Below are 72,089 nucleotides of genomic sequence, written 5' to 3' on the forward strand. Positions count from 1 at the left end.
TGAGGTAAAACTGCAAATAAACTCCAGAAGAACGACTCGTAGTCTAGTCTTATCACGAACTCTATTTGTAGAGTATTTAACTACCTATATAGGCTATGAATAGATTCTAGCTAAATAGGAGCTAGGTTTAGGAAACTAGTTCCTTTCTATTGATAAGCTAAGTTTTATCCTTGTTGAATTGTGGTGTTTGATTCTTCTGACGGTTCTTGTCCCTTCAAGTAGTTGTTGACTCCTCGGCCTTCGAGTTGCACTGTAGATCCTCCTTCGATGACTCCATATCTAAGCAGGGGATTTAAGAGTGGGATGAGTACGAGCGTACTCAACAAGTTCATTATAGGAAAGAGGTGTTTAATGCACTAGCTACAGCATTAGACCGTAAAGTCTAATACCAATGCAGGTTTTCATAACCATTTCTTCAAAAGGTTGCTTTTATTCGTAAGAACTATGTCCGTTAGCCTTCACCGCGGTTTACTAGAGCTTCATGGAGCTCCTTTCCGGCAGCCGTTCAGCTCCAAATCCCTGGAACGAGGAGTGACAGTCAAGATTCATTAGCACTCTGCAGCAGGTGTGTTGCTTTACCCATAAGAGATCTTAACCTTGGTGCCAACCGAGTCATGTCTCCTCGTCCACACTTCCTTTGGTGTGAGGCCTCGGTATAAGGTCTAGCCAATCATGTTCCTCCGCCACCTCGAACACCCACCCTTTGTTGCAAACTCCGACCTCGGGTCCACGCCGGTCCCATTATTCCCATAGATTTCGGTGGTGGACTCCCGACCACGACGGTCAATGCAGTGGCTTCTACCATACATTCTTACGCCGGCAGCTGCAACCCATCATAGACCGCAATACCGTGGGGACTTAGGACTCCCCAGCCTCACCGCTTGCTCCTTCGAGCGACAAGTGTACTACGGACAATGCCGTGGGGACTTAGGACTCCCCAGCCTCACCGCTTGCACCCTTGGATTACAAGTGTACTACGGTAAAGTGCATCCGTTGATGAACGAAAGGTGGAAACACTTTTGACTACTCCGTCCCACTCCGGATCTTATGGTTAACACGGGTATTACGGCACAAGATTCACTGGACGACATTTGTTGTTTAATCCTAGATGGATATAAACCCGTGCAATGGAACCTCCACCATTTCAACACAATCCATGGTTCCATTGCCCACCACATAGTCATATTCATAGTTATGAAAATAGTGTTTTTGCTTTTCATGCGATAGTGATAAACATAGTACTTTGCAAGTAATTTGGTAAAAATACTCAAATGACATGAGCAAGTGATGAACTTGCCTTTCTTGACTGCAAGATTATGCAGGCAAGGTCTTCGATACGCAATAACTCCAAATTCTGAAATAACATCATCGTCCTAAGAAGGACGATGTTTAAAAGATTGGCAAGGATGCAATAATGCATAAGTATGAGATGCAATCGCTCTAAGCGTGATCTAACCCCGATGATTTAGGATCGTTGAGTTGTAATGATTGGTTCAGGGTGTGTTGCACTTTTAGAGTGATTCACAAACAAGGTTCTTATTAAGGATTGGTTGCTTGATATCATAAACAGGTGTTGTAATATGTCATAATAATAATACTAATAGCACACAACAATAACATTTGGTATAACACTAACATGTAATGAATAGTGGTTGGTGTTAGCACTATATGACATGGTTAATGATTAATTATCACATACTTCAAAAGAATAACTTTTGAAGAACATGTTCTTTAATAAAGAACAAGTATGATAATTAGAGTTGTGGAGTTCTATGGTTTACTATATTTCTAATTGGTTTCTCGGAGTAAGTAGTAGATGGATCACAACCTAGTTGGATTCATCAGTTACTAGGGCTTGTATTGTGGAATTAAGCCTAGTCATCTTAATTACCAATAGTTGCTATCAAGGTGGTATACCTTATTGGTGATAATTGGCTAGGGTTTATAGATCCTGTTAGGTAGGGTGGATGATGATTCCTTATTTTCTTCAAAAGAATAACTTTTGAAGAACTACTTCTTAAGTAATAAGAAGTACTACAATTAAGGTTGTGGTTGCCTAAGTTTTACCTTTGGATTCACTAAGTAAAGAATGTTTGGTTCCTAAATAGGATGGTTCATAAATATCTCACACTAGTAGGGTTTAGTGGAGTATGGAATGTAAGGTAGCCATTAATCATGGTTACTATTAGGATTCATCCCAATATTGTGATGCTAATCATGGATAGTTAAGGGTGGTGGTCTTGGGAATAGGAGTTAGGGTTTTACACTTGGTTGACCCTACTTGATTATTTAGGTCTGATGAAGATGAACACATGGGATACTAATTTAGTAATGATGGTTACTACATTTTATGTGGTCATGGTAAACATTTAGTAGCTACTATGGTTCTATGATTGAAAGGAACTATTATGATCACATGCTCCAACCTAGGTTTAGGTTGAGAAGCAATTTAGGGTTCACATGTAATAATGGAACTAGGGTTCCTAATAGTATTTAGGGTTTTAGGATTACACATGAAATGATGAGTTCCTAGTTTTCCTCTTATGGAACTAGGGTTTACTAATTACCCTATTTCTAGAATTAATAACTTCACTAATAAAGTTGAACTTATTACTAACTTTGAAATAAAAATAACATTAGACTTTTCATTTTATTATTTTTAAGGAATTAATAATTAAGGTAATTATTAATTAGGGTTAAATCCTTCTAATAAGGATTTTTCAAATTAATAAATAAAGAAAATTAGTTTTAATGCTTTCTTTATTTATTTACTGGTTTTTATTTGATTTGGAAAGTTTCCTAATTATTGAATTTTAATTGAATTTAGAATTAATAAATAAGCTTAAATTAATAGGGTTAAATAATCAAATTTTTATTTAAAATAAAAATTTCATTTTATATTTTTATTGAATAGATTTTATTTTTCTGAACATTTTAATATCTCATTTATATTTTTCTGAGTTTTTATGAATTAGATATGAATTTCTAAAGTTTCTACTATTTTCTGGAATAATGAAACAACTATCTTTACTATTAAATGGGAGTTGGTCGTTTGACACTCAACGCACTTTGGTGGTCGTCATTGTAAACATCCGAACCATTCAATCCAATTTGATAGGCTCCGCATCGTCGGATCTATTTGACTGCAAATCAAACCTCACGGAAAGAACATGCATGATATCATCAATCACGCTATCAATTAATTAATTAGGAAAGATATATTTCCTTGTCACCACATATAATGGCATAACCATATCAAGTGCTCACGGTAATTATGATGTCAATCAATCAGGTATAAATTAGATCAAGCACTCCGCGCTCACGGTAATGGCAGCGGATCCCTCCCTAATTCTCCTCTTGCCTCCTGCCGTATCGGCACGCGCTGCGACGGAACATAGAACGATAGAAGAACCTCGGTGGGGTGAGGTGCAACATGTGTTGAGCCTGCGTGTGTGCAAGGAGGACGGCGCTATACGTAAGCTCGCGGCCCGCCGAGGCGAGGACCAGCCGGAGAGCTCGGCCTCTCCCAGGGTGCACCGGATGGAGAGTTCGGCCTCTTCCCTCTTGGCTCTGGGCGCCCACCGGTGGCTAGGGGCGGGGCTGCTAGGAGGATGAACCCGGCGCCCCCGTGTCCGAGATTGTGGCGCGGTCGTCCCTCGACTCCAAGTCAAGGTTAGCACTAGCCGCCCTCCAGGAGTTCGCGGTGCTTAGCCTCCACCCTCCTGTCGAATCTGATGGCGTTGTGCAACGACGGCGTCCGGTGCTCTGAATTTTGACGTTGTCTGAACGTGCAAGTAGTCACGGATTGTATTAAGTCTGGTACAGTGCTATATGGAGCTGCATACATGATTATGCATATAAGAAGTATTATGTTCTAAAGGTTATTTTGACTTCAACACAATTGTGACTATGCGGATTTTACTGCTATAAGGAAAGAATATGCTAAAAGTGTACGATTGTTCTCGTAAACCATATATCTGGTACTGAGCTATTATTACTTCTGCAATTATGCATGAAGGTAAAAAATAATATTTTTACTAGCAATTTGATCCATATTATTAACTATTTCCATCACTATGCAATATTTTGTATCTACAAATATGTCTTTCCTCTGAAATTGCTGAAGTTCAGCTATGCATGGCCTTCCAGTTGCATATTCTACTTCACAAGGTCGATAAAGAACAACATGGTTTATTCCATATAATGCTTCGTTTTTCTGCAACTCTCTCTTAGTTCCTTTACTTATGTAGCTAAAGGGAAAAAACATGATGCATTTGCCTGTGTTAATGCTAATAGAGATAAATAGTTGAAATATGTGGATTGCTACACCAGTAGAAGGTTGGATAAATTTTAATGAATGAGTTTTTCTCTTGTTCTTAATATGGGCGAGGCATCATTGGCTCATGCTAGCAATTACGGTGGGAAATTTCTTTTCCGGAAATCAGAAATATATCAACAAATGTCGTACATCTTAACAAGGGACCAATATATGTGAATTTACCCATAGCTATATATCCTAGCAACTCAATAGTGGTATATCAACTTCAACACTATTAATATGCAGAGATTATGCAGAGATTGCATAAATATTTCTTCTGTGCTTTAGGTTGCTGCCCAATGGAGAGCTTATCTTGCAAACTGTTTCGATGGGATATAGAGGTTCAAACCTTCCAGGTTAATTTTCCGGTGAAACATATTACTACACACCAAAGTCATGGTCTTTATCACTCGGATTATGCTTCTATTGGAAATAACAACAGTAAAGAAAAGGTGCAGTTTTCTTTTGAGAGTATTCTCGGGTGATATTTGTTTACTTTTATGAGAACATATTGGTGTAGTGAAACATGTGTGCTCAGTTTCTAAAAACAGGGAAAGCTAGATGCCATGGATGAAGGAGGAACCAGGACTAAGCCCGGGTGATTGTATGAATGTTGGGGTATAGATGTCGATTACGTCAAATGAGTGAGTTCATTTAGGGGTCAGAATTTTGAGTTTCTTTAAGTTGCAAGATTTAAGTTGATATGAACAATCAGCACGAACCGTGAGGAGGGAGGGATACTATTATCTTTAATTCCTGGTCAACTTAAAAACTGCAGAGGTTTTGCATCACGTGTTAGTCAAGCTACTGGAGTGTTGAGCAATATATGTACGCATGTCATGTTAAATAGTACTCCATGTATGTGGGTGTTTTAAAATAGGAACGGTAGATGCATCTCTTTTTGAGAACTTCACTGTGAAGCCTCCTGGTACTTCGTGGATTAAAGAAAATAGGTAGTTACAATATTTACATAGCAGCCATTCTGGCCTACATGGGGAGCAACACCTTTTACAAATATACATTACATAAAATTCATGATGCTCCGACTGTACTCTACAGGTACATCTCTTATTAAGTATGTACAACCATGAAAAGTAAAATATGATTCAGGCTTAGAGTACTTTGAGGAACTATACCAAGTGAAATAACATTTCTTTCCCTGATAGACCCAATAAAAACTTCTGCTTATAGAAGCTCTATGATCCTAATGTTGAACATGTATTTCAAGCTTTAAGGAAGTCTGGCGTTAAACTGACGTTCTCTCCGATTTTGATACCAGTCAACAAACACTTCTGCATGCCTTAAAATGCGATCACTGGTTTGATGCGGTTATCATGTCTACTGAGGTAAGTTGTCTAAAATTGCCACTCCTTCTATCCACCATGTCTGCTGAGGCAAATTGACTCGATATTGTCACTCCTTCTACCTACCATTGAGATATGGTTATATGTTTAGGTACATCACTCTTTCAGTTTCTGTACAGCTGCAAGTTAGCATGTTTATATGCGGTACATCATTAGGTGGATACATGAAGTAAGGTTACTGAAATTGTCACTCCTTCTATCTGCCAAGTCTCATGAGGTAAATTGAATAATATTGTCACTCCTACCTATCTTTGAGATGGCTTAGATGTTAAGGTATAGTGCTCTTTCAGTTACTATACAGCTATAAGTTAGCATGTCTATATAGGGTACATCATTAGGTGGATGCAGATGCAATTTACTGGTGTAAAGTTTGTGAATAAAATGTTCATTGAGAATCAGTATTGAGATTTGTTTCTATTATCGTCTACTTTTCCTTCTCAGCACTTCAAGCTGGCAATACAACTTACACTACATATATTTATCTGTTTTTTAAAAGTGATTATTAGTAACAATTTTATGATTAGCAAATCACTCTTTGATGTGCATTTGTACACCTCTGAACCTTTGTAGTTCCCACGGAAAATCGTGTGATCTTAGTAAACTATTAAAAAGGTGGATCATGAGAACATCAGATTGAACGAGAGATCGCAGTTTCTTGTTCATCTACATATTTCAATACATCCTAGAGTAGCAGAAGTGCACTTGCCAATGATATATACATATTTTCAGGATCTGTTTTTTTCGACAAGGGGAACGAAGCTCCAGTCTTTGCATCAAAGCGATGCATACGGCTTTTTTCATGACCTGTTTGGAACACGACGATCAGGTTTGTTGGTTTATACCATCTACCCTATATTTTTCATTTACAAGGCACATGCTTATAGGTTTTCTTATTAGATTATCATCTTCTAACACCAAGTCCTGTGAGATCATCGATTAAACTATGCTATACATATGCAGATGATTACATGTATTGCATTTCCAGAGAGACAAGGTCCATCACTCCTCTTCCGTTTGCTTCGAGCTCGCAGGCCTACCGTGAGCCTCCTCCCACAAGTGCCAGAATCTACGACGAGGAACATACTGGTCTATATATTCCAATCTGAGAAGCACACGAAAAAACTTACAATTATTCCAAGGTACATTTGGATATCTTAATTTTTATTGTGCAGCTCGCAAATGGATGTTTTAATCATTCATTACCCGAGAAAAATCTATGTATTCAGTAATTACGGCTGTGAAAAGTAGACGAGATCAATGATGCCATGATTAAAAAAAATCATGTACCTTGTACATAAAACAAGTTATATGGCAGATCTTCTAAACTCAATGCTCCAGACAAGTAAAGACATCTATATAGAGAAAAAATTTAGGAAGATCTTCTGATTCGAATAGCCGAAACAGCGAAACAGCAAAAATCTGGGAAAACTGCACTGCTACGCCGACGGCTATCCCCTCGGCATAGGTTCGACATGGACCAAATGGTCATCGTACACCGACGGCAACCCCCTCGGTGTAGCCCGCGCCAGGGCTACCCAGGCTGCACCACGTCGCAGCGTACGCCGACGGCCACCCCCCTCGGTGTAGCCAGCGCTAGAGCCGCCCAGGCTGCGCCACGTCGCAGCGTACGCCGACGGCCACCCCCTCGGCGTAGCCAGCGCCAGAGCTGCCCAGGCTGCGCCACGTCGCAGCGTACGCCGACGGCAACCCCCTTGGTGTAGCTATAACGGCCGTCAGCTTGACTGTGCCCGTTAACGTGCTACACCGAGGGCTCGTACGCCGACGGGTGGGCCAGCCGTCGGCCCTCTCCGACTACGCCGACGGTCGACGATACGCCGAGGGCCACGTGGGCAGCGCCGAGGCCTACCTTCCCCGAGGAGCTACACCGAGGGCCACCGTCGGCGTAGCCTACGCCGAGGGCTAGGCGGTGCTACGCCGAGGGCCGCCGGCCGTCGGCATCTGGGCAGATTCCTGTAGTGTTCCCATGATGAAAGCTAAAATAGTGTAACGTCGGCAGAAAGAGATTGAGTTGGACTGCATCATACACATTGTTCATACTACCAGAAGCAACCACAATAATTCATATCATCCATTTTCCAAGATATATTTTTACTTTGGTTACATGTTTTGTTCAACCATATGTAGCTAATACTTATCGTGAATGGACAGTAGAACCGAATCCATTTTTCTTCAGTCACAATATGTATGTTTTGTTCCATTACTGAATAAGCATATGTTTAGGTATTCCTAGAAAATGAAGATTTATTCACATTAGAATGAGCTTTTGACAAATATATAGGCAATTGAGATGTATTCTGAATCTGATAGAACCGAAGTGCTGAGAAAGGAGTGTTCCAAGTTTATTTTTCTCTCACGTAGGGATTCTCTGTCTAGCGTTTTCAGTGTCTCCTCTAGATTCCACTAATTTACATGTCCTATTTGTTTGTCTAAGAGACAAAATAATTACAAACTCATGTGAATTACTTACTGAATGAATCCTCTCAGTCATGTTATAATTATGAGACTGGTTTTTTTTGCGCAGGTGCGCAGATGCGCACGCTAGCTACAGTGTTATGCATGATTGCTGATCCCTTTGCATGGTATTCTACTATACGCACATAGATACAAAGAAGTAAAGACAAAAAGGAGGGAAGAAAAGGTGAGTGGAGACATTGCATGGGGGACTCACATGTAGTATAGTAGTTATTTTATTTGCTGATCCCTTGCAGCGCCTCTCTCTTTTCTCCCTGTAAATTTTTAATTTTTTTCTCTGTAAACTTCTCATTTAGTACTTCTATTTGTTTTGTTGACTAAGGAACATTAGTGGCAGTCCAGTTTGTAAGATAAATCAAATGAGTCGCATAAAGCCACTATGTAATGCCAGAGAGAGCCCTAGACCCAAGAGGGGATTAATCGACAAACATAATACTAATGAGGACAAGGGAATAAATCGAATATCCAAGACATGTGACAGAGGTGCTACAAGACAATTCCAAAACGAGTCAACCACTATGCTATAGTGCCTATGCCTACTAGGTAATCAGCAGTAGGGGTGGTACCAAAGCAGCGACGCTGCATGCAGTTTCGAATTCTCTAATCTTGAGGTAGCATGGACGGCAGCGATACCCGTGCGTAGAGCGCAGGTGCCCTACTCCACTTTTCCCTATAATTATATATTTCCATAATTCCTCTATGATTGATAAGATATTACACAAAGGATGCGACCTTGTACCTTTTGTGATTTATCGTGTAAAGAAAAAATGAGAATCCGTAGCAACGCACGGGCATTCAACTAGTAAATACTAAAGATACCGGTTCGATTTGCACCCCAGACGCAGACAGGTGGGGTCTGGTCCGAGTCAGCTGCCTCGTTGGCAGTTGACTGGGTCAAACCAGTCCACGGGCCCCACCGCCACGTAGGCATCGCCGACGGCTCAACGCCGGCGAGCAAGTGCACGGCGGTGACGCCGTTCTACTGCCTCCCGGGATGAGCTAATAGGTGTTTCCGCATCCCCTCGGTGTTCTGAGAACGATGGTGGTATCGACGTTTCCGAAAGGTCACCGGAGATGGCTCCGGCGAACTCCTCCGCGGCGGCGCAACCCCGGCCACCAAGCTACTGCTAGCTACACGCGAGTATAAACCATGATACTGGGCTCCAGGGTTGCGCAGGCTCACCTGGATGCTAATGGAGTGCTCAGAGGGCTCGAATGGAGACGGAGGCGACGCCAATGTCTACAACTCCGGCGATAACCGTCGGAAGGGAATCGGTCGATTTTGGCAATTGAAGCCTCCCATTCCCGATTCCTTGATACGGGATGATCAAATCGACGTGACGGAGCTCCACGTCCACTCCACGGACTCCGGGGTGGTCTCTATCGACGGTGGCGTCATGGACTCCGGCGAGGTGCTGCAGATGATTGTGGGCTAATGAGAGGGAACGAGAGATCCAGAAGGGTCGGAGGTGGTCTAGGGTTTCCTGGAAGTGCTCCTTGTGCTTTTATAGCTCGAGAGGTGGTCAGCAACGTCGACACGACGACGGTGACTGGCCGGGATGCACGACGATGTCGGTGCTGCTTCTGGGCACGAATCTTGGCGAGTTCGGATAGGCACGGACGTGAGAGGGTTAGAACGAGGCTCTGGGATGATTGGCGATGTCCGGCCATCCTTATCGTCGGCGTGGCCGGCGCCGACTGGCATCGCCGTGGTGTCGAGCAGATGGAGGTGGAAGAAGAAGCTTTTCTTCTTCGTCTATTTTTACGAAGGGTTACGGTGGGATGGACTTGGGTTGACGTTGGGCTCGTGTTGGGCTGCACTTGGTGGGCTGCACGACCAGGTAGTCTGGTAAGTCCCTTTCCTTTTTCTTTATTTCTGTTTTCTTTTTCTGTTTTGTATTTCTATTTTTGAATTCTATTTATAATTCAAATTTGAATCCTTTTATTTTGCAGGTGTTTGACAATTGGAATTTACTGAGGACTAATAAGAAGATCATTTTAATACTGAATTGTTTTTGAATGATCATTTAATCTTTATGTAAGAACTTTCTATTGCAATTTTAATTAATCATGATTTTGTGCTCTCATTATAATTTCCATTTTCTTGTGAATCAAATTATTTGGATTATTATAGTTGATACTTTCAACTCAAAGTATTTTAAAGGTTGTATTAAGACTTGGTTTCAATTTAGGGAATTGGTCACTTGTACACGATTTTATGTGAGCACCAATGTATTAGAGTTTTATAGTATCTATGATAAACCCCTTGTTTAAGGTTAATACTTATCACTACATTTGAAAGTATCTCAGTAGGTTTTGTTTCCATCATGGTTTATCTTGGTTACAAATATAAATGGTTGATCACTACACATATGGTTTTAACCATATAATGTAGCACAAGGTTTTTCTTATGTTCAAGAATTGAAGCAGAAGATTTATTTGATGTGCAAATCTAGGGTTCAATTTCTATTTACCTGATGACACATGGGTGGTTCAGGTTTTATTTGTGATCACCCAAGTGATACTCAAACTAGGGTTGAGATTTAATTCTAGGTTATAGAGATGGGATGACACCATATTGCATGTGCTAGGGTTTAATCTCCCCTAACCATGATAAGGTGGGTACTTGCTTAATATTTCATGTGCTTCCCTAATTACTAAGGCTTTGAGAATTGGTTTTATCTTCTACCAATTAACTTCTATTATTATCCCCAACTTATCATTAAAGTAACTATATTGATTGTAGTTCTTTTTATAGTTAACTTTGGTCATATGAATAGATGGTTTCTCACCATATTAAGTATGGAGTTTTACTCTAAGGTTTTCTTATGTTTCTTAGGTGAAGCATAAGGGAAATGTAGATGTGGTAGAATTCTACTTGTGATCACCCTGTGGTTCAAAAGTTTAAGATATGATATAAGCCTAGGGTTGCTTACTAGTTATCTTCCTATAATTTCATGTGGGAATTATTATCTACTTATCCTCTTAGGGTTTAACTTATCCTCACATACCTCAAGAGCAGGATCATGGATTAGGCATGATTAACTTGTTCTTACATCTTTACCTCAAATTCTTAGGGTTTATGATCATCACTCAATTTATAATGATCAAGGTTTGGATTCCTAGGGATCTCTCATTAAATGGGTTCTCACTTCCATGATCAAACATTGTCTAGATCAATTAAGGTATAGCACTTCTAATTTACCTTCTTGTATGGGACTACTATGATTGTCTCTATAGTTTATATCCCAGGAGAATGCCTGAGATATTATGTTAGGGTTCTACTTAATCAATGATGATATTATCATCTGGGTATATGGATAGTTCTCTCCCTCAAACCCAAGTGTTGCCTCAACTAACTTGAGTGTAACACCATAATTGAGCTCTCTTATATAAGAATGGATTATTCTAGGTTATGGTGTACTCCTAATACTCTAGTTCAATGGTTGTCCTTTATTCTTAAATAGATAAAGCTATGATTTGTATGATTGGTCTCTCTCATTTTGGAAAGGACTTTAATACTAACTTAAGGTTAGGCCCCATAGGGATTGATGTGATCATCAATATCTATGTTTAACATAAATGGTTTCTCTCTCTAGGAATGTCTTGAATAATATCCTAGGGTTCCTCTTAAAGATGATGATTTGAATACTTGGATGTATATCCAAGGTTTAGCTCAAGGTTTGTTATTGCTTCTCTAATAATTGTTATAGAACTTTCACCTCTCTAGGGTTGATACATATTATGTTTGGAATAGAGAATAATCTATATTTCTAGAGTTGATCTCCTTGTCATGAATCCAAGAGTGAGGTGGAATGATTACCATGATATTCATGGTAGGATCATGGATTGGTTTAAGACATGGAAAAGATAAGTCAAGAATGGTTTCTCCATTTTATTGTTACTTGATTTGCAATTGAATTGGTGTTCATATGCTATGACAAGGATTACCATTTTATAATCTTTTATAAGATCAATCAATTGATCATTGAGTAAAGTGTTGTTGTGTTGATTATTAATTCCATTTAATCTAACCCCTTAGATCAAATCATCTCTACCCAAAACAAGGTTTTAACAAAGTCACATTGAGGTTTATAGCGCTTGACTTGATGAGCTACTTCAATTCCACCAAGGTCAAGTGAAACTTCGATTCATCGTGATTGTTTTACTTTAAAGCGCGAAAATTCCCCAGATTTTCTATGCATGAATGCAATGCACACATCTGTTTCCTCTATTTTGTAACCCCAATACCTGGGATATTACACCTGGCCAGCCATGGAGGCGAGGGGGAGGGGCGATGCTTGTGGCGGCATACGACGAAGCTTCTTCTGGCCGGCCGTGGAGGCGAGGAGAAGAGGCGACGTTGTGGGTTATCTGAGGCGGAGAGGAGAGATCCTGCTACCTCTCTCTGGCTCTGGTCCCGGTGAGTTCCTGGCCAGCTCTTCCTCCTCCTAGTGGTCGTGGAGACAGACAGGAGGATGCGAGCTCCGGAATTCGCGATCTGGAGTTTGGAGGCACACCGTTGAGCGTGTGGAGCTCACCACGACGGAAGCTCTCAATCGGCAGCAGATCTTAAGCGTCGGCATCTGTAGCCGCTGCTATTTTTGGCCAAGGGGGCCTCTCCGCACCTCGGAAGCAGCAACTCCGGGGAGTATCTACTTCCTCCAGGCCGAAGTGCTGAAGGGGAAGATCTTCGATCTTGGCCTGGTGATCCATCTTGGCGACGAACCAAGTGGTGCAGTCCCCGGCGTCGCCGCCAGCGACCATGGCTCAAGATCCAGTAATCGTCGCGGTGGAGAAGAAGGACCCGATTGCTTTGTTTTCTATCTTTTTGGGATCCTTTTTGTAATTTCTTTGGACTCTTGTGCTATTGTTCCTAAAGCCAAGGTCCTCTTTGTAATTGTTCCCACCGACTAATGGAGCTTCCGGGCCCTTTGTGGCCTTATCTGTTAAAAAAAGAAGAAGCTTAAAACTCTATCTACGTTTAGAGATACAAAAAAAGACAGATCTACTGTGAATAATGTCAACATTGGGTGAATACTATTGCACATGATCTCTAAATATAGGTCGAATTTGAAGCAGCAATTTTTTGGTGTTGCATATATAACACATATGTGTTTTGTCACTTTCTTTTAGAATATTTGAACATGTTTCTTGTATTAGAAAAAATCGATCTCATAGATCCTATCTAAAGCCAGATCCAACCCAAGTTGTCCCCTAGTCATCATCATACACTGGTGGAAGAACAAACTGTTTTAGTAGATCATACAATCACTAAACTAAGGTCTGATTGTAAGTTGGGTTTAAATGGAAGATCATGTTGCTTCTCTGTGTGTGTCTGGTTCATTTGTCATCCTTTCCGGTGTGCGTGTGTGGAGTACCACCACCTCGTCACCTCATCCGTTTCGGCTCTCGGCTTTCCCGGTCCTGAACCCGTTGCCTCGATCCAAACCGCTCATCCAAAACTCAACGGCCCAGAGCTCCACAACCCCCACGATAGGGTTACGGGCTCACGGCATCTTCCTCCCTGTCCACACGGCTGACAAACCTCCACCGTCCATCCAGCCACGGACGGTCCGGATCCTACCAGACCACGCTCCTTCCTTCCTCGGACGCGCCCACATCGGGTCGCCGCCGTCACACATCCCGACTCGATAAACCCTTCCGCGCCGCGCCTCCCCTTCTTCCTCCTCCCGGCGGCCCAAAACCCTAACCCTAGATCGCGTGGGGCGGGGCTGCACATGGCCAGCAAGTTCGGGCTCGCCGGCGGGATCCCGGAGCGCCGGGTGCGGCCGATCTGGGACGCCGTTGACTCGCGCCAGTTCAAGGCCGCGCTCAAGCTCTGCACCGCGCTCCTCGCCAAGCACCCCACCTCCCCCTACGTCCTCGTGAGCCCCCTCGCTACGCCTCGTCCCCCCCCCATTTTCGTGTGTTTTCTCTCACTGCCCGTTGAATCTGGTTTGGAAATGGGCGTGCTCTGCTTCGGCAACTTTAAATTTGAAGTGTGCTGTGAATTTTTTGGTCGAATGGGTTGGGGCGCTGGTTACGTAGACGGAAGCTAGATGGCTTGCTGTCCGTTGTGCTCAAGTGGTTGCTAGTTCGAGCTTATACTGACTTGCATGAGACCTCTAGACCATTCCATAGTTGCATTTGACTTGTATTAGGAAGTTCATGTGCGCTTGCACCATGACTGGTTGGGTGGACAAGTTAACAATAGGATGCTTCTTACTGAGGGGTGTGGGAGCTTGTGGCTATCCTAGGAAATATAAACCGTTCAGACCAACCTGGTGAACTATTGGCACTCTGAACCACACACGCTCCCTTAAGCTGAGCTGTCTACTCCATGGTTGGTTTCTCTGAAGGCCTTCTTTCCTCTCCTCAGCATGATTTCGGTAGGTTGCTGCGTAGCCAAGTTGCATGGAAGGTGGCGAGAATATGGTGGGAGTAAAGTAGAATGCAGTAGTAAACGGGCACATATGGAAGGTGGAGAGAATATGGTGGGAGTAAGGTAGAGTGCAGTAGTAAACGGGCAGTAGACCGAAGAAATTGACATTGAAGCTAGAGAGGTAGGGGAAAGGGAGCGTTATTAATAGAAGCGGAGCTAAATAATTTCTGGATATACGTGATTTTCACTTGCTTAACTCATACCCCCTCCGCTCCTATAAGTAAGGCATAATTTTATTGTTGGCAAAAATCTCCACAAAACAAGGCGCAGGTTTTGTAGAGTAGCTAATAACCGAAACTGCCCTTCCTCAGTGCTGGAATAGAGGAGACGCCGTGCCTGCATGCGATGGTGATTGGGTGCGCGTGGCTGTTAGCTACAATTAAGGAGAAGCCGCCCAACAAAAAGGAGAGAGATATAAATGCGAGGAGCTATTAACTAGGGACATGACCGGAAAACCTGCACGGTTTGTAACCCAACCCGCCTTAATTCTCATGCTGCAATTTTTACACGTAATCAAGGGAACAGAGGGAGTAAGTATTAACTCGCACTCATTTGGTTTAAACATGTCCTTTCGCCTTTTTCAAGCCCAGTCCCATTATGGAAGCCAATTCCTATTCCCAGCAGGTTGCACGATGCTAACTCTTTAGTTATGGAAGAATATATCAGTTAGCTCAGACACTTATGATTAGGCACTGTTTGTACCTTCGTATGATCTTCCATAAACACTTAGCCTGCAACTATAGTTTGTAATATCATAGAACTGTCTCCTAAATCAATCTGGAGATTGCAAAGCCAGCATGCTCTATTTGTTTTGTGTGACAGTGTAGCATGACCTCGATTACTATTACTTTATGTTTGTTTGAAGATCTTATAACTGGACCACTGTTTTCATGGCTCTATCCTTTTTAGTTAAATGGATTAACCCAGTGTTGATCAGAACTACAAGCTTTGCCTTTGCTGTATTTAGAATGCAAATAAACATCACTTTTTAACTGTTTTATCTCAGGCCCTCAAGGCTCTTACTTTGGAAAGGATGGGAAAGGCTGATGAAGCACTGAGTGTCTGTTTGAATGCCAAGGAGCTATTGTACTCAAATAACATTTTCCATTTTGACGATCTCACTCTCAGTACACTACAGATAGTGTTTCAAAGGCTTGAGAGATGTATGTTTATACTTCGCCATTTGTCTTAGCTCTTTAACATCATCGCTTTTCCTGAATTATCACGTGACTATAATTATATTTCTGCCAGTGGATCTTGCAACTTCATGCTATGAGTATGCTTGTACAAAATACTCTAATAACTTGGAATTAATGATGGGACTCTTTAATTGCTATGTCAGAGAGTACTCATATGTGAAGCAACAACAGGTATGATGGTACTTTGCTAGTTGCTCTGTTTTTTGTTCCTTGGTTCAGTTCTTGACTCTCCAGTTTTGACTCTCTGACCATTGTATGTTTCACAGACAGCAATTCGAATGTACAAAACTGTAGGAGAAGAAAGGTTTTTGCTTTGGTCAGTTTGCAGTATTCTTCTGCAGGTAGGTTCATCATATATCAATGAGTTAGAAGGTCTGCATCTGCAAATTTCTTTAAGTATTGTAATGTCACATTGTTACTTTCTTGCTCACTGATTTTTAAGAAAGCTCTAAAGAAAAAGAATCCATTGTTAACACTCATATAATATGTATATATGTATAAGCTGATGGAGTGATGGTTCTAGGCGTTGGAAGTTGGAACAAAAGAGAGGGATGCAGTAGACACCTTTTGGGTGGTCGATATAATTACATCATTGGACTTCCCATATTCTGGACCTTTCTAGTTTTGGATTTTTTCCTTGTCAAAACAGAATACCACATTCCTACGTTGTGTATAATAAAATGAAATTCTTTTGTCCGAAGTTCTTTCATTATAAATGTGACGGGAGAATAAATAGATTAACTACGTGAGCAAATGAAAGTATGCGAAAGTATAGAAATAGAAGGTACTATGGATGCCATTCATGATTTACTAAGAAATTAACAACTTATAGTTTAGGAGATAATATGTGTGAGGAATATATAAATCATTAGTGTAATTTAGATAAAAATGTTAGTGTAATGATTCAGAAGAGTGCTGGTGGAACAAATAAAACTATCTGTGGAATAACTAAGAAATGCTAGAACAGACTGACTGATAAAAAGTATTAGTGTAACATATCTTGTTGATTCAGAGATGAAATGCACAAGTCGATCTTATTTCCACTTGCATTGTATTGTTGTGTGAGAAAACACACAGGCACTTGTGGAGTAAGATATATGCACTTACGGACCAAACCTAATAAGACTACTATAGCAGTTTGAATAAACTGATGCAAAATGAAACCAGACTGTATGCAACAATGATGTTTCTGGAGCTGCTGATATCTGCAAATTTGCTTTTCTACGTAGGGGATGAGTGGCACATGCTGCATGTGTGTATAGCCCTGCTAAAAAAATCCGGCCGATTAATCCCTGCTCGGATGGTCACCTAGCAGCCGATTAACTGATTAATCAGCCGATTTGCCTATTAATCTTCTACTCGCCAGCCGACCGAGCAATTACCAGTTAACAATTCCCTCAAACATTGGTGTATATCAATCACTGAAGAGGTTAGGTAAGAAAAATAATATTGGTAGGGATTGGGAGTCGGTCAGGGGGGAGATAAAGGAAAATAGGAGATAGGGAAAACAAAAAAAAATTAACGCTGCTGGTCTCACAGGCTCCAACTACGGTTGACGTTGACCCCAACTACGGTTGACCTATCAACTCTTCTAGCCTTCAAAGCCGCGAAGTTAAATTTAGGTAACCCCCTGGTTTTGTTAGATGTGATATTATTTCATCGGGAGCACTGCAGTAACTTGTTACAGTGTGGACACTATTTTGCACTTCTCTGATCATTGACTATATATATGAATTATCCATCTGATGCGATGCAGTATCACATTACATGAAGTACACAAGCGACCTAATTCTTGGATGTTTTTACTGTGAAACTTTATTGCTCCAACATATCCCTTCCCTGGTCATCTGATCAAATATATAATAGCAGTACTTATGCATATCTACTACCCCGTAGAGGCGTAGAGATAACAAATCAGTTGAGTCTGTAGTATTATTAGCCATGATTATCATAAATGTGTTCTGTATGTGCTAATTTGTTATATATTACTTTTGTTTTGCCCATTGCAGGCATATTTTAGTACCGGAGGTGAGAAATTATTAGCACTGGCTGAAGCTTTGCTTAAAAAGCACATAAGTTCACATAGTTTACATGAGCCAGAAGGTATCCCTGCTTATCTAAGATGCGCCATTTACCACGTTGTCTTCTTGTTTTTTTTTGCTTGCAGAAGTGTTATCCTCTTTTAACATGGTTATAATACTTGCAGCGCTCGCTCTCTATATCTCAATTCTGGAACAACAGGCAAAGTATGATGCTGCTTTAGAAATTCTTTCTGGAGATTTGGGGTCTCTTATGGGAAGGGAGGAGGACAAGCTTCGTACGCAGGTAATTTCAATTTCAATTTTCTTTGACAGTGTCTTGTTTTTTTAATTACTATACTATTCTTTAAATTACAAGTCACAGTTAAAGTAGTTTATTGAACTGTGATTTTAGTGAAAATGTTAAGCTCCATTAATGTTTTTATTGTCGGTTTCCAGAAAAGCACTACACACTATCTTGTAATGTCGGTTGCACCAGCCTACAATAGACTCTTTTAACCTGTCCCTTTTTTCGTCTCCCTATCAAAAATCTTGCTAATGAAAATGAGAACCACTTACATTTTGTCTGACTTCAAGTTGACAGGGACGACTTCTTACTCAAGCATGTAACTATGTGGCTGCTTCTGAGATATATCAGAAGGTTCTTGAATCCTGGTAATTCTTCCATCATTAACTATTTATATGTATTCTCAATTGTTCTACAAAGCCAACTTCTGCTTAAACACACGTAACCAACTTGTTCCGAGACATGTGCTGTTCTAGACATCTATTAAACAGCTTACTTATAGGAAGGAGTAGCACAGTAGCACCTTCCAAGTACCGACAACTCTCTTCACAATCATACTTCATGATATTCATAACACTATAAATGTGCTACAAACCCACCTGCCAGGCCAGTCGATTTCGATTGCTGTTTGATTCTTAGAATTGCATCAATTTACCCTATGTTGGTTTAAAACAAATCATTAGATTCATGCAGTCCTTATTTAGACTTAAGCTTTCGAGTTGAATCTCAATTAGGTAACACTAGGACAAAACCCGTGCTTCGCTACGGAGTAAATCGCAAGTCTATCCCGGCTGGTCTGCATCATCGGTTGTCGCCTAGACCACATACATCTTCCTTCTGCTATCCACCCTTGGGCGAGGTTAAATAACAATGTCGTACGCTGGTACCAGCCATGTCTCTGTCTTTCATCACTCTCTTGTTGTCCCCATTGACCCCTCATCGAGAATTTATGACGGGCTAAAACGCAATTTTTTTAAAACAAACAATCTTTTTTACAACCTCAACCCGGTTGTTTTTTGTTAAATATTTCTTGATATAATAAGTCGTTCTTGATACGGTGAGATGCTACTCTAAGAACCAGAATCAAGCAGGAATAACAAAACAATTTTACTACAATGAGACGGAAACTGAATTAAAACTTTTGAGGCTATTTTAAAATCGGGAAGTACCGAACCTATCTGTGCCTCCTACCGCCGAGGATTGAGGCATACAAAAACAAAGTGAAAACAAATTTTTTTTTTATGCAATGTATGGTTGCACAAACAGCACAATTTGCATTAATTATACGGGATAAACACGAAAATCAGAGCAATCATCAATACACCATCATTTTCTATCATAGCATCGAAGAGATTCTTGATTCTTCTTAGCTAAGTGAAAGTGACCACAGCTCTCATTCATAATTAGAAAATAATTACACAGGTGATACCCAGATTTCAGAATAACATACTGACAATACACGCATTGTCTCTAGACAATTAAACCGAAAACATTTTGGACAGTGGCGAAGGTGAACTCGTTAGGCCTAACCTTATTGCCGATCGTAGTTTAATCAGACTTCACACATCTCCAGCAGACCATTCACAAATATCTCAGAGGCATAAAATCGAACATCTTCCGTGCTTCGTCCACGACACGCGGCTCTATAGTACACACACAACCTGACGAAACCAGTTCATATGCACACGTCCGCGAATAGCCCGGCTGTGAGAGCGCTCGCATGGGCCTCTCGTGCGGATGCCAGTTCGCCTCGATTGCACACCGCGTCAGAAAGAAAAAGAGCCCCCTCTCAGCTCTGCCGATGTCGCCCACCCATCCCCAAAGTCCCTCTTGGGGTAGAAAATTGCCGAGTTTGCGGTGATGAAGGGGTTGCTGCGAGGGCCCTGCTTCAAGATTGCCGGGATCTTCACTCTCTCCCACTTCTTGTCCCTCCGGAGCTCTTCCTCCATCCAAAGATCCTCCAGAGCTAATGACTCCCCGACGACCCATCCATCGCGCCACGGCTGTCCGCTCCCCGCCGCCGGCAGCGTCCTCCACGAACTCCTCCACCACGTACCCATGCTCCTCATCCTCGTCCGTCTCCGACCGAAGCCAGCTGCTCCCAGAGCGGCCCGTGACCTCGACGGTCAAGCGCGGATATCCTCCACGCTGGGCCCTTTCCTCTTGGCCATAGGTTTGACCGGGTGGTTCTCACGGAAGGCACGAGATCAGACTCGAACGAAACGTTATTTGACTAATCGGTGGCAGGGTAAGTAATTTTGGCTAAAATTTCGGGGCAAAAATAGATGGACGAACAAGAAGCCTTATTTTCTTTATTATTAGGTATAGATTGCTATATATTTCTCTGTTTTGTTTTCATGTGTTTCTTGCTCCTTGCTCAAGTTATTGCAGCATATTTTATCCATATATTCAGCCATTGGAAATTTCCCTTTCTGTTTAGTTTTTGATAATTGTGCTCTCTTCTTTTGACTGGGCAGTCCTGATGACTGGGAGTCCTTTCTCCATTATTTAGGCTGTTTGCTTGAGCGCGATGTGAACTTGCCTAAGCCAGCCACTGGCGAACATACTTGCTCCTCTTGCTCAGTAGGTTCGGCTATGTTGAACAAGACCTCTCTTAGTGAGGAGCTGGTACTTCCTCCACCTGAAGCAATTCTTGTTTACCTTTTCCTGAAGCAATTCTTGTTTACCTTTTCCTGGTGACTTGCATCTGATTTACTGAAAATACATGTTTGTAGGTCGATTCTCGCCTTGCAAATGCATTATCATTTGTGCAAAAGCTACAAGAAAGTGATTCTGGTGACTTTGTCAGAGGACCTCACTTAGCCATTATTGAAATTGAACGGCAACACCGCCTCAATGGTAAAACAAACGATAGAAAGTTTATGGAAGCTTTGGTGAACTATTTCCACAGGTCTGTCTGTGTGCATCTTCTTTCTGTCTATGTCCATTTGGAATCTATTTATACTCTATACTATGTGCAAGAATGACTGAAACCACAGCCTTTAGTTTGCAATAAGCCAGTGTCTGGTGCTTTTGAAGTTTTGATATCCATTACAGTTCATGGATTCTTGTATTTGTTGTTGCATTTTGAACTAGGAAGTTGATCAAATATTTCTCTGTTTATACTCACTTCTCTCCCTTGAAGTTCTGATATACACTACAGTTTATGAATTCTTGTATTAACTGTTACAACTTGAACGTGAAAGTTGATTGAATGTTTGTCTATTTATATTCACTTCTCTCTCTTGTCATGTGTACAATTCATGAAAAGTTGTCTTCGTACCATCTCCTGCTTGCTCGGTATCAGAAATACCCAACCAAAAATCTTTGTACTCTACCTATCTACATCCTTGTATATACTGCTTTTTTTTTATTTGATAGTTGACACCATTACATTGCTTCACTTCCTGTAGGCTATAGCCAACCATTACAAATGACCCATGCTGTTGCAAAAGCAGGGTATAAGCTAAAATTTTCCTGTTCATAGTTCTAAATCATGCACGCCATATGTGAATGACTTCTACATTTAAATGTGTGCCATTATATCTCCATTCCCTGTATGACGCTATATCTCCATTGGCCTATTGCCATTTTCTCCTAAAAGTAAAAGTGCTGCTTGCTGAGTCCATATCATATTGTCCCTTGTACATTTGTGTCTATATCTGTGCCTTCTTGTGTACTGGATTTCCAAGATATCTCTAGTATTACACTGCAGAGCTTCTCGTATTTGCATTCTTGAAAATATAGATATATTTCCTAGATGTTTCACATCCATCTCTAATCTGTCGCTAAAATTAACTTTTGGCCTTGCAGATTCGGTCACTTGTCTTGCTCATCATCAGATGTTGAAATATATTATCTTCACATGCTATCGAATGATGAAATAACCGAGTTGTTAGATACTGTATCCAGATCATTTGATGCGTCATCTGTTTCAGTAAAAGCACTGGGTTTGACAATAACTACTTTCAAGGTTCAAGAACTTTTGGGAACATTTTTATCAAAGTCAACTGCAGGTCCACCTTCAGAAATCACACTATTATGTTTCTATATGTTTAATTTGGAAACTGTTCTGTGCTATTTTAACTGAGCCATTTATTCTTGTACCTTAAAATCCATATGCCAATTCAGATCTTCAGCGCACTGCAAGAGGAATGTTCGAGACATTTTACAAAAACTTGCCTCTCTCAAGAGACCTGGATCCTCAGGAAAGCATGCATGGTGAAGAACTGCTTTCTATGGCTAGCAGTATTCTTGTGCAGGTATGTAGGCATCTAGCTGTAACTGATTATTTACTAGTACAATAGGGAATAATTGAATTCACCAAATCTCGGGAAAGAGTGCGATTTAGTAAGTTATGATCTGGATAGGGTTCTTCATAATTGATAATTCATACTCTAGTTCACTTTAGATAAGCTAATGTAGTAAATTCACTTCCTGAAAAATGATTTTATTTCCATTTATTGCAGTCGGCAATTTAGTTACAATTACACAATATAATTTGGTGCTAAATATCTTTTAAACGGGTTAACCCACCTGGTCAATAACTCAGTACATTGAGCTTTATTGTTTCCGCATGAACTTGCCAGAACAATTCTGTTATCCAGTTACTTTCAGTTACATATTTCTCTGCGTGCTTCAGATTTAATAGGTGTAAATCTCGCAAAAATACAAGTTTAATGTAAACCCAAACTTAAAGATCAGTTTCACAGAACAACAAATTGGTAACTAATTATATCCCAAAGCTACAGACTTGAGGACCAGTTTCATGGAAGTAGAGACTTAGGGCCAATTGCATCACAACTCAACATGTTTGCCATGCATTTTCACTAAACCTGGGTTCACATGGCATACTCACAAAAAACATAAACCTGTAGTTTTATGATATGGTCGATCATCAATTTTGTAATTCTGTGAAAGGATTGTGATATTTGTACGTTAAATTATACCTGTGCAAAACTTACACCTTTAAATATTTGCACTAAAATATACCCACTTGTGTTATGTCTTGAAACAGCTATTCTGGCGTACAAGGAACTTAGGATACTTACTGGAAGCAATTTTGGTGCTAGAGTTTGGATTGACTGTTCGCAAGTAAGTCTATTTGATACGCACGAATCTTCTGTTGGAACTTGGAACTAGATTACTCTGGTGAACTTTGGATAATATGTAACTAGAAGCTGAATGATAATATGTATTTTGGTTATCTGCTCAGGCATGTCTGGCAATACAAGATTACTCTGGTGCATCTGTACACTTACCTGGGAGCTCTTCCATTAGCACATCAATGGTAATCTTTGGCTTTGCATGTTTATTTTGAAGAATGCTCTCGCTATTTAGATTCCTGCATATGTTATAAATTGCTTACATTAATGTGCTCTACTGCGGACCATTTTTGGATAGTCCTAGATAACTCCATGTGTAAAGGTGCTTTCACAAGAAAATTCACTTGTTCCATCCCTCATGCTTTCGTTACATCTTATGTTAGTGTATAATGTTTGGTCCGTTAATCATGTATATGCATTGGCATTTTTTGGTTTATTTCCTCGAGGTTACTATCAGGCCAGGTATCACCTATTGATGCTAAACTACATTCTTGCACAGGTACGCAAGCCTGGAGGTCAAAAACATTCTTCTGGAGTCTGTTTCACACCACATCTTGCCACAGATGTTGATGTCTCCTTTCTTGCAACAAACAGCCAGTCTTGTTAAGGATTATCTCAAGTTCATGGATGATCATTTGAAAGAATCTGCTGACCTTACCTGTCTTGCATATAGGCACCGTACTTACTCAAAGGTAATTAACAGCCTCTTGTCACTAATTGCACACGTGTAACATAAAAGTATGTAGTAATCTCAACGATTACGTGTCGACGTGTCGCAACTTGTCGCTGGGGTACCGACAAGTCGTGACAAGTCTAGACAAGTGCTAGACTTGTCGATGTGTTGTCGACAAGGAACTACTAAAAAAATACTAAGTAACCAGCCTATCAATTTTGGTATACTGGAATATATATTGATGGCATAGGGAGTGGAGACAAACCAGGGGAAAGGTGGAAGCGGCGGTGCCAGCGAGCCGGCGGGGGCCAGAGGAGAGGCGGCGCCAGGGGATGGGCGCCAGGGGGAGGGAAATGCGACCAGAAACTGGGACGTAGGGTTTCAGGAGGATATTTATATCCCAGGCATAGAACTTGTCGCTCGACCAATTGACCTAGACAAGTCGAGGCTTGTCGCCGACAAGTCAACTTGTAGATCGACAAGTTCAACTTGTCGTGTCGCTCCAACGTGTTGACATCAGAGTTGCGACACGTAGACTTGTCGTGCGACAAGTCTAGACTTGTCGAGCGACACTTAATCGTTGAGTAATCTGTGTTTACCTGCTGATGGTGTGTACAATTACACAATTTGCACCATATTGTTCTTACTGTTCATGACCAGGGTTTGAAAATACCCTGTCACCAGCAGGAACATATTGCGCTGTAAACTGGAATCTAGGATGCCATATTTAGGTATTTAAATTATTGCATTATTTGTTAAATAATTTAGTTGCTGCCTATGGAAGGTTAGATCATGTGACTTGTTCTCCATGCTTTGTGTTGGGTAAAGTGTATTTAAATGGTTATACCGTTAAATAACAGATCCTTTGTAGTCATTGTTCATGTCGCTGGTTGCACCACAGCCGGATTTACGTTATCCACAGAAATCTTATGGTTCATTTCCTCATTATTCCGTGCCATTGTTACTCAGGTAATTGAATTTGTTCAGTTCAAAGACCGCTTGCAACGTTCCATGCAGTATCTTGCTGTAAAATCTGATTCTGTAATACTGAGTCTGAAGCAGAATTCTGAGTCTCTTGAGAAAGTGGAGGTTAGTTGCTACTTTTGTATTTAGTAAAAAATTATTGAGGTTGCGTTGATGTTTGGAAAGAAGAGTAAAAAAGCACATAGTTTTCTTCAACTCGTTGCCATTTTGAACTTAGTATTACTGGAACATACAATTATGTTGTCATAAATGGGGCTGCATATTATTGTAACCTGCCTTTTTCTTGGAACCTACAGTTTATATCTTAGGTGTTCATTAGTTTGTTATAAAATTATAGTATTGATGCTGCTATTTTTTATGATCTGTACTGATAACTGTCCCTAACTGCAGTCTGTTCTTGAAAATGTGAATCATGGAGAAGGCTTGGTTGAATTATCAAATGAAGATAACATGAAACATTTAACTTTTAATGAAGATCTCGAGGCACGCCCTTGGTGGACACCAACTAGCAGTGTAAATTTTCTTTCAGGTATCGCTTCTCGTACCATGTCATCGTTTATCTGTATCTCTTAGTTCTTAGCACTAGCGCCTCTTTGGTTTTCTTTTCCCTCCATTTTGAATTACTATGTTGCATGCTCAGGAATCAGTTTTCTTTATTCATTTATGTGTCTTCGTCTCTAATGTTCTTACTATTGTTATGGACCTGTCGTTTTACAGAACCAGTTGATGAAGATTCAACACCTGCGTGCTTTAGGGCCAAAGTGGTATGTCATTTTCTTAGAACCTTTATTGTTTACACAAGCAAGAAGTTTTTTTCCTTTATCGTCTCCATTCATCGTATTACGTAATATACTTTGAAGAAGAAAAAAGTCTACATCAAGCCACCTTTACTTTGGTTGCGTGTCCCTACAACTCTTGACGTCTAACCGACCGTCTGAACTATCCAACAACCTAGTATACCGTTGCTAAAAAACTTAGATTACCTCCCTAAGGTGGTTTTTGAGGTCTTTCCCTGTATATGCCCACATCAGGTCATGGGTATACCAATGTACTTTTGAATTTCACAGCAAATAATTGATAGCTAAGTAGACATATATTAATGGAAAGAAGATAAAAGGCATATTTCTTGGTTCTGGCAGTATGATGTAAAAAGTCATGTGTTCAAAGACCACACATCTCAATTTTTTCTTTCTATTTTGTTTCTTACTTGATCCTAATTTGTAAATAAAATGCCTCTTACTATTTTTTGTCAGAGTTTTGCATGAATTCTGCTTAAAGCTTAATGATGACCCATCAGATATCAATTATCACTTATAAGACATGAAGATTTGTTGTCTTATTATATTGTAACTTTTGTCCACTGTTGAAATTTGTGTAGACTGGATCTTTATAATTTATGTCCAGTTGCAATTTTGCAACTTCAAACTCCCATCTTGAAAATACTAGGTCTGTCACTTGTTCATTCCTCACCTGACGGGATGACCTTGCTGGTGAAATAACCCTTACTCAGCAAGGTTCCACGCATCGCCTAGTCTACTTTTTTTTTTCTTTATTCTTAGCCGGGATGCTTCTTTTCAAGAACACAGTTCTTAATTCTTCCCACCTCCTATTCCTCAAAGCTATAGCATATTGTTTTACTTCACCACTGCACCCCATGCACCAGCGTCACTAGCCGACACTGGTTAAACCAGCATGCATAATGTCCGTGTGCCTGTGGCAATCTCCTAGTGGTGGTGGCTATGTTGCTTGTCATGGGCAACATGATCCTAGGCCCAGTGACTGGATATCAGCATGTGCCAAAAGCCCAAAACACCCAGCTCGACTTCCTTCTGCACCACACTACGACAGTTTTGAATGGCTAAAAAAAATCCACAAGACCTGGATGCAGTTGAAGTTGCCTCATCGCTGGCTGACAATCAGAGATGAATAAACACTCTCTTTACATGACCTCTGTTCGGGATTATAAGGCCGGCGCGTATACACCTAGGTCATACATTTGACCAACATAACATGAATTGTGCAAATTAAAAATTATATCATTAGAAAGTAGAACATCTAAACTTTGTAATGATATATATTTTGAAATATATACCTTGAATTACGTTGGTTAAATTTACGACCGAGGGTTATGTGCCGCCCTTATAATCCCGATCGGAGGGATATATGAGAACAAATGCAATAAGGCAGTGTTTGGTTGCACGGAATTGGGGCTCTGAATTGGAATTGAGGTTCAAAAAGGTCAATTCCGCTGTTTGGTTGCGCTTGGAATTGGGCCGTGGAATTCGGAGGCCAATTCCAAGGTCCAGCCCCGTGAGTGTAATTTTCCGCCCCACCAATTCAGAGGTCTGGACCTCTGAATTGGCTCGGAAACGAGCGAAGCGGTACCAGCCCTCGTCCTTGCGCACATGTCGCGTTCGTCGCCAGGCCTCGCCGCCGTCGGGCCACCCGCCGCCGCCACCCGCCACCGCCACCCGCCGCCGCCGGGCCAGCCTCCTCCCTCCCAATCCCTGGCCTCGGGCCGCCGCCGCCACTGCCTGCCTGCAAGGCCCCTCCGCGCCATCGCCGCCGTCCCTGGCCCCCTTCTTCCCGGCGCCTCGCCCCTGGCCATCCCTCTCCGGCGCCGCATTGCCCCTAGACGGCACTCTCCGGCGCCGCATCACCTGGGGCTGCCCTACCCCGGCCCTCCCTCCCCGTTGCCTCCCTCCCCGCCTCCAACCGCTGGGCCACCCGCCTCCGCCTGCAGGGCCCTCGCCTGGAGGGATCCCGCACCGCCGATAGGAGGGTCGGTGCGCAGCAGCTCTGCAACTGCCGCCGGTGACTGGGGCATGGTCTGCCTTTTTTCGTTTTCGAATTTATCGTTTAAAGTCAAAAATACTCTCATTTCCACACATGTGACATCCAAACAAGATATGGTATTCCATTGAAACCAAAAATCTATAGCTGAATACCATGCGCATCCAAACACTCTTTGTGGTATTCCATTGAATTGGTTGATTTGGTTTTCCATTGCCAATTCAATACGGAGGTCAATTCTGTGCAACCAAACAGGGCATAAGTGATATTTCCCTTCCGTTAAGCAGAAAATTTTGCAGCATTTTACATAAATCTACCTAGTTCTGTTTAATCATTCCTTCCCTTATGTTCATTGTAGTGCAAGCACAAATCTACCGAGAAGGATGGCCCTAAGATGAGAGATACTGAGAGAAAATCTCTTGTTCCCCGGCTTGTTTATCTTTCCATGCATGGTTGTGTATCTTCTCTCAGGGAAACTGAGCCCAACGGGGCTGTTTCTGATATTACTGTTGGGGAAATGAGAACCTTACTTGAGAAATATACTAGGAGTATTGGATATTCCATGGATGATGCTCTAAGCATGATTCTTGGTATGTCTTCAGGCAAGAAGTCTATCAAGGTATGAGAACTGAATATATGTTTCCCTTTTACGTTTAGCTTTCCTAATAGCCTGCCTATATTGTACTCCTGTCACCCCTTTTCATTATATAGTGTTTTTGTATCTCAAGAATAATTATTGCATCTGTATAGTAAACATTCGTATTTTTGGTAATTTTGTAATAAACATGCTGGCAGATCTAACTATTCTCCTATATGTTCTTTATATTCTGGTTCAAGTAGAAGGAACAAAGCATAAGTGTTGCTTCTATAGTCTCCCAAAACTAAATCTTGAATTCTAAAGCAGTAGTGCTTGCAATAAGTGTTCGTTTAAATAGCAACCCTTATCTTTTATTGCTTTTTTGTTGAACATGCATAAGAACTACCTTTAAAGATTATTAATGCTGTATGATGTCAATTATGCAATCCGTTGCTCTTGCGTATCTTAATTGAATGGTTTGTTCAGTTTAACATTATGCCCGTAGTGTATGGGACCAACAGAAATTCTTGATGCTTCCCTTTTGTTCCACAAGCTACTTGCATCTTTCCTACGAATAAATTATATTGAATGTATTCATTGAAACAGCAACAATTTTTGTAATGACATTTGATACAGTAGTTTTGTCCCCCTACTTCGAGACTCTGTTCTTATTGCTGCAGTAGGATGACAAACCTATCTACACCTTGCTGATAACATCTGTGTTCTGCAGGATTTTGCTCCTGACATTGTCAGCTGGATGAGCTTTGCTGTATTTATTAATGCAATGAACTTGTGGTCAAATGAGTCGGTGATCCCCAGAACTGACGAGAGCAGCCCTACTTCTTGGCAGATCGTGGATAACTTGGTGAAAGTTTGCATAGAGGAGCACCTAACTGATGCCAATCGAATCCTGACTTGTCCTGGAAATAACATTCCACTTTTAGTGCAGATGGTTACAGAACCCATTTCTTGGCATATTATCATAATACAGTCCTGCATAAGAGCAATTGCCCCACAAGGAAAGAAGAAAAAGAAAGGTGGTCCATCGCTACGACCAAACACACCTCAGTTGCAAGGAATTCAAAGATCTGTTCAATGCTTGATTGACACACTCCGAAGTGTACAAACATGGTTATCTGATCAGATGAGTCCGGAGGAGCATGCTTTAGATATCTTGTTGTCGCATTTGCAAGGAACTAGTGATGGTCCAGGACAGACATTCCTTGTCCTGGAAGAGAATCCAGCAGCACATGCCTCTGAGCTTGGTGATCTGATTTCCAAGTCACTGGAAACATGGAGTTCTACTGGTGTGGTACGGAGAATTGTGGGAGCAGAACATGAGCTGCTAGCTGAGTTCAAGAAAATGGTTGACTCGAAACTAAAGCGGCTCGTGTCAGAATTGGCTTCTTTATCTTCAGTGTTACACTAGATTTGATAAATTTTGCACATGAATTTTGCTCTATTCTTGTTGTGGCTTTTGATTATATATGTTGTAACAGTATAGTGGAATAGCTGTGCGCTGTTGTTGGTTGAATTGCTTCAATTCGATTTTGAGAGAACATCTCTATTTCCCTTTGCTTCTGTGTATCCGGTGCTGATCTAGAAATGTGGTGTATTATGCTGTGTATTACTCAAAATCGATCTGGTGATGATGTACCAAATAACATAACCATTTCTCAATGAGGAAAAAGAGGATAAATACCATATAGGGAATAAAAGATGCTTTCGGGATAGAGGGACTAATCCTTATATATATATATATATTACTTCATCCTAATAAAAGCCGCTCAAATATTTCTAGATACAGATATATTTCTAATAAAATATGTCTATACTTTTGTATCTAGATAAAGCTAAGCAACTTTTTTTTGGTAACGGGGGGAGTAGTACTTCTGTATAAATGCTGCACCGGTTTGCTTGAATCACAGCCCCCATAAACAGTGTCCCGCGTATAAACAATGACTTGTTACTGCTTTTATCTAGTAAGTACATTTTTTGACGTAATTTAACGGTTGAAATTTTGAACCTTTTCAGTTCTTACACACCTTTACTTTAAACATAACTCTTTTATTGTTCTTCCACTATTTTATCTTGAAAAAAATACTAACGCATACTCCAAAAAATACTTATTTTTTTTAGAAACACCCACTAGTCCTTTCTTCTACATTGACTTAGGCAAGTAAGTACTCTAGTAATTGCTGCCTCTTTTAACCAGGAAAAATATTATCGTGTTTGTCTATTGGTACAACTAGAAAATGTACTTATACTCCCCGCCTATTTTACATGGGGAAAACACTTACATAATTTTTTTTTTGTAATGGTATATAAATTTAGATCTATCCTAGGTATATTATTAATATATGCATAAGTTTTACTAAAAATAAAATCTCATAGTATCATGATACTACGAACGATCCTACAATATGATACAGCTGACACAAAAACAACACCGCTTCTTCTTGACCCAGTTTTGATTCACATATGGCTGAATTAAATTCCGCCGTTCGGATTCCTAGGTTTCACACCTTCTATCTTAATGCATAGGCACGACCACACGCAGGGGCGGATCTAGCATCCCTTATGCCCGCCAGTCGCCCAGGCTTGACGGCGGCGCGCCTGCTTGTGTTTCTAACTTTCTATAGCAGTTTTTATAGCAGTTTTGTTTGAAAAATAGGTATTTTAAGCATGTTTGCTCGGGCTTTGTAGATGTTCTGGGTCCGCCACTGGCCACACGGGCGAGTGGGTTGTTTTGGCACCGGCTACATAGAGCCCTTTATTTTGAACATTATTAAAACATATATCGTAGTTTCAAATAACTCTCAGAAAAATATGTACGTATAAAAATTGATGTATGCTCCAAGTCTGCGAAATCTCAATCCAAAATATGATGTAGTCTATATACTACAAAAAAAATACAAGTTATGGATCTAGAGATGCGTAAACAGTACAGTTCAAAACCATGTGAAACATTGTCATTTGTTTATGTAACCCAGACTACAAATATTTTTGGATTGTTATTTGCCTAGAATACAGTTCATTGCCTATGTGTGCATATTTTTTTGCAGAATTTTTTTAAACTTTGACTTGCATTTTTAGAATGTTTAAAATAAATAGCTAGCCCGAGTTCCAAATGCACTTTTCGAGGGGGAAAAAAGTAAAGGGCAAACACTATAATTTGCTCGGGTTATATGAATTGGCTAGCTCTGTTGCTGTATGATTGTAATGTAATCCACAAACAGATGAACTATGCTGGATGGTCCATAAAAAGGACAGATGTGAATTTCGAAGAAAAGAAGAAACGATGCATCTGATGTCTGATGTCTCACTAGGAAAATAAATGAGATTTCAAATCTCCTAGATCCAATTTTCTTTTTTCCAAAACAAGATCCTATTGAATTGGGCCACAATAATGCAATCCTTAAGAATTTGATGATCACAATTCCATGATCAAAGGGCACATATCTCTACTACTCCCTCCGATTCATATTAATTGACGCAACTTTATCTAGACATCAATGTACCTAGTTAATAAACGTGTTTTAGATACATCCATATCTAGATAAAGTTTTGAGTTAATTAATTTGAATGGACGGAGTACTATAACGCACCATTTTTGAACTAGACATGTAGCAACAATTTTAAACGTTGGTCTTCAAAATCTAACGGTTAGGATTGGATGGATTCGCGTGAACAGTTACCACATCTATTATGTAAAAAAAAAAGCAGGCTCACGCCGATATCACACGTCCCATTTTGATAGTGATTAAAAGATTCTAATTTTTATTTCCATGTCGGTCACATCTATTTTAATGGTATAACCCAGTAAAAGTTTAAACAACATTTAGAACATAATTTTGTTTGTCTATATTGGAAATCTAAATTGGTTCAACATGCGAAGCATGTGCCATTTACTAGTACGATAAATATGTAGTAAGAGCAAAGACAGACGGTTGAAAAACAGTAGTTTTAGAGCCTGTTTGATTCACAGTATATCACAAAAGTAGGAAGGAATATGAAAAACACGGAAATAGGATACGGTTGAAAAACAATAGTTTTAAGAATTCAGAGCATCTCCATCCGCGTCCCCCAAAGCGTACCCCAAAGGGATTTGGGGTGCGCCGGACAAAAAAACCGTTCCAGCCGCGTCCTCCAAAGCCCATTTTTGTCCGGCGCGCCCCCATACGGTGTCCGGCGCCCCGAGCCCGTCCCCGTCTCACAGGGGACGCACCGGGCACGCCGGACACAACGAAAAGCGAGGCGGGGAGTGGCGGGGCCGACCCGTCAGCAGCACGAAAGGCTAAAACCCCGTCGCCTACCTTTGGTCAAGGTACGTTAATGGCGTCCCTGTTTTCCCAGGCGACGCAGGGACGCGTCTCGTCGTGCATGGCCGCGTGGCCGTCCGCGCCGGAGTTATTGCGTGCAACCACCCGCTGCCGCCGCTGTTTTAAGACGCCCTGCAGTTCTTGCCGCTCACAATCCTTATCGTCGCCGCCGCCTCCCCCCTCCCGCATCTTCTCCTCGCCGCTCCAAAAATGTCGAGCTCGTCCTCCCGCAAGATCGCCGCGGCGAACGGCTTCGGCCGCGGCAGCCTCACCGTGCCGGAGGCGTGGGCGCCGTACCACGCCCGGTATCCGGTCCCGCCGGACATGCGGCTGCGCAGCGCCGGCGGCTGGAAGATGGCCGTGAACGGCATTGGCATCCCGCCGCCGCCGAAGCCGGACACGAATCAATGGAGGGACGCCATCAAGGCCCGGCGGGCTCAACTCACCGCCGAGGAGCGGTTGGATCCAACGTGGGCGGTCAACAACAACGACGTCTGGTGGACGTCGTACTTCAAGGCAAAGTACGACGTCGAGATGCACAGCACCGACAACCTCGTCGGCGGCCCCAACAGCTGGAACAAGGACGGCCGCGCCCTGTTCTGGGGCATTCCGGGGCGCACCATCGACAACGTCATCCGCGGCATCCGCAACGGCGCTCCTAGGTTGGAGATGCCGTCGTCGCCGCCGCCGTCTCCTCAATGGCAGCCGTGGAGGACGACGTACTCGTCCTCCTCGCACTCTTCTTCCTCGGGACCGGCGCGATAGACGCCGTCCTCGTCGTACCGGTCGGCTCCCTACACCGTCCCCAAACGGGAGGTCAAGGAGGAGCCAGCGACGCCCGTCAACACGAGGCGTGGCGGCAGCGGCAGCCGGCGGCAGCAAGGGAGGCGCGGCGGCGCCCTCCTCATCCCGAAGCCGGAGGTGAAGGAGGAGCCGGAGGAAGCGTCGCAGGCGGCGCCGCCGGCGGAGTACGAGCGGCGGCAGCCGGCTCATCGCTAGCGGCGACGACCCCGAGGACCGCCCAGGGCTGCGGGCGGCGTTCTTGGCGTCCATGAACGACAAGGACGCCTGGAGGGGCGACCTGGACGCGGCGATCGCCATGTCCATCCGCGACTCCGGCAAGCCGCTGGTGGACCTCACCGACACGGCGAGGCAGGACCAAGCGGCTTGGTGAAGGACGAGCCCGTCGACGAGCCCGTCGAGGAGCGCGTCAAGTAGGAGGTCGTCACCGACGACATGTACAACTTCCAGCAGTACTACGACGCCTTCGGCCGCCGCAAGTGGTTCTAGATTAGGTTTAGTTTAAATTTAGTCAAATTTCGTTCGAATCTATGTAAGTTTGGACGAATCTCGTTAAGTTTAAAATTTTCGAAATTTTATTTGGGGGACGCGACTGGGGAGCGACGTCCCCCAAACGCGGCACGAACAAAACACGTCCCCCAAACGCTCAATCCGGCGTGGTTTGGGGGACGCTTTGGGGGACGCGGCTGGAGATGCTCTCATGTGGTATTTGCAATCCTACAGGGTTGTAAAAGCACACAAATTTGCTAAATTTGGTGTTTGATTAGCAGTAATAGGAAAACCACATGAATTCTTAAAAGCATAGTTAAATAATGATTAAAATAAATGTAAAAGAAAGTTGAGATCATTATGATGCAACTTATGACCTTTGCCTCGTTTTCTATGGCTTGCAGAATTCCTTTGATTTTTCTATGAAATCAAAACCAAAGAAAAAATTCCTGCACTTTTTCTATGCTCTATTATTTTGAATCAACTGGATGAATAGTGCTATCAAAGAAATTTCCTATTCCTATGGTTTTCCTCCAACATTCTTATGAATCAAACGTGCCCTTAGTGTAAAAATGCATTGATCCTACAAAATCGACCAAATCACGAGGAAAAAAATACAGTCATGATGTTATTACGCACGTGTCTTTCTTTGCACGTAGAAATTCTGGAAAATAAGTTTCCACTGGTAGATCCAGCTATTCTAATTTGACGTCGTTTTTTCAAGTTTTCATGTGAAGAGGGTTCGTATGGAATGGGAATGTAAACGGGGCCTGAAACAGTAAACAACTAGCACTTGCGCTACAGTGGCGCGTGGTGCAGTATCATTGCCAGGTGGTGGCCCGGCGTGCACGCAGTGGGTTCGCTCCTGCTCTCAATTCAAACAAAAGGAGCGCACAGCCCGCCAGGGAATCAGCGTTGGAGCATACTACAGCATGCGGATGCAGCGCTCAACTGTAGAGTCCGTCGGGTAGGGTAGGCGACTGGAGCAATCTACAGGAGGCCGGCCGGCATAGCCAATATATACCAGAAGAGCACGATCGAGCCAAGCACAAAGCTACAAGGCGACGCCGGAAAGGAGGAAGACAGAGACAAGGAGAATAGAAGAGACGAGACGCCAAGTCATGAGTGTGGTCAGGTCATGTGACCTTTCTATCCATGCGTTGCAGTGCAGGCCGGAAGCCCTCTCTGAATCTGGTACAAATGTGTGTTCTTGAATCATGACACGAGAGGTGCAGCGGCCTGTAGCAATGCATTGCCAGCCAGTACCAGAATTTTATTGCATTCGGTGTAAAATCTCTCACTAGTACCAGTGGTACATCTTCTTCGCTAGTTTTTCTTGCCCACAGGTCGAGAAGATGGTACCCCTTTGTGTTCCTTGGTTTCTTGGTTCTTTCTCTGAATCGGACTGTGGAGACGACGATGATGGTGGTGGGCCTTCCCTGCTCCTTCTCCGATAAGCGCGAAAGAAGGAAGAAAGATAGCGAGAGGGCGACGCCCAAAGTCAGAGGGAGATTGATGGCACATTGGCATGGCACGATGCTAATCCTATGCTTGTTCAGTTTTCGTACTGCCGGATCTCACCTGTTTCCGAACAGTCTCTTCTAGCTCAAGCTCTACCGGTCGTACTGCCGTGAAACTTCCACGAGTAATAATGGTTTAACAGGAAAAGGAATGGAGAAAGGAAACAAAAGTGTAAAAGAAAAGGGAGCGAGGCGTCAAATCCGTCGAATCCGGCGTGTCATCGATCACCTAGTCACCCAATAATTTTGCGTTGTCGTGGCTTCAAAACTCGTTCTTATGGTCTTAGCTGACGAATCTGATCGTAGCTGAAACTAATTCCTCGTGTGACCCTGGTAAAGCTATTTCAAAATGACTTCTAGATAGATTCGCTGCCACCGATAATGTGACGAAATTGTATAGTAGGTGTCAAGGGAAGTGGCGCCAAACTCACAAGGATGAGTCCGTGCGGTCTTTTTTGGTGTCGACGTGCATAATTTCAGCTTCATCCTCGTTAACGTCGACATTTCGAAGTAGTTTTCCTTTTTCGACAAAAAAACATATTAGGGTTCAGATAAACACCCCTCATCAAAAGCTTCGAGAGGCTTCCAAAACCTCTAGAGCAACTAGGATTTAACCCCAGATCAAAAGCCAGAACATAAGTAGCAAGGCACGTTCATCATTGTCTCACGGGAACTAATACTGCTTACTTACATAGACATACAGACAAATTAACACTGATAGGCTGGCGACTAGCCGAAGGGCAGACGTAGGTCTTGGCACTGGAGCTGTTGTGCTTGTAGATGTTTATCTTCAAGCCGAATGCCTTGATCTTGAACTCCAACACATTGTCGTGCTTCATGTCATACTTGTAGATGACCGTCGGCCAATTCCTCCCTAGCACCACCTGCCCACCGTGATATGCGACCTGCAACCACTCGTCGCACCAGCGACAGGCTGAGATGGCGCTGAACGGCAGAGGGATTTTGATCCACTCCCTGAAGCCGACATGGATCACCGGTGGACCAATGAGCATGTGCAAGTGGTTCACGTCCAGTTCGATGTAGCAACAACGGGGATGAGGGCCCTAGGCAGGTGGCCGAGCTTGGGCATTTCCCCACCACTTCGCGGCCTAGCTTAGTCCACCGATTGAGCACCAGCTTGTCCTGGTACCCGGGTGGAGGATGGTGGCCCCTTCCCACTGTGTCACACTCCAACTTGATGACCTTGTCCGCAGATGGACATGTAGGGATTCGTAGCATAGAAAAACAAAAAAAATCTACCGCAAGAACTAATAAAAAGTCAAGATCTAATCTGGTAGATGGCAGCAATGAGGTGAAGATCAACATACCCTTGAAGATCGCTAAGAGTTAACGAGATAAATCTCGTGGTTTATGTAGTCGATCACTTGCCGCTTGCAAAAGCGCATAGAAGATCTTGACGGTGCCACAATCGGGCAGCACCTCCGCACTCGGTCACACGTTCGGTGTTGATGCCGATGTCCTTCTCCCCGTTCCAGTGGGCAGCGGATGTAGTAGATCCTCCTCGGAATCCCGCCGGCACGACGGCGTGGTGACGGTGGTGATGGAGATCTCCGGCAGCGCTTCGCCGTAAGCACCGCGGAAGAATAGGGAGGAGGGGAGTGGCTAGGGTTTGGGAGAGGGGGCACTTGGGCGCCGGCCTTGGGTGCCCTGGGTGGTGCGACTCAAGTGGTGGCCGGCAATCTCCCTCTCCCTCTCTTTGTATAGGTGGAACCCCCTAGGGTTTCCCTAAAACCAAATTGAAGTCCAACTCCAAAACTGCCATCTTGGTGAAACCTAGGGGAAGTGGGATTGCTCCATTTCCTTCTCCCTTGGCCGACCAAGGTGGTGCAGTCCACCATGGACTCCACCTTCCCTCTTGGTTGGCTGATTAGGGTTGGTGGAGTCCATCTGGGACTCCACCTTCCATGGTGATTTATTTCGAAATGTTCTAGAACATTCTAGCGCCTTCCATAAATGCACCGGATCATTTCCAACCTTGGAAAGTGACTTCCTATATATGAATCTTATTCTCCGGACCATTCCGGAACTTCTCGTGATGTCCTGGATCCCATCCGAGACTCCGAACAACATTCGAACTCCATTCCATATTCCATATCTACTTAAAACGACATCAAACCTTAAGTGTGTCACCCTACGGTTAGAGAACTATGTGGACATGATCGAGACTCCTCTCCGATCAATAAATAATAGCGGGACCTGGAGATCCATAATAGCTCCCACATATTCAACGATGACTTCGTGATCGAAAGAACCATTCACATAAAATAACAATTCCCTTTATCAAGTGATATTTTACTTATCCGAAGTTTGATCGTCGGTATCTCCATACCTAGTTCAACCTCGTTACCGATAAGTACTCTTTACTCATACCATGATATGATATCTCTTGTGAACCAGTCACATGCTTGCAAGCTAATTGGATGTAATTCCACCGAGAGGGCCCAGAGTATATCTACCCGTCATTAGGATGGACAAATGCAACTATTGATTCACGTGCCTCAACCCTATACTTTTTGAACACTTAATGCCACCTTTATAACAACCCATTTACGCAATAGTGTTTGGTGTCATCAAAGCATCCATACGGTGTAGGTGATTAACATGATCTCATGGTCTAAGGATTAAGTTACTATGCATATTAAAGCTTGAAACACAGAGAACTTTACAGGAACAGCAGGCGCTGCATTATGAGCTGCACAAAAACATTGCTCTTCAGCGCCGCGTTACCTTAAGCCAGGCGGAAAATATCCGGACTTTGAAAGATGCGAATGCAGAACTAAACAAGCAAATAGCGGAAGCCCAAGGTTGGTTTCCGCCCTTTTGCTTATCACTTAATTCGTATTTTCGATTTTAACCTGTGTTTTTTATAGGCGCATCCTCATCCCTTGCCACAGCCTCTTCGGATCTTGAGAACCTCGCGCTCCTCGTACCAAGAATTGGAGACGAAACTAAAGGAGGCGGAACCGAAAAGGGAGCAGGCCGAGAAACAGCTGGCGGAGAAAAGCTCCGAGCACGCCAGGGAGAAGGGCGAATTTGTATTGAAAAGAAATGCTGACAGCGAGACCATCAAGAGGCAGCAAAAAGAGCTCACTGGGATCCAAAGATATATGGAAACCGCGGAGCATCACTGGGACTTGCTCAGTGAGAACATCTTGGGTACTATGCTAGAACCTTATATAAATGCTTTCTCCGACCTTTTTCGTGTGCTCAAACTGCATGCTTATCTTTGATTATCTCGTGCAGAACCGCTTGGGTATCCGGAAAAGCATCGAAACTTATTCCCCCGGGACGATCTCCTTCAACTTGCATGCGATGATTGCAAAGACCTCATCTCCGCCTCCCGGAAGATATGCTACAACTTATCCATCAAAAGGAGCCGAACTTGCAATGTTCGCAAGCTTATACAGAAGATGGACGTTCTTCCAGAGCTGGTGACGGATCTTCAAGCATCATCAGCCCGAGGCGCAGCTGCGATGGCCCTGACCATGTGCTTGGCGCATAACCCGGAGCTTGATCTTGACCAGGTGACCTCCGGAGTTCCTCCGGACGCGAATGTCAATGCGCTCTTAGATGCAAGAACGGCTACGACACCCGCATCGCGCGCGAGGATCCGGCACGAAGAATTCTACGACAAGTTCGTGCTTCCCGCGGACGAACTCCCCGGAAGCAGTAACTTCAGGAGAAGCGTGACGCGGAGGCACGTCCCGCGGAATCCGGCACCCGGCTTACTCCGGACCAGCTCCAAGGATGCTCCCCAAGAGGAACCCAAGGACGGCGCTGCGGCTTCGTCGGAAGAAAGTGACGAGGACGTGTCGTCTCCGGCAAAGGATGCCGAGGAAAATGACCCGAAGGGCAAAGCTTCTCCTGCTAAGGGGGAGTGAAAACTTTCTTCCTGCGGAAAAAACAATGCATCATTTTGTCCCTAGCGAGGGTTTGTAATAAGACTTTAAACTCTTAAGTAGCTAGGGACGAAACAACTATGCATGGGCGGAAACAACTTATCCTGCTATCCCTTAATATTATTCTGCATGTTTCGTTTTTGTTGGAAAGCAAGTGCTGATGTTGATGTTTTCCGGCTTACTCGCTTGACCTTCCACGAGCCGGAAGACCTTTGGCCGGAAACGCCCGCCAGCGGTGACGAAACCCAATGGCAATCCGTCAATAACCGCGGAAACAAGCCCCCAACCAAGGTGCCAGAAATCGCTACTAGGAATCCACGAATTCGCAACAGAAAACATTTCGACCAGAAAACTTAAGCTTACGTCCTGAGGGACAATTTTTGAAAATCACAACTTTCATACACGCCTAGGCGGAAATATCCAGCTCCGCGGTTTTAGTCGGAAAACATACACGATCTAAAAATGAACAAGTAAAGGAGGTAAATGACTCATAGAGTGAACCAAAAGCTTTATTTCATTGATCATGTATAATATTGTTACAAGGTATGTAATTCTATGCTAAGTGTGGAAAGGAGGTAGCTGTGCAATGTTCCAAGGACGCTCTGTTTCGTCGTAGATATCACCCGGATCCTCCCTTTTTCGTTTCCGGTGCCGCTAGCAGGTCTATCCTTTAGCTCTCGGAAATCGACAAGGTAGTACGATCCGTTGTGAAGCACTTTGCTAATGACGAAGGGTCCTTCCCATGGAGATTGCAACTTGTGATCTTTCACCTGGCGAAGGCGGGGAACCAAGTCTCCGGCCATGAACGAGCGATTCCGGACTCGACGACTGTGATAACGTTGGAGCTTCTGCTGGTAGATGGCGGAGCGTTGGTCAGCTAAATTCCGATCTTCTTCGATCAGGTCTACAGATAGCTGTCTGGCCTCGTCAGCTGTTTCTTCATTATAGGCGGAAACTCGCGGTGAGTCGTGGATGATGTCGGAGGGAATCACGGCTTCGGATCCGTATACCAGGAAAAAAGGGGTAAACCCCGTTGACTCGTTAGGGGTAGTTCGCAAACTCCACAAGACAGCGTCCGGCTCGTCGACCCAGGCTCCAGCTGCTCGTCGCAGCGGTTCTTCAAGGCGTGGCTTGATTCCTGATAATATTAGACCGTTAGCCCTTTCAACTTGACCATTGGATTGCGGGTGAGCCACAGATGCAAGGTCCAATCGAATCCCCATTGTCTCACAATAATCCTTCAATTCTCCCTGAGCGAAGTTTGTGCCATTATCTGTGATTATGCTGTGTGGGATGCCGAATCTCATCACGAGGCCGCGGACAAATTTTAGCGCCGTAGCACCGTCGGCTTTTCTCACCGGCTTTGCCTCGATCCACTTGCTGAATTTGTCAACAGCCGACCAAGAGGTATTCAAAACCGCCAGGAGATGATCTTTTTAACTTACCAACCATATCGAGCCCCCGCACCGCAAATGGCCAGGTGATAGGTATGGTCTTCAGCTCTTGGGCTGGAGCGTTTGGTTGAGTAGCGTAGTATCGACAACCTCGGCAGGTCTTGACTATCTTGTCAGCATCTTCTTTAGCCGTGAGCCGGTAAAAGCCTAGCCAAAAAGCTTTTGCAACGAGTGACCCGGGAGCGGCATGATGCCCGCAATCCCCTGCGTGGATCTCTCTGAGGATTTCAATGCCATCTTGATTAGAGACGCATTTGAGAAACATCCCTGTTGCGCTTCGTTTGTAGAGCTGTCCATCAACAATTGTGTAGGATCTTGCTCGTCTAATGATCTGTCTCGCGAGGACCTCGTCCTCTGGCAACTTCTGATCAATGAGGTAGTCTAGGAAAGGCTGCGTCCAAGCCGGAATGATAGCCATCACTTCTCTAGCCGGAGATACTGCCACGTCTGGGTTTTCCGGGTTAGCGCCCTTTACCGAGGGCATCCGTAGGTGCTCCAGGAAAATGCCAGGCGGAATCGGTTTCCTGCCGGATCCGAGCTTGGATAGCATGTCTGCCGCTGCGTTGTCGTCTCTCCGGACGTACTTGACTTCGTATCCTAGAAAGCATTTGGCGATCTCGTCAACTTCGTCTCGGTAAGCCGCCATGACGGAATTTCCGGCGTTCCAGGTTCCGGCTACTTGCTCGTGCCACCAGGTCGGAATCTCCGCAGCAGATAATGTGCTTGATCCCTATTTCCTTAGCGATGTGCGGTCCGTGTAGTAGAGCCTCGTACTCCGCCATGTTGTTTGTAGCCTCAAAGTGGATCTGCAAAACGTACTGCAGTTCTTCTCCGGTAGGGGACTTCAGGGTGACTCCGGCTCCTGAGCCTTGATGCTGCTTGGATCCATCGAAGTGCATAACCCATGTCTCCGGTTCCGGCTCCGGACTAGCATCCGGAGCTTCGTCCAATCCGCAACGAAATCCGCCAAGACCTCGTGATTTAACCGCAGCCCCGGCTTTGTAGCCGATATCGAAGGCGGATAATTCAATGCCCCATTTTTCCGTGCGTCCCGTTGCGTCGCCGTTGTTGAGAATCGCTTGACAGCGGAGCCTTGCTCACGATCGTTATCGGATGTTCTTGGAAGTAATGTCTCAGCTTCCCGCTGCCCGAGAATACTCCGTAGGCTAACTTCCGAAAGTGAGGGTAGCGCTGTTTGGATTCCGTAAGGACCTCGCTCGATATAGTAAACCGGCCTTTGGACTCCATATTCGTGACCTTCTTCCCGTCGTCCCACCACGATGACGAGGCCGATGACCTCGTTGGTGGCTGCCAGGTAAAGGAGCATAGGCTCTGACTCTCCTGGAGCTGCTAGGATAGGTGGGGAGGTAAGTATCTCCTTCAACCCTTGTAGTGTTGCGTCCGCCGCCTCGTCCCAGACAAACTTGTCTGTTTTCTTCAATAGCTTGTACAGGGGAAGTGCCTTCTCGCCAAGACGACTAACAAACGTGCTGATTGCTGCGACACAACCAGTGAGCCGTTGTACATCTTTGAGGCAAGTTGGACTTTTTATGCACAAAATTGCCTTGATTTTTTCCGGGTTCACTTCAATGCCCCTGTTAGAGACAATGAAGCCAAGGAGTTTTCTGGCTGGTACGCCAAAGACGCACTTCAGCGGATTCAACATCATCTTGTACCGACGGAGATTCTCAAAGGTTTCTGTGAGGTCGTTGATCAAGTCGGATCCTTTCCGAGTCATGACCGCGATGTCGTCGACGTAGGCGTGTACGTTCCGGCCGATCTGGTCCTTCAAGCACCGCTGCAACTGTTGTGGGTATACTTTATGGGTATATCAACGGCATGGCCTAGATCCGGCAAGCCCGGGTGGCCCATAGATGGTGGTGAGGCATGTGGCCCATCGGGCGGCCCAGTTGCTATAGATCCTGAAGGATGAAGTCCAGCCCAGGAACGGGAAGCCGGATCTCAACCGACCTACGAAGGAGGCCGGATCCGTGACGGCCCATGAAGTATCCGGATCCAGCACGTACTTAGAGGAAGGCGGATCCTTGGCGTACACGGCAAGACATTGTACCGTAGTTAGGCAACTTGTATTCCGGCTAGGACTCTCCATGTAAATCCTAGATCCGTGCGCCTTTATAAGCCGGATCCTGGGAGCCCTAGAGGCACAACCACAACTCATTGTAACAACGCGAAAGCGCCCAAATAATTCCGGACAAGCAGCGAGTAGGCCCCCGTCATCGTGCGGTGTGTTCCGAAGCCGGGTAGCTCGCGTACCACCGTCCCGTGTGCACTCCGCCCCTATGGCCCCTACTTCTTCTCCCCTCGTGAGGATCCCTCCTCCGAGGTACCGTCGATTAGGCAACGACAGCGCTGGCGCCCACCGTGGGGCCTGCGGCGTTTGGAGGCCGGAACCGGGAGGGTTCCGCCATGGGAAGCTACGACGACACCATCGCTGTGGGGCGTGTCCTTTACGCCGGAAATCTGCCGATCGTCCCTCCGGACGAGTGTTGGATTCCGGCTAAAACCGACCCCGTCAAGCTCTCCATCGTCCCGGCTTGGCGGCATACACATCTTCATCGGGGAAACCGTCGATTCCGACGGAAACCCACTGGTAAGTAGCGCTGACGCGACCAGCGCTGAGCAGGACGCAGTCGCGAAGATCCGATCTGAGACGCAGGAACTTCCTGGCGAAGATTCCGCCTTAGATCTGAAAAAATCAAATGGATGCGGCAGGCGACCTTAGACCATCGCATCCTTTCCCTTTGCGACCTCCTGATGAGCCCCCAGACCGCAACCCCTCTCCTCCGCCCAACGGTTACCCGCGACCCCCTCGCCGCCGTAGTCCAGCCGGAAACACCAGGCCTCAGGGGCATGGTGGAATTGTTATCCGCGACAACGTGCTGCCTTCAAGAAACAGAAACAAGGAGCGCACGCCGGAACCTCGTCGGAACCAGAACAACGATCGTGAGCCCGAGCCTAGGAGGAGTCGGGATGAGGAGCGCGATCCGGAACCTCGCCGGAGCCGGAACGACCAGGGCAGCCAACGCCACGGCGAAGGCAGCCACAGAAGCCGGAGCCAGCACCGGGAGGGCCGGGGAGAATCTGAAGGAAGAAGCAAGAGGTCGGATCGGCCCCCTCGCAGATCTCCCTCACCACCACCTAGCGGTGGCGGCGGAGGTGGAGGCAGAGGCGGCGGACGGAGATCTCGCTCTCGCTCACAATCCCCCCTCCACGGCTCGCGCAACGCGCGGGAACGCCTGAACGAATACAGAACCGACTACATCGGACCGAAGTGCTTTGGCAGGATGATTCGAGAGGAACCAAAGCCAAGGATGAACCTCAAGCTACCCGGAAACCTGAAGCATTATGATGGCACCGAAAGGCCGGATACCCGGATTGAGGATTACTATAATGCAGTAACCTTTGCCGGAGGAACCCCTAATATCGCCTGCCGCATGCTCCAGCTTGTACCTTGTAGGTCCAGCCCGGATGTGGCTCGGTGACCTCGAGAAGAACTCCATCTTTTGCTCGGTTTGACCTCGAAGACCGCTTTCGAGAAACACTTCGTAGGCACCTACAAAAGACCTCGCCACGGCAAGCGACTTACAAGCTTGTATCCGTAAGAAGGGAGAATCCTCAAGAAACTTCCTCACACGATGGTTGGCATGCAGGAACGAGTGCGAAAACGTCGACCACACCACTGCCATGTACGCCTTCATTGGTGGACTGCACAGAGGAGGATTGCTGAGGCATAAGTAGGGGTGGGCATAAAAAACCGAGCACCGAACACCGAACCGAACTAACCGGAACCGAAACCGAATACACCGAAACCGAAATGACCGAAAACAATTTCGGTGCTTAAATATGAAAAACCGAATTTATGTTAAAAAATTCGGTTTTGACCATCTGCTAACCGAAATAGCCTTAAAAACCGAGATATCGTTAAATGAGAGCATGAGGGTCTCATGCAGAGCTCCACTATCAATCATTTCAACTAATTTTTTTGCCCAACAAGCAAACTACAAGCATGCCAAAGTCTCAGACTCCACTTACGACATCACATGTCTCCTTGCAGGCTCATGCACATCCCTAAAAAACTAAAATGAAACCTCATGCATGTAGTATGTGTATACAAGTTCCTCAAAAAAATAGTACGTGTATACAAACATCTGTCTAGTTTCGTTTTGCTTCACATAGCTACGTACGAGTAGTTTATTACTACATGGTCGTATGGTTCCTGGAGTTAGTAGCACTAGTAGTGTATACGGGCTCAATAGTCCTTGTCGTATGTGGCCCTAGCTTTCTAGTCAAGGAAATTTTGCAACTACCAAGCTACTGTATGCCATCATACGTACTTAATTTTTTATTCTTGTCACAAATATGTTAAATCGGTTAAAGACCGAACACCGAACCGAATTGTCGAGTAACCGAATTACAAATTAATTAGGAAACCGATATAATTTCGGTTCTCATTTCTTATTACCCGAATTATCAAAAAAACCGAATAACCGAACCGAATTTTCGGTTAAAACCGAATGCCCAGGCCCGGGCATAAGATCACCTGTTTGGCTAACGCAAATAAACTGACTTTGGATGAGATGATCTCTATTGCCAGCGACCATACTGCCGCCGATGATGACGCAGGCGGTGATATCGCAGCTACAACAATTCCCCTACACCAACAAAAGAAGAACCGTGATAACGGCAACAACAGCAGCCATAAACGCAAAAACCCTGATGACCAGAAGAGTGGCGGATCCGACATGGTCGCCATGGCGTTCCAACGCGGAGGTTCAGGAGGCGGAAGAGGACGCGGCCGTGGAGGCGGAGCCGGCAGGGGTCAGCAGCAATGGCACCGAGGTCACCGCCGGCGGATCCCGCGCCCCGCAAACCTACGAGGAGTACGGAGACATGCCCTGCCCGGCCCACTTGGATCCGGTTACGGGGAAGTCCACTCACACCAACCGCAACCGCAAGTGGGTCAACGACCTAAAGAACGACCCGGAGGCAGGATACAAGCGAGCCCGAAGCACCGCCCACGCGGCAAAGGAGGCAAGGGCAAGAACAAGGATAAAGAGGAGGACAGCTTCCGAGGCGATGGACGAGGATGATAACTCGCCGGATCCCAAAGCCGGATCCGCAGTAAATCCAACCCCTTCAAGAAAAAGAGCGTGGGGGCTTACCACACCTTCCTCGGAACCCCAACAGATCCGCGCTACAAAGTCGGCTACCCGGATCCCGAACGCCACGAGCTCCGGCCGTGCCGCGATATGTCGGTGGTAGGAAGTTCCGTGCACATTTGACGAGGAGGATCATCCCGCCATTGTGCCAAAAGAATACTATGCCTTGGTTGTAAGTCCCCGCATAGACGGGTATGACTTCTCCAAGTGCCTCATGGATGGTGGAGCCAGCTTGAACATCATGTACCTGGAGACTCTGGAGCGGATGAACCTCACCAAGGAACAGCTCAAACACAGCAACACCGAGTTTCACGGCGTGGTTCCGGGTAAGAAGGCGAACTCCCTCGGCAGCATCACACTCCCCGTGGCTTTCGGCGATGTTCACAATTTCCGCGAAGAGAAGATCACGTTTGAAGTTGTGCCCTTCAAGAGCTCCTACCACGTCATCTTCGGCAGGCCCACCTACCACAAGTTCCACGCAAGAGCATGCTATATCTACAACAAGCTCAAAATTCCGGGTCCTAACGGTATGATCACCATAACCAGAGACTACAAAAAGGCTCACGAGTGCGAGTTGGGCGAAGCCACCTTCGCAGAGTCTGTCATATCCGGAGAAGAGCTGAAAGGCTACAGAGCCGCGGTGGATCCGACTGAAATGCAGACCACCAAGAAGCGGATCTCCGAACGTAAAAACTCCTTCGTGGCCGCGATAGAGACCAAGAAAGTCAACTTCAAGGAAGGCGACGATTCCAAGCAGGTCTCGGCCGGAGCCAACATGGACCCCAAATAGGAAGACGCGCTCGTCGAGTTCCTCCGCGCTAACATGGATATCTTCGCATGGCAACCTTCTGACATGTCCGGAGTACCAAGGGAACTCGCCGAGCACTACCTCAACATAAACCCGGGGGCTAAACCGGTCAAGCAAGCTATGCGACGCTTTGGAGATAAGAAGCGCCGCACCATAGGAATGGAATTAGCAAAGTTACTAGAGGCAGGTTTTGTAATAGAAGTAATCCACACCGATTGGGTCGCAAATCCCGTCCTTGTACCCAAAAAGAACACTGAAATACTAAGAATGTGCATCGATTACTCCGGCTTGAACAAACATTGCCCGAAAGATCCGTTTCCCCGCCGCGCATTGACCAAGTCATTGATTCGACGGCAGGGCGGAACTTCTGTGTTTTCTTGATGCGTATTCCGGTATCACCGGATCCGGATGAAGGAGTCCGACCAAAAGGCGACCTCATTCATCACCCCATTTGGCACTTCATCGCTATGTTACTATGCCCTTTGGCTTGAAAAACGCAGGTGCCACCTACCAACGTACGATGCAGCGGTGCCTGAAGGACCAGATCGGCCGGAACGTACATGCCTACGTCGACGACATCGCGGTCATGACTCGGAAAGGATCCGACTTGATCAGCGATCTCACGTGAAACCTTTGAGAATCTCCGTCGGTACAAGATGATGTTGAATCCGCTGAAGTGCGTCTTTGGCGTACCAGCCGGAAAACTCCTTGGCTTCATTGTCTCTAACAGGGGCATTGAAGTGAACCCGGAAAAAATCAAGGCAATTTTGTGCATAAAAAGGCCAACTTGCCTCAAAGATGTACAACGGCTCACTGGTTGTGTCGCAGCAATCAGCACGTTTGTTAGTCGTCTTGGCGAGAAGGCACTTCCCCTGTACAAGCTATTGAAGAAAACATACAAGTTTGTCTGGGACGAGGCGGCGGACGCAGCACTACAAGGGTTGAAGGAGATACTTACCTCCCCACCTATCCTAGCAGCTCCAGGAGAGTCAGAGCCTATGCTCCTTTACCTGGCAGCCACCAACAGGGTCATCGGCCTCGTCATCGTGGTGGAACGACAGGAAGAAGGTCACGAATATGGAGTCCAAAGGCCAGTTTACTATATCAGCGAGGTCCTTACGGAATCCAAACAGCGCTACCCTCACTTTCAGAAGTTAGCCTACGGAGTATTCTCCGGGCAGCAGGAAGCCGAGACATTACTTCCAAGAACATCCGAGAATGGTCGTGAGAAAGGCTCCGCTGTCAACAATTCTCAACAACGCTGACGCAATAGGACGTACGGCTAAATGGGGCATTGAATTATCCGCCTTCGATATCAGCTACAAAGCCAGGACTGCGGTTAAATCACAGGTCTTGGCGGATTTCGTTGCAGATTGGACAGAAGCTCCGGATGCTAGTCTGGAGCCGGAACCAGAGACATGGGTTATGCACTTCGATGGATCCAAGCAGCATCAAGGCTCAGGAGCCGGAGTCACCCTGAAGTCCCCTACCGGAGAAGAACTGCAGTACGTTTTGCAGATCCACTTTGAGGCTACAAACAACATGGCGGAGTACGAGGCTCTACTACACGGACCTGCGCATCGCTAAGGAAATAGGGATCAAGCACATTATCTGTTGCGGAGATTCCGACCTGGTGGCACAGCAAGTAGCCGGAACCTGGAACGCCAGAAATTCCGTCATGGCGGCTTACCGAGACGAAGTTGACGAGATCGCCAAATGCTTTCTAGGATACGAAGTCAAATACGTCCGAAGAGACGACAACGCAGCAGCAGACATGCTATCCAAGCTCGGATCCGGCAGGAAACCAATTCCGCCTGGCATTTTCCTGGAGCACCTACGGATACCCTCGGTGAAGGGCGCTAACCCGGAAAACCCAGACGTGGCAGTATCTCCGGCTAGAGAAGTGATGGCTATCATTCCGGCTTGGACGCAGCCTTTCCTGGACTACCTCATCGATCAGAAGTTGCCAGAGGACGAGGTCCTTGCGCGACAGATCATTAGACGAGCAAGATCCTAAACTATTGTTGATGGACAGCTCTACAAACGAAGCGCAACAGGGGTATTTCTCAAATGCGTCTCAAATCAAGATGGCATTGAAATCCTCAGAGAGATCCACGCAGGGGATTGCGGGCATCATGCCGCTCCCGAGTCACTCGTTGCAAAAGCTTTTCGGCTAGGCTTTTACTGGCTCACGGCTAAAGAAGATGCGACAAGATAGTCAAGACTGCCGAGGTTGTCAGTACTACGCTACTCAACCAAACGCTCCAGCCCAAGAGCTGAAGACCATACCTATCACCTGGCCATTTGCGGTCTGGGGGCTCGATATGGTTGGTAAGTTAAAAAGATCATCTCCTGGCGGTTTCGAATACCTCTTGGTCGCTGTTGACAAATTCAGCAAGTGGATCGAGGCAAAGCCAGTGAGAAAAGCCGACGGTGCTACGGCACTAAAATTTGTCTGCAGACCTCGTGATGAGATTCGGCATCCCACACAGCATCATCACAGATAATGGCACAAACTTCGCTCAGGGAGAATTGAAGGATTATTGTGAGACAATGGGGATTCGATTGGACCTTGCATCTGTGGCTCACCCACAATCCAATGGTCAAGTTGAAAGGGCTAATGGTCTAATATTATCAGGAATCAAGCCACGCCTTGAAGAACCGCTGCGACGAGCAGCTGGAGCCTGGGCTGACGAACTGGACGCTGTCTTGTGGAGTTTGCGAACTACCCCTAACAGGTCAACAGGGTTTACCCCTTTTTTCCTGGTATACGGATCCGAAGCCGTGATTCCCTCCGACATCATCCACGACTCACCGCGAGTTTCCGCCTATAATGAAGAAACAGCTGACGAGGCCAGACAGCTATCTGTGGACCTGATCGAAGAAGCTCGGAATTTAGGCGACCGGCGCTCCGCCATCTACCGGCGAAGCTCCGACGTTATCACGGTCGTCGAGTCCGGAATCGCTCGTTCATGGCCGGAGACCCGGTTCTCCGCCTTCGCCAGGTGAAAGATCACAAGTTGCAATCTCCATGGGAAGGACCCTTCGTCATTAGCAAAGTGCTTCACAACGGATCGTACTACCTTGTCGATTTCCGAGAGCTAAAGGATAGACCTGCTAACTGGCACCGGAAACGAAAAAGGGAGGATCCGGGTGATATCTACGACGAAACAGAGCGTCCTTGGAACATTGCACAGCTACGTCCTTTCCACACTTAGCATAGAATTACATACCTTGTAACAATATTATACATGATCAATGAAATAAAGCTTTTGGTTCACTCTATGAGTCATTTACCTCCTTTACTTGTTCATTTTTAGATCGTGTATGTTTTCCGACTAAAACCGCAGAGCTGGGTATTTCCGCCTAGGCGTGTATGAAAGTTGTGATTTTCAAAAATTGTCCCTCAGGACGTAAGCTTAAGTTTTCTGGTCGAAATGTTTTCTGTTGAGAATTCGTGGATTCCTAGTAGCGGTTTCCGGCACCTTGGCTGGGGGCTTGTTTCCGCGGTTATAGACGGATTGCCATTGTGTTTCGTCACCGCTGGCGGGCGTTTCCGGCCAAAGGTCTTCCGGCTCGTGGAAGGTCAAGCGAGTAAGCCGGAAAACATCAACATCAGCACTTCCTTTCCAACAAAAACGAAACATGCAGAATAATATTAAGGGATAGCAGGATAAGTTGTTTCCGCCCATGCATAGTTGTTTCGTCCCTAGCTACTTAAGAGTTTAAAGTCTTATTACAAACCCTCGCTGGGGCCAAAATGATGCATTGTTTTTTCCGCAGGAAGAAAGTTTTCACTCCCCCTTAGCAGGAGAAGCTTTGCCCTTCGGGTCATTTTCCTCGGCATCCTTTGCCGGAGACGACACGTCCTCGTCACTTTCTTCCGACGAAGCCGCAGCGCCGTCCTTGGGTTCCTCTTGGGGAGCATCCTTGGAGCTGGTCCAGGTAAACTGGGTGCCGGATTCCGCAGGACGTGCCTCCGCGTCACGCTTCTCCCGAAGTTCCGCTCCGGGGAGTTCGTCCGCGGGAAGCACGAACTTGTCGTAGAATTCTTCGTGCCGGATCCTGCGCGCGATGCGGGTGTCGTAGCCGTTTACTGCATCTAAGAGCGCATTGACATTCGCGTCCGGAGGAACTCCGGAGGTCACCTGGTCAAGATCAAGCTCCGGGTTATGCGCCAAGCACATGGTCAGGGCCATCGCAGCTGCGCCTCGGGCTGATGATGCTTGAAGATCCGTCACCAGCTCCGGAAGAACGTCCATCTTCTGTATAAGCTTGCGAACATTGCAAGTTCGGCTCCTTTTGATGGATAAGTTGTAGCATATCTTTCGGGAGGCGGAGATGAGGTCTTTGCAATCATCGCCTGCAAGTTGAAGGAGATCGTCCCGGGGGAATAAGTTCCGACGCTTTTCCGGATACCCAAGCGGTTCTGCACGAGATAATCAAAGATAAGCATGCAGTTTGAGCACACGAAAAAGGTCGGAGCAAGCATTTATATAAGGTTCTAGCATAGTACCCAAGATGTTCTCACTGAGCAAGTCCCAGTGATGCTCCGCGGTTTCCATATATCTTTGGAGCCCAGTGAGCTCTTTTTGCTGCCTCTTGATGGTCTCGCTGTCAGCATTTCTTTTCAATACAAATTCGCCCTTCTCCCTGGCGTGCTCGGAGCTTTTCTCCGCCAGCTGTTTCTCGGCCTGCTCCCTTTTCAGTTCCGCCTCCTTTAGTTTCGTCTCCAATTCTTGGTACGAGGAGCGCAGGTTCTCAAGATCCGAAGAGGCTGTGGCAAGGGATGAGGATGCGCCTATAAAAAACACGAGGTTAAAATCGAAAATACGAATTAAGTGATAAGCAAAAGGGCGGAAACCAACCTTGGGCTTCCGCCGGCTGCTTGTTTAGTTCGCATTCGCATCTTTCAAAGTCCGGATATTTTTCCGCCGGCTTAAGGTAACGCGGCGCCGAAGAGCAATGTTTTTGTGCAGCTCATAATGCAGCGCCTGCTTGTTCTCGTAAAGTTAGACAGAGCGGGAGTAAAAATTCCGCTTGCTTCGATGGATTCCTTTAAAGCATTATTGCCGGAACTTTTCCGCCATAATGCTTGGGGGCTATCGCATCAACTTAAAAATCTTTCCGGAAGTGATATTCATCTAAGCATCTAAGCGCTAACGTGCATCTACGTTTCCGCTTACATGCTTGGGGGCTACTTGGGGAGTACCTTTTGCTTGCGGACGAGTTTGTCGAGGAAGCGGCCGACGTTCTTCTTGAAGTCCTGAATCTCCGATGTGGCGACATCGGGTTTCCCCCGAGCGTTGTTCAGCATGGCGTTGAGCAAGTCTTGTTCAAGTTCCCATTTCTCCGCCTCAGTAAGTTTATTGAAAAACTTAGTCGCGTATGCCTTGGGGGTGGAAGTGAGGTCAGTCGGATCTCCAAAATTCTTCGGAAATACGACAACGTCGCCAGCACCGGCTCCGGTTCTTTCGGAAGAAGTAACCTCAGTTTCTCCTTGACCTTGTACTCCTGTTTCGTCTTGAGCAGGTCCTTTGTCTTTAGGATCTTCTCCGCCTACCTTTTCGCTGCTAATCGGAACAATTTCTGGTGGAGTATTGGCGGCAGGAGGGGGAGAACGATCAGCTTGAGAAGGGGACGCTTGAGGAGCAGTATGAGACGTGCTTGGCGGAGCTGGAGTAGGTGGACCAACAGCCGGAGACTTTTTCATGTATTTGGTGATGGGCTCTTGGTTGGTGGTCCGGGTGGCGGCGGTACTCGGATTCCTACATGCAAGCGAAGGGGTTCACGTCATAAACAACTTCATCCAAATAGAGATGCACCATACTCGGAAACTTACGGGGCGCCGGGGATGATGGGGCGCGAGCGTTTGCCAGCTGTTGCCAGCATTTTCAAACGTGCTTGCTCTGCTCTTTTCGAATTTAGCGGAGGGGGCTTCACGGTTTTTGGCTTCTTGGCGGAGGCCTCGCCGCTGGCTCCGGCTTCTGAGCCGGAAGCTTTGGCGCGGGGACGCTTCGAAGGTCGAGGGGCCGCCTTGCGGGGTGCATGTTCCTCTTTCTCTTCTTCGTCGTCCGGAACCTCCTCCGCCCCGTCGCCGCTGACAGGAACACGAAGAATGGTGCGAAGGTTTTCCTCCGCCAGAGTATCGAGCTGGAGGAAATAAGCATATAAGTTAAGATCAATATACAAAAACTTGTGAAGTTTGAAGTGACGAAGGAAACTGAGCTTACCGGAGGACACTGGTCGTTTGTGTAGATATCCTTGATCGGTTCCGGGACCGGTTGGCCCCGGCCTATCTTCACGAGCGTTTTGATTCTCCTTTTCGAGAGTCGGCCGGAAGGTCGTGGCGGGTAGCCCGGAGCAGGTCGTCCGCCCGGTGTATGCGCAGATTAATCGCGCGTTATGCCGCGATGGCTGGATCCGCCGGGTAAACCAGCTAAGTGTGAGTTGAGCTCCGGTTAGCCCATCATGGACTAGCCAAGATATTCTCCGCGCCGCCTTCTCCAAGATCGGAGTTTGAGCGAGTGAGGGAACGAAGCTCCAGCTCGCAAGTTCTTCCGGAGGCTCGTTGACGAATTTGGGCAGGCCGTCGTGGACGTTCGGAACTGAGACGTTCTTTTCATAGAACCATCCGGCGTTCCAGTACCGGACGGATTCGTGCGAATCATGAGGTGGATACATGCGTCCAGGTCGGAGCATGAACGTCATGCTCCCACAGTTCACCATTACTTTCTCCTTCGTTTCTTTCTTCACTCGGAAGAAGAACTGCCATAACTTGACATCCGGACGGATTCCGAGATGCCCTTCGCAAAGTGTAACGAAGTTGGAGAGGAGGAGGTATGAGTTTGGGCAGATGTTGTGCGGCTGGAGCCCATATGTGCTGAGGATGGAGAGGAAAAACTTTGAACAGGGGAGCGACAATCCGCGCTCCACCCAAGCTTTAGTCATGACCACTTCATCAGCTCCGGGCTTGGGGACATCGGTGTCACGTATGAAGCTCCAGTAGGCGGAGATCATACCCTCGTTCTGAAGCTCTCTGAGCTCCACATCAGTGGTTTTGCAGGGCCACCATTGACCCCGTTCTCCTTCGCGGATCCGAGCTTTAGAAGCCCTCTTGTTTTCCGCTTCCTGCACCTTGGTTGCCATCCTTGCTTGACCTTCAAGTTCTTCTTGGAGTTCTTTAAGGGAAGGGATCCGGCCTGGAGTGGTGCTGGAAGATGCGGAAAATGGTTGAGCTAGCCGGATGTCGGAAACATATGGTGGTAGGAACGCAATGGGATCCGGGCAAATTGGTTCCACGGCCTTGGGTTCCGGGTTACTCGGAGAACTACCAGTGCAGTGAGGAGAACCGTGAGGCATGCTTCCGGCTGCACCCATGCGAGATAATTTGAGTAACCGGAAAATCTATACTACAGCTACTACTTCTTCTACAAGGCCGGCGCACGTACCGTCAATGGCGCGGTGGCTCGACGGAGCTCCGGTGGAGTCGAGGTCGCCGGACTTGCAGGGAATCGCCTCGCGTGACCACGAATCGGCGGCGGACAGGATTTCCTGTTCAACTGTGGGAATCTTGGCACGAGGAGAAGCCTGGGCCGGCGACGCGTGAAGCTCATCGTGGCAAAGCTCGCCGGAGATGAGATCTGACTGGCGGCGCGGCGCGAGGAAGAAGACGAAGTGGTGAGGTGCGGTGAAAGAATGAGGAATTACCGAGCCGCGGGGCTATTTATAGGCCACGCGCGGAGATTCGGGATTCGGATCCAACGGTGGAAACGAAACGGTCGCACCGTTGGATGGATGACACGTGTCTTAGGTCAAGTGCGGTAAAACGACGTGGAGGTAACTTAACCATGCACTCCCGGAATTTCCGGTTAAATATTTGCATCTGCGAAAATTTAGCGCGGGAAATAAGGAGGTGGTGCGCGGGAAAAGCGGAATCTCCGTTGTGATATCCATTCCGAAGACGAAAGATTTTCGAGTAGATGAACCCGGAATCGAGTAAGAGTTTTGAAGCTCTTCAAGATTCTCTTCGGATCCGAGTTAAATGAAGTCGGAGGAATGATGAATCTCGGAGAACTTCGGGAGCTCTTGTTGTGGGTATACTTTATGGGTATATCAACGGCATGGCCTAGATCCGGCAAGCCCGGGTGGCCCATAGATGGTGGTGAGGCATGTGGCCCATCGGGCGGCCCGATTCTTGTAGATCCTGAAGGATGAAGTCCAGCCCAGGAACGGGAAGCCGGATCTCAACCGACCTACGAAGGAGGCCGGATCCGTGACGGCCCATGAAGTATCCGGATCCAGCACGTACTTAGAGGAAGGCGGATCCTTGGCGTACACGGCAAGACATTGTACCGTAGTTAGGCAACTTGTATTCCGGCTAGGACTCTCCATATAAACCCTAGATCCGTGCGCCTTTATAAGCCGGATCCTGGGAGCCCTAGAGGCACAACCACAACTCATTGTAACATTTTTTCCCCGAAAGCGCCAGATAATTCCAGACAAGCAGCAGTAGGCCCTATCATCGTGCAGGTGTTCCGAAGCTGGGTAACTCGCGTACCACCGTCCCGTGTGCACTCCGCCCTATGGCCCCTACTTCTTCTCCCCCTCGTGAGGATCCCTCCTCCGAGGTACCGTCGATTAGGCAACGACACTATGGGTGTATGTCCATCACATCATTCACCTAATGATATGACCTTGTTATTAATTTCTTGAAACACAAAGAACTAAAGTCTCATCGTAGTCAACTCCTTGAATTTATCGGGACCCTTTCGCGACAAGTCGAGCTTTATAGACAGTAATATTACCATCAAAATCTGTTTTCTTTTGAAGATCCATTTATTCTCGACAGCCTTACGGCTATCAGGTAAGTCTACCAAAGTCCATACTTGGTTATCATACATGGATCTCATTTTGGATTTCATGGCATCTTGCCATTTTTTGGAATCTGGGCTCATCATTTCTTCCTCATACGTCGCAGGGTCTTCATCGTTGTTGTCTGCAATCATGCCATTTAACGCGGGATCGTACCAATCAGGAGTGTCACGAACCCTCGTCGACATGCGAGGTTCAGTAGTAACTTCGTTCGAAGTTTCATGATCATTATCATTAGCTTCCTCACTAATCGGTGTAGGCGGCACAAGAACATCTTCCGGTGTTGCGCTACTCTGATTTTCAAGAGAAGGTTCAGTAACCTCGTTGATTTCTACTTTTCTTTCAGTCACTTCTTTCGAGAGAAACTCCTTCTCAAGAAAGGATCCATTCTTGGCAACAAAGATTTTACCTTTGAATCTGTGATAGAAAGTATACCCAATTGTTTCTTTAGGGTATCCTATGAAGATGCATTTCTCCGCTTTGGGTTCGAGCTTGTGAGGTTGTAACTTCTTTACATAAGATTTGCAGCCCCAAACTTTAAGGAACGACAACTTAGGTTTGTTTTCAAACCACAATTCATATGGTGTCGTTTCAACGGATTTAGATGGTGCCCTATTTAAAGTGAATGCTGCTGTCTCTAATGCATATATAAAGATAACGGTAAATCTATAAGAGACATCATAGATCGAACCATATCCAATAGAGTTTGATTACGACGTTCGGACACACCATTGCGTTGTGGTGTTCCCGTAGGTGTCAACTATGAAAGTATTCTGCATTTCTTTAAATGCATGCCAAACTCATAACTAAGATATTCACCTCCACGATCAGAACGTAGAAATTTAATCTTCTTGTTACGTTGATTTTCTACTTCACTTTAAAATTCCTTAAACTTCTCGGAAGTTTCGGATTTATGTATCATCAAGTAGATATACCCATATCTACTCAAATCATCTGTGAAAGTAAGAACATAACGATAACCACCGCGCGATGCTACACTCATTGGTCCACATACATCAGTATGTATGATTTCCAACAAGTTTGTAGCTCGCTCCATAATACCATAGAATGGAGTCTTAGTCATTTTTCCCATCGGACATGCCTCGCATCTATCAAGTGATTCAAAATCAAGTGATTCAAGTAATCCATATGAATGGATTTTCTTCATGCGTTTCACTCCAATATGACCAAGATGATAGTGCCACATATATGTAGAATTATCATTTAATTTCTTTCGTTTAGCATCAATGTTGTATATGTGTATCAATAATTAGAGGTTTAACAAGAATAAACCATTCATCTCATGTGCATGACCATAAAAGATATTATTCATATAAATCGAACAACCATTATTCTCAGACTTGAATGAATAACCGTTTTGCAATAAACAAGATCCAGATATAATGCTCATGCTTAACGCGGGCACCAAATAACAATTATTTATATTTAAAATTAATCCCGATGGTAGATGTAGGGGGAGCGTGCCGACAACGATCTCATCGAACTTGGATCCATTTCCAACGCGCATCGTCACCTCGTCCCCGCTAGTCTTCGTTTATTCTGTAGTTCCTATTTCGAGTTACAAATATGAGCAACCGAACCAGTATCAAATAACCAGGCACTACTATGATTACTAGTAAGGTACACATCAATAACATGTATATCAGATATACCTTTCTTTTTGATGTTGCTGCTCTTCAGATCTGTAAGGTACTTTGAGAACTTCCGCTTCCGGTGTCCCTCTTCTTTGCAGTAATAGCACACAGTATCAGTTTTAGGGCCAGCCTTGGGTTTCTTAGGAGGCGCGTCAACTTTCTTGCCGCCCTTCTTGAATTTACCCTTTTCCTTAGGCTTTCCCTGCTTCTTGAACTTGGTTGTCTTATTGACCATCAACACTTGGTGCTCTTTCTTTATCTCCACTTCAGCAGTTTTCAGCATTGAGAAGAGTTCAGGTAACGTCTTGTCCATGCACTGCATGTTTTGTTCATCACGAAGTTCTTGTAACTAGGTGGCAGTGATTGAAGAACACGATGAATCCCCAAGGCGTTAGGAACCGTTTTTCCCAAGTCTTGGAGTTTCTTCGCGTGCCCAGACATCTTGAGCATGTGCTCGCTAACGGAGCTGCCCTCTTCCATCTTAGAGTTAAAGAACATTTCAGAAGCATCATAGTTTTCCATGGCCGCATGAGTTTCAAATATCATTTTGAGCTCACTGATTATATCATGAGGGTCATGGGTCTCAAAGCGTTTCTCAAGCTCCTATTCTAAACCGTAGAGGATGGCACACTGAACTATGGAGTAATGTTTCTTTCGAGTGAGGTAAACATTTTTAGCCTCATCGGTAGTTGTTTCTGCAGGTGGGTCACCCAGCGGTGCATTGAGCACATAGAGCGATTCTCCAGCAGTGAGGACAATCCTCAAGTTACGAAACCAATCCGTAAAGTTGCTTTCATTGTTTTCCAGCTTTTCTTTCTCTAGGAACGAATTAAAGTTGATGGTAGGGGTCGCCATAATCTACAACATATTTGCAAAGAGTTTAGACTAAGTTCATGATAAATTGAGTTTACTATTAATTCTTAAAATTAACTAGGTGAACTCCCACTCAAAATAATATTTCTCGAATTGTCTTAGTGATTACACGAACCAAATCAACTACACCAAGTCCGATCATCACGTGAGATGATGTAGTTTCAATGGCGAACATCAACATGTTCATCATATCATCTATATGATTCATGCTTAAACTTTCGGTCTTTCGTGTTTCGAGGTCATGTATGTACATGCTAGGCTCGTCAAGTCAAACCCTAGTTTCCGCATGAGCAAATCTGGCTTGCACCCGTTGTATGCACACGTTGAGTCTATCACACCCGATCATCACGTGATGCTTCGAAACAGCGAGTCTTAGCAACGGTGCTAACTAAGGATGAACACTTTATTATCTTGACTTTTAGTGAGAGGGATCATCTTATAATGCTACCGTTGCGATCTAAGCAATATAAGATTCATAAAAGGATTAACGTCACATGCAATTCAAAATGTGATATGATATGGCCCTTTTTTCTTTGCGCCTTTGATCTTCATCTCCAAAGCACGGACATGATCTCCGTCATCAACGGGCATGATCTCCATCATCGTCGTCGTATCGTCAACGTCCATCCCGCAAGATGCAAAGTACACATAACAAGAGACAAGAAAAGCATCAACGCCCACAAAACCATTGTGTTCTACTCGTGCAACCAATCTATGCATAGACATGGCTCTGATACCATTGTAGGGATTCGTAGCATAGAAAAACAAAAAATTCCTACCGCAAGAACGAATAACATGCCAAGATCTAATCTAGTAGATGGTAGCAATGAGGTGAAGATCAACATACCCTTGAAGATCGCTAAGCGTTAACGAGATAAATCTTGTGGTTGATGTAGTCGATCACTTGCTGCTTGCAAAAGCGCGTAGAAGATCTTGATGGTGCCACAATCGGGCAGCACCTCCGCACTCGATCACACGTTTGGTATTGATGACGAAGTCCTTCTCCCTGTTCCAGCGGGCAGCGGATGTAGTAGATCTTCCTCGGAATCCCGCCAACACGACGGCATGATGATGGTGGTGATGGAGATCTCCGGCAGCGCTTCGCCATAAGCATCGCGGGACAATATGGAGGAGGGGAGTGGCTAGGGTTTGGGAGAGGGGGCACTTGGGCGCCGGCCTTGGGTGCTCTGGGGTGGTGCGTCTCAAGTGGTGGCCGGCCCTCTCCCTCTCTTTATATAGGTGGAACCCCCTAGGGTTTGCCCCAAAACCAAATTGAAGTCCAACTCCAAAACTGCCATATTGGTGAAACCTAGGGGAAGTGGGATTGCTCCTTTTCCTTCTCCCTTGGCCGGCCAAGGTGGTGGAGTCCACCATGGACTCCACCTTACCTCTTGGTTGGCTGGTTAGGGTTGGTGGAGTCCCGGATGGACTCCACCTTCCATAGTGATTTATTTCGGAAGGTTCTAGAACATTCTAGCGCCTTCCATAAATGCACCAGATCATTTCCAAACTTGGAAAGTAACTTCCTATATATGAATCTTATTCTCCGGACCATTCCGGAACTCCACGTGATGTCCTGGATCCCATCCGAGACTCTGAACAACATTCGAACTCCATTCCATATTCCATATCTACTTAAAACGATACCAAACCTTAAGTGTGTCACCCTACGGTTCGAGAACTATGTGGACATGATCGAGACTCCTCTCCGATCAATAACTAATAGCGGGACCTGGAGATCCATAATAGCTCCCACATATTCAACGATGACTTTGTGATCGAAAGAACCATTCACATAAAATAATAACTTCCTTTGTCTCGCGATATTTTACTGATCCGAAGTTTGATTGTCGGTATCTCCATACCTAGTTTAACCTCGTTACCGATAAGTACTCTTTACTCGTACCGTGATATGATATCCCTTGTGAACCAGTCACATGCTTGCAAGCTAATTGGATGTCATTTCACCGAGAGGACCCAGAGTATATCTATCCGTCATTAGGATGGACAAATCTCACTATTGATTCACGTGCCTCAACCCTATACTTTCCGAACACTTAATGCCACCTTTATAACAACCCATTTACGCAGTAGTGTTTCGTGTCATCAAAGCATCCATCCGGTGTAGGTGATTAACATGATCTCATGGTCTAAGGATTAAGTTACTATGCATATTAAAGCTTAAAGCACAAAGAACTAAATGACTTGATCATATGCTACACTTACTATGGGTGTATGTCCATCACATCATTCACCTAATGATATGACCTTTTTATTAATAATATCTAATGTTCATGATCATGAAACTATGATCATCTATTAATCAATAAGCTAGTTTAACAAGAGGCTTACTAGGGACTCTTTTATGTTTACATAACACACATGTATTAATGTTTCCGGTTAATACAATTATAACATGGGATGCAAACATTTATCATAAACACAAAGATATAATAATAACCACTTTATTATTGCCTCTTGGGAATATCTCCAACAGGACATACAAGTCAATGCACGCTCGAAAGAACTGATGCAGTTCATGTCCATGGCGGTGCAGACCATGACCATAGCAATGTTGTGCATGGTGAAGCTATTGCGAAGCCTGGTGAAGCTATTGCGAAGCCTGGTGAAGCTCTGAAATGGCTAGGTATTAATAACATTGCTAGGTTCATGCTCCGTAGTGCAACAAGCATGCCAATTCAGAGCATGAACCGATGTAACATATGCTGAAAAAGAACAATCCCAAATTGGGGAAATCCAATCGAATTGCAATCGAACATTGTCTGTGTGAATCTACAACGTATTGAATAAGTATAGAACAAAAGAAGCATAATAATGACGCCTTTAACCGTTGTGCATCCCTACCAAACCTAACCGCACATTGAATATGAAAGATCGAGGACTTACTGTGATAAAATCCGGTGCAGTAACCGCCGATGAAGACCCAGGATCTTGCGACGAAGCTCTTGGAGTCGTCTACGGAACCGGCTATGCCTGGGATGGGGGGGGGGGGGCGACGCCAGCTGGCAAGGGTTGGCCTAGCGAATGCCGGCGCCTTTCCCGCGGTTGCACTCGAGGCACCAGGATCCGATGGCACCGCCATGGGCGTAGCCATTGGCATGCGTGCGCACCAACTCACTAGCGACGGAGCTCTAAGAGCCTTCGCCAAATCAAAATCGTTGGCCGTCTCTAGCATTTGGATCTGGTTTGCTGCTTAGTGTTCCTCGCGGATTGAGAGGTGCGAAGGAGGTGGGGGGTGGAGGAACGTTGGTCATGGCAGAGATGCAGAGGAGGTGAGAGAGAGATTTTTGGACGGTAGAGGGAGTGGAATGAAAAGTTAACGTGGGACGACCCATCTCTTATGCTTCCCAACGCGTGCAGAGAAGAGGACATATTGTGCTTGTCAGGTGACAATACCCGAGTTAAGCTTTCCTCGCGGACCAACATTGGAGCTGCTATAAAACTCGTACGATGCAGAAAATTGGTACGAGCAGGCTAAGCAAAAAGGCCGATTTCTTGTCCACCCATGCTGTGGCGTGCTTCTTGCAGCCATCAATAGCAGCAAACGCCACTCGTGACCTCCCGACTACTGATCACCGCCTTCTTTCCTCCTATCAGCCTAACTAACATCACGGACGTGGCATACGTATTGACTGCTCACGCGCACGGACGCGTGCATATCACATGAATTTGCATCGTTCATTTCCCTCTCGTACTCGTACGGAGTACCTCGTATCTGTGTGGTGGATCTTGGAATCTATCAAGGATTAAGCTCAAAATCGAGGTAAAGATAATACTATCTCTTTAGGAAACCGAGAGCACATACATTGCTGCTGCTGCTGTTTCACAAATTCTGAAGATCAACTACTGACTAGGGACATCATGCCTTCACGGCCGTACTCAGTACTATTTGGACCGATCGAGCGGACGCATCTTTTGAAGCGAAGGCATGAGATGCTTTCAGCATTTTTGCACAGAAAATTAAGCAAGATTTTGGGCTGTCAATGGCCCCACGACAGCTCCAGCCTGCACCTAACTCGAACTAGAACTACACTTTACCACTCCAGAAAGAGCATAGATCAAGGCTATTTTGCGCCAACTTTGATGTAGCCAATCAACCATGGGACAGGCAACGCGGGTAGGGCTTTGCCATGATCTGAAACATGGCATGAGCATGAATCATTCTGCTTTAATTAGCCAGCGCGCTGGGGATATCATTTGATCCCATGCGCATGCGTGCGAGCTGTGATTAGATGGTGGTAATCCATTTTGGTTGCTTTATCATAGGGAGAGAGAGAGTTCATGATTATTCAAATACCCACGTGTACAAATTAGCCCCTGATTGTTTAGGGTCCATTTGATTCAAAGAAATATCAAAGAAATTTTATAGGAATTTTATCCTTTGAAATTTTTCCTATTTACATCGTAGGGTTGAAATCTTTATAAATACATCGATTTTTTTTCTATATGCTTATATTGCACTATGTTTTGGAGGAAAATTTTCATTCGCTCAAACCTCATGATACAATTCCTTTGTTTTTCCTGTGAGTCAAACACTACTTGAAGAAATATCCTGTATATTCAAAATCCCGTGGGATTTAACTGTACATGACATTCTAATCCAGTAGTTTTCCTATTCATGTGTTCCAAAAATCCATCAAATCAAACACACCCTTATGCAGTATGGGGTGGATAAAAAAAATGTGTACAACCTCATTGCAAGGTAGGGGGAGGATATTGCAATCTATTTTTTCAAGGAAAAAAGCATGTGTTTAGCCATTTGATTAGATAGAAGAAACCATTTTGAAAGACAAATACAGTGCCATGATACAACGTAAAAACCCACTACTTGATTCCTAGGATTACATCAAATGGATTTTTCATAAGATCTCCGCAATAGTTGTAGAACTTATAACCTGGGCCATAATTGGTCCAAATAGTCTTGTTGCATACTTGCAATTTGTTTTTTTGCAAAAACAACCTTAGATCTTTTTGTCTAACACAACTTTGACATTGTGCAGGTTTATCCGAACACGTAACCTCAAGCTATAAACCTCTCACCGTGGCCACCAAAAGCACACAACTTTCTTATTGTGACCATCTATCCACATGTAACTTTCAAACATGACATTTGAAATGAATGAAATTCATGTGGGGATCCTCCCAAGTTGAGGATTCAATAAAAAAGCTGTATAATTGTTCTAATGTTTATCTATCGATGTAGTATAATGACTTGTGTTGTGAGATAAGAACGAGAAGAAGAATAGACAACAATGGGAAGAATTCTCTGATAGCGACAACAAAGAGCAACCAACATACGATTTATGGATGTGAATGAACAAGATCAGTTTTCTCCTCTAACGGGGGAAGATTGGTGTGAGTTCTAATTAAATATCACTCCTCTCATCTTATGATTCCATGGATTATGTTTTTTTCCAAAAGGAATGATTCCATGGATGTGAATGAACATAATAATTACATCCTCTAATCACCACCCCCGGCCATCCCTCTAGGCCCATTCATGGGCGGATACATAATTTCCACCAAACTGAAGGCCAACCTTGTATTACATGTTGTAATTACACAAAAATCTTAGAGAAAATAACCCATTTCCACTATTATATAGCTAAGAAATTATACATGGCACCGAGTTGCCCCTGGTGCAAATCTCTCCCCGATCCCATCCCACACCTTAACCTCTTTCCATTGTCATGGTCATTGCCACACCATCTACATCCATGAAATTAGTACACCAATGGGATTTTTAGTGCGATGTCAATGGCGATTCAATCTTGAAGATCACATCTCTGTCGAAATCGCCATTCGAGTGGATGCCCCTGAATTAATAGTTTCGTGTTTGTAGTTATCCATCTTCAAAGGGCAAAGAAAATTCCAAGAATATCCCAATTCACTTAAACCATGACATTTTCTATTTGGGCTCCAAACTAACTTTTCATTTACATCGAAGTGATGCACATATCATGATACTATTTTGAAGTTCGAAGTTTAAAGTTTTACGATTCAAGAATCACGTAATGTGGCTAGGGCGCATTTTTTCCTAAGCTACATATTCGATTATACTTACCATTTTTCTAAGTTACGTGATGTCCGCGCACTAAGTTACAAGACTTTCAGAAACTTACGGGATTTCTTCAGACTATTCATGGTAAACTTTTCATTTTTTCCTAAGCTACATATTTTTTCTTTACGAAATTTGGCACATACATACATATGTGTGTCCTTTACATATAAAAAGTGTTATACAAATTTTTAAAGGTCGGAAAATACGTTTTTTGCCGCGGTACAGTGAACTGGGATCAGCGTGCTGCTGCATATTTTCGCAATGTGGCCACATGAATCATCCATGAAAAAGAAGACACATAAGAACGATATCCATCTTGCACTCGAAATTATGATCCGGAGAAAATAGTAAAGCCCCACACATTTTCTTAGGCTGGCCATAGTACAAAGTATCATAGTATTATATAGTGGTATCATCCATATGATACCAGTCTATGATACTACCCATATAAGGGAGTGATGTTTTGGCACATGGGAGCGTATGCACCCTTTATTTTGAAATACATGTTAGACACATTTTAAAATGTTAAAAAAATTGAAACAAAAATTTTGCACGTACATCTTCATGTGCTACGCGCTCACAAAGTCGTTTCATCAAAAATCGACATGTCATGTGGCGTGTGTAAAAAAGACAAAATTCGGTGCTGAAACAAAGACTTATCACAAGATAAATTTTCTCTTTTTCGCTTAGACTACAAAAAATATCATTTTTTCGTGAAACTTGACGAATACACATATATTATGGAGATGTACATGTAAATTTTTTGTCAAAATTTTTTAACACTTGGAAATATGTTTTTATGGTAGAGGGATCATACGCACCCGGGATCCGAATTGAGTTTCTACCCATATAATGGTTAGTATTATCTAGTAGTATTATAATCTCATGATATTTAAATATTTGTAAGATCTTAATGCAGTTGTGTGTATAGGATGTATTTAACTTTAAATTGTCTAATTTCACATATTATCTCCTCAATTGTGTGTACCACTAGCATATCTTCTCATTAATTATAGCGCTACATCAGATTTTTGCCAAGGTAGCATGTATGATACTCCTTATGATACCACTATGGGTAGTCTTAGGGCATCTCCAGCGGCGCGACGCAAACGAACGCTGAGCGACCGTTTCGCGGACCGGAAATGCGTCTACACCACCTCCAGCGGGGCGACGCAAAGTGACCGGGCCGTCCGCGGAGACGCAAACGAGCCCAAATATGCGCCAGGTTTGCGTATCCGCGGACGCTCGGCGGTCGCGCCTAGCGTCCGCTCGCTTCCCCACGGGCCTTCATGGCAGCGACTCAGGTTCGATCGGCCTCGAATTCACATCGCGCGCCGGTGTGGCAACCGCGCCGATCAACCGCCGTAATGGAGTGCCGAACCGCCGCGGAAGAGCCACCGCCGGCCTCTTCGTTATACCCGCCGCCGTTAATCCCGCATATTATAATCCCTGCGTCTACGGTAATTCAAGTTCAACCACCTCCTTCTTCTTCCTCTTCTTCTTCTTCTCCAACACCGGCACGCCATGAGCGACTACACGCTGCTGTCCGACTCGGAGAGTGAGGGCAAGTCGCCCGGATTTCTGCACTTGTGGGAATTCCCTGTGACGCCAAGCGATCCGGGATCCACGCCGAGTGAGGAGGAGGAGGACGGAGGCGGCAATGCCAGCGAAGGCCAGGAGGAGGACGGAGGCGGCGCTGGCAGCGACGCCGAGGACGAGGAGGAGGGGCAGGAGGAGGAGGAGGACTCCGACACCAAGTTCGCCCGGTTGGAGGCGCAGGAGGCGACGGACGACAAGGCGGCGGCAACGAAGAAGTCCGGGGGCCCGGGCAAGGGCATCGGCGCGGGCGGCGCGTCGTCGTCCGTTCACCGACGACGACGACGAAGACGCCATTTCTTCCAGTTTCAACTCCTCGACGGGCGCGTCGTCCTCCAGTTCCGACGAGGAGGTGACAAGCAAGAGGCGTAGGAATTTGGATGACGAGGCAGGGCCTTCTAACAAGAAGGCCAAAAATTAGTTTTAGTTTATATGTTTTTAAATTTGTTCTTCTTTGTATGTTAATATGTTTGAATCTATTCGATTGAAGTATCCGGTTAATTGTCGATTGGAGCAATATAACATCATTGAGTACTACTTTTTCGCGTTTAAACTTGCTCATTCAACAAAAATGAAAAGAAGTAGCACTAAAAAAACACTTGCATGTCCAAAATGCGTCGGACCGCTAGAGGTAGCCTCCGACGCAAACGGATATTTCGCCCCTGGCGGTCATTTTAACGTCCGACAGGCGACGCAAACGGACGCCAGCGGATAATTTGAACGTCCGAAATACGTTGCCCCGCTGGAGTTGCCCTTACCTCTAAACTACATTCTACAATAGGAGGCAGCTTTATCTGTAGCACTGGCGGTGTTCCCCAAAAAGGGAAGGCTAAAGTGAACGCCCACCTTGACCATCGGACGAACGACAGAGATGCAGCTGCAAGCCCACAGCTGATGGCCCTGCCTGCCTGCGACAACCGGTGTTCGCAGTAGGACCAGGTAGCTAGGTGAGGCGACAGTCTGTCGGACCACACCATCAAGGACTCTCTCTTTACGCTAATCTAATGCCCTAACTTTGCGGCACAAAGTGATCAAGATTCAAGGCCATTGATCTGCAGTACATACATACAAAAGCTTGCACTAAGCTACTGTTTGCTTGTCTTGCCCTAATAGTTTGTCAGTAATGTACACACACAGTGTCAAGGCACTGTGGTGACAGAGTTTGGTATGCTTCTTTTGCAGACAGAGGCGCGCGCAAAGTAATCAAACCAAGGGCCTCTTTGATCTGTATAAATTCCAAAAAGAACTGGAAACCATACAAGAGTAAGAGCATCTCCAGTCGCGTCCCCCAAACCGTCCCCCAAACCGCGCCGGATTGAGCGTTTGGGGGACGTGTTTCGTTCGTGCCGCGTTTGGGGACGTCGCTCCCCGATCGCGTCCCCCAAACAAAATTTCGCAAATTTTAAACTTGACTAGATTCGATTAGATTCGTCCAAACTTACATAGATTCGAACGAAATTTGACTAACTTTAAAACTAAACCTAATCTAGAACCACTTGCGGCGGCCGGAGGCGTCGTAGTACTGCCGGAAGTTGTACATCTCGTCGGTGACGACCTCCTGCTTGACGCGCTCGTCGACGGGCTCGTCCACGGGCTCGTCCTTCACCAAGCCGCTTGGTCCTGCCTCGCGGCTTGCCGGAGTCGCGGATGGACATGGCGATCGCCGCGTCCAGGTCGCCCCTCCAGGCGTCCTTGTCGTCCATGGACGCCAAGAACGCCGCCCGCAGCCCTGGGCAGTCCTCGGGGTCGTCGGCTGCCGGCGATGAGCCGCTGCTGCCGCTCGTACTCCGCCGGCAGCGCCGCTGCGGCGCTTCCTCCGGCTCCTCCTTCACCTCCGGCTTCGGGATGAGGAGGGCGCCGCCGCGCCTCCCTTGCTGCCGCCCGCCTGCCGCTGCCGCCACGCCTCGTGTTGACGGGCGTCGCCGGCTCCTCCTTGACCTCCCGTTTGGGGACGGTGTAGGGCGCCGACCGGTACGACGAGGACGGCGTCGATCGCGCCGGTCCCGAGGAAGAAGAGTGCGAGGAGGACGAGTACGTCGTCCTCCTCGGCTGCCATTGAGGAGACGGCGGCGGCGACGACGCGCATCTCCAGCCTTGGAGCGCCGTTGCGGAGGCCGCGGATGACGTTCTCGAGGGTGCGCCCGGAACGCCCCGAACGGGCGCGGCCTTCCTGTTCCAGGCTGTTGGGCCCGCCGATGAGCCCGTCGGTGCTTGTGCATCTCGACGTCGTACTTCGCCTGGAAGTACGTCGTCCACCAGGCGTCGTTGTCGTTGACCGCCCATGTCGGATCCAACCGCTCCTCGGCGGTGAGTTGAGCCCGACGGGCCTTGATGGCGTCCCGCCATTGCTGCGTGTCTGGCTTCGGCGGCGGCGGGATGCCAATGCCGTTCACGGCCATCTTCCAGCCGCCGCCGCTTGGCAGCCGCACGTCCGGCGGGACCGGATACCGGGCGTGGTACGGCGCCCACGCCTCCGCCACGGTGAGGCTGCCGCGGCCGAGCCGTTCGCCGCGGCGATCTTGCGGGAGGACGACATTTTTTGAGCGGCGAGTAGAGGATCCGGGAAGGGGAGGCGGCGGCGACGGGAAGGATTATGATGAGCGGCGATAAGCGGAGGGCGTCTTACAACGGCGGCGGCAGCGGGTGGTTGCACGCAATAACTCCGGCGCGGACGGCCACGCGGCCATGCACGACGAGACGCGTCCCTGCGTCGCCGGGAAAACGGGGACGCCATTAACGTCGCTTGACCAAAGGTAGGCGACGGGGTTTTAGCCTTCCGTGCCGGCCGACGCGTCGGCCCCGCCACTCCCCGCCTCGCTTTTCGTTGTGTCCGGCGTCCCCGGAGCGTCCCCGTGGGGCGGGGACGGGCTCGGGACGCCGGACACCGTATCGGGGCACGCCGGACAAAAAAGGGCTTTGGGGGACGCGGCTGGAACGCTTTTTTTGTCCGGCGCGCCCCAAATCGCTTTGGGGACGGTTTGGGGGACGCGACTGGAGATGCTCTAAGACTATAGAGTTACCATGTTGTGCCATTTTGAATCCTACACAACTAAGGGCCTCTTTGATTTGCAGGATTGCGAAACCTAGGGATATGAAAATTTAGAAATATTATCAAATTGCATGGGTGTGCAAAAGAAATGATTGAAAACCACATAAATTTCGTGAAAGTGTGTTTGATTCTCAGAAGTATGAAATATACTGAAACCCTAAAAACCATAATTATAGTTAAAATATATACAAAAGTAAGATTAAGACATTATCATGCAACTTATGATTTTTTGCTTCAACCTTCTTGTATAGGAATGTAAAAAAGATGTTATGAGCGAATTGTAGAATTCTTTTGTTTTCTATACAAAATTTAACCAAACAAAAAAATACCACTTTTCCAATCCTCCATTTATTTGAATCAAATGGATGAACAGTGATACAAACGGAGTATTTTCTATTCATTTATCTTTCCTCCAATATTTTTGTGAATCAAAGAGGCCCTGAATCTACATTCGGAGACAGCACGAAAATCATAATTAAAATTCAAGGCAATATAATATTTTAGAAAACTAAACATTTACTAAGAGGCCCTGAATCTACATTCGGTGACAGCATGAAAAACATAATTAAAAATCAACGCAATAGAATATTTTAGAAAACTAAACGTTTACTACCCACGACCTCTCCATCCAAAATACCTAGTCTACTACAGAACAAATAGGCCCTTAATCTATGATCCTCCAGTTTATTTTTTAATCGTTTTCTAAACAAAGAGGCGCTAAATATGTATGAGTAGCATAAGGTCTCTTTGGATATTAGTGGAACTCGAAGGAATTCCAACCCTTTGAAAGAATTCTTAGGGCCTGTTCGATTCATAGAAATGTTGGAGGAAAACTATTCATCCATTTGGTTCAAAGGAATGGATCATAGAAAAAGGAGGGAATAGTACTTTGCACCACTTGTTGGGGTTAACGTTGCACAAAACCACAAGTTGAGTTTTGTTTTGCACAAAACACCACATTTTGCTGAAGTTGTTTGCAGAGAACACACTAGTAGTCATTAGCTAGCCTAATAGGCCATTAGCAAATTTGGGCCCACTTTCAAGAGCTCAAGTCACGCTCAAGGTGAGCGAACTGGTATGCTCGGACCAGTTCAACCCGATAGGAAACCCTCGACCTCGGCCGCCCACCCACACTAGGTGCTCCAACGGCGGGAGAGGTGGTGCTTCGATGACAGGGACGCGGGAGCCGGAGGAGTTTCCCCCGACCACGAAATTTTTGGAGTCGGACAACCTAACATCGACTCGTTTGGAGTTGAACCGGCCTCCAACAAGCCAGATACATGGGTGGGGCTAGGGGAAGCAGCGAGCCGCAGGTGGCCCACCAAATCTCCAACTATAGGGCTAGGCTACCTCCGATTAGTCCCACTCGGGTCTGTCTTCCCCTTCTAATCGGGTTCCTTCTTCACGATGGAGTATTATTTCTGCAAATTAACGAAAATGAGTATTATTTATGAAAATAAAGAAAAAATTATTATTAAGAAAAATCGCATATCAAGGCACCCAAATTGGTCTGCTCGGACCATTTTTTGGGAGTATTTTCTAGTCTAGCTTATTTGTTGGAAAAAAAATTGCACATATATTCAACAGTTTGTACGGGAGAGAGAAATGGAATTTGATTAGATTGTACACGACAAGTTAACCACAAATACTTAACAAGCATACACTTAGGTTCCAAACGATGCACATTAGTTAGCCTAACCTAATGTATTTGACTTACTAAGCCCAAAATTACTACTAAAATAATTCAATGACCCTGATGCACATGCATTAGGTATTCAGGTACCACGTATAGAGCTCCACCCCTAGCCCCCACACATGTCTCTGGCTTGTTGGAGGCCGGTTCAACTCCAAACCAGTCGATTTTAGGTTCTCCGGCTCCAAAAATTTCGTGGTCGGGGAAAAATCCTCCGGCTCCCCCATCCCAGTTGTCGAAGCACCACCTCTCCCGCCGTTGGAGCACTTGGTGTGGGTGGGCGGCCTAGGTCGAGGGTTTCCTATCGGGTTGAACTGGTCCGAGCATACCAGTTCGCTCACCTTGAGCGTGACCTGAGCTCTTGGAAGTGGGCCCAAATTTGCTAATGGCCTATTAGGCTAGCTAATGACTACTAGTGTGTTCTCTGCAAACAACTTCAGCAAAATGTGGTGTTTTGTGCAAAACAAAACTCAAGTTATGGTTTTGCGCAACGTTAGCCCAACAAGTGGTGCAAAGTGCTATTCCCTCTAGAAAAAGTGTACGAATTTCTTTGGTTTAGGTTTCATAGAGAAAATTAAAAAATTATACAATCCACTCAAATCTCATTTTTAGATTCATATCCACAAACAAACAAAATAAAGGTCATAACTTGCATGATAATAAAGGTCTGGAGTGGATCGGCGCGATGGCGGCGTTCTCGACGTCGTCACTCTGTTGGGAGCATCGCGTTTGGAGACACGGCATGGAAGCTCCAGGTTCCCCTCCTCCAGTGTTCGCCGCTGTCCAAGGCTAATCTTCAGGGGCGCAATGCACACTATTGCCGGTGTTTCTAAGACAATGACTACTCGGAGCCAGCCAAGTTCCGTCATCTTCTCCTTTTGATGGTGTGTCGACAAGGAGAATCCTTCCAGAGTTTGTTGTTCTTCGGAGGCATCCGGCGTTGGTCGAGACGGGGATTTTTTGTTTAGCTTACGATGGGACCTTTCATGTTGCGTATTTGTTTTGTCGGTGGCGACTGTTTTCAGACTAGTCGTTGTAGAGTTGTTGCTATGCTTGTTGCTCGCAACGAGTGATAGTGTTCTTGTACTCAAACCTGTGTCTTCTATAAAGATATGGTCCGCGGTGTACTCTAGAAAAAAAAACACCTAATTTCGCAAATTCATTTTCTTTTACAACCCTATGGGATCGCACATACATTTCTATCATATTCCTATTCCTACGTTTGTAAAACCCAGGCCCTCATAAGGTCATCTAGGCATTATTACCAAGATTTTGGTAGAAAATTAATGTAATCCCACCTCCAATTTTAACTTGCCCATAAGAAATTTTCTCACAAGGGAATTCAATTTTTTTCTGCAAATTCATTAGAAAAGAAGGTTAAACCACGGCCACCACATCAAAACAATGAACACAACCTCGTTTATTTCATTTAATGCGCGTCAAACTTTCTTATGTGTATTCTTGTCCACTTGTTTCCTTGTATATACAACTAGATAA

The 72,089-nt window shown here is 45.4% G+C and overlaps 1 protein-coding gene across 1 annotated transcript; it reads left to right on the forward strand.

Annotated features, from left to right (window-relative positions):
- Positions 1–13,895: 13,895 nt before the first annotated feature.
- LOC124706384 (N-terminal acetyltransferase B complex auxiliary subunit NAA25-like) lies at positions 13,896–29,852 on the forward strand. Its single transcript, XM_047238055.1, has 19 exons — positions 13,896–14,063; positions 15,627–15,783; positions 15,872–15,990; positions 16,086–16,160; positions 17,829–17,922; positions 18,026–18,144; positions 18,442–18,512; positions 20,622–20,772; positions 20,880–21,055; positions 21,958–22,160; positions 22,276–22,406; positions 23,162–23,238; positions 23,360–23,434; positions 23,749–23,941; positions 24,892–25,011; positions 25,297–25,435; positions 25,624–25,670; positions 28,058–28,318; positions 29,007–29,852. Exons 1-19 carry the CDS (start codon positions 13,917–13,919, stop codon positions 29,703–29,705), a joined length of 3,054 nt encoding a protein of 1,017 aa, XP_047094011.1. The 5' UTR covers positions 13,896–13,916; the 3' UTR covers positions 29,706–29,852.
- Positions 29,853–72,089: the final 42,237 nt, after the last annotated feature.

Source organism: Lolium rigidum, chromosome 4 (genome assembly GCF_022539505.1).
Source record: "Lolium rigidum isolate FL_2022 chromosome 4, APGP_CSIRO_Lrig_0.1, whole genome shotgun sequence".
Classification (NCBI taxonomy): Eukaryota; Viridiplantae; Streptophyta; class Magnoliopsida; order Poales; family Poaceae; genus Lolium; species Lolium rigidum.

Excerpts from the sequence above, each read along its gene's own strand:
- LOC124706384 (XM_047238055.1), top strand. The coding sequence starts at position 13,917 with ATGGCCAGCAAGTTCGGGCTCGCCGGCGGGATCCCGGAGCGCCGGGTG. Across the intron at positions 15,991-16,085 it reads CATATGTGAAGCAACAACAG|ACAGCAATTCGAATGTACAA; the intron begins GTATGATGGTAC and ends TATGTTTCACAG. Across the intron at positions 18,145-18,441 it reads AGGACAAGCTTCGTACGCAG|GGACGACTTCTTACTCAAGC; the intron begins GTAATTTCAATT and ends TCAAGTTGACAG.